The sequence below is a fragment of the Saccopteryx bilineata genome, chromosome 6, assembly GCF_036850765.1.
Source record: "Saccopteryx bilineata isolate mSacBil1 chromosome 6, mSacBil1_pri_phased_curated, whole genome shotgun sequence".
Classification (NCBI taxonomy): Eukaryota; Metazoa; Chordata; class Mammalia; order Chiroptera; family Emballonuridae; genus Saccopteryx; species Saccopteryx bilineata.
In genome coordinates this window covers 44,460,695-44,532,783 of record NC_089495.1, presented here as the reverse complement: position 1 = coordinate 44,532,783, position 72,089 = coordinate 44,460,695, and positions in this window count along the sequence as shown.

Genomic DNA, 72,089 nt, shown 5'->3' with positions numbered 1-72,089 from the left:
CTAATTAGTGTCTTGTGTGTATTATCATCAGAGTTCATATTGACAAACTCAGTGAATTAGCTATCTTTACTTCCTTTTCTTTTAAATGATGAAAAGTTTTAGGAAAATTAAAGTTCATACATTTGGTTAGTAAACATGTCAATACCTGTAAAAGGCAACTTCATTCACTCAGTTGTTTCAGCCAAAAACATAAAATCAACCTTGATTATTTTTAATAGTCAAAATTAAATACACATTTTTATCAGTTCTATCCTCAAAATGTATCCCAAATCAACTTCTTGCACATCATATCCACAGCTATCACTTACATCCCAACCATCATCTCTTGCCTGGACCAGAAGAGCATTCCAAGTCATCCTACTGCTTATTTACACTCTTGTTAATACATATCAGTCACGGGGATCTTTCTAAACAAAAAAAGCCATGTTATTACCCTACTGGAATCTTTCTATGATTTCATGTTACACTAAAATTAAATACCAATCTTTATTCTATCCTAGGAGGATTTAAATGGCCAGCTTCTCTCTAAGTCTCTTATACCTGTCTTCCACCTCTCCCCAAAACACCTGAGCTTACACTGGTTTCCCAAACTATGGATATAGTAAATTCACTTTGACCTCAGGACCTTGGCATGTGCATTTCTCTCTGCCTAGAACTCTGTTCATTCAGATGCAAACTTCATTTCATTCAAGACTTTTTTTTCATTCAAAGTCATTTAATAAGACCTGAGCATCCTACTAAAACAGAATATGCTATACCATTTCCTCTCTCTACTCTAATTTTTTTTTCTGAAGCTGGAAACGGGGAGGCAGTCAGAATCCCACATGCGCCCCACGGGAATCCACCTGGCACGCCCACCAGGGGGCGATGCTCTGCCCATCCGGGGCGTCGCTCTGTCGCGACCAGAGCCACTCTAGCGCCTGGGGCAGAGGCCAAGAAGCCATCCCCAGCGCCCGGGCCATCTTTTGCTCCAATGGAGCCTCAGCTGCAGGAGGGGAAGAGAGAGACAGAGAGGAAGGAGAGGGGGAGGGGTGGAGAAACAGATGGGTGCCTCTCCTGTGTGCCCTGGCCGGGAATCGAACCCAAGACTTCTGCACGCCAGGCCGAGGCTCTACCACTGGGCCAACCAGCCAGGGCCTCTCTACTCTAATTTTATACCTCTAATAATATTTTTACTATCTGAAATTACATTTAAAAGGGATATATTTTATTCTTTACTCTTTCTTTCCCTCATAAGAATGTAAATTTTATAAAAAACAAAAAATCAGTCTGTTTTCTTTATGGCTGCTTTTCTAGCACATTGAAGAACACCTAACTTAAAGTAGGCACTCAGTAAATATTTATTGAATAAAAATGTAAAACAAGCTGGGTATTCAAACTCTTGTTGGCCTTACTCTAGCGCTCTTGTTCATAACCATTTTTGCATTCTGTTTTTAATATATATATAAAACCAAATAAAATAAAAAAATGCAGATATTTTCAAAACTAAGGAAGTATATACCTTCTGCTACAATGTGAGTATTGCTGTGTTACAGTTTCCATTTATATTTTCATCTAATTAATAATATGACAACTTGGATAAATGAAGAGAGCAGCTCTCTCATAATTTTGCAGTGTTTCTTGGCATTGATATTGAAAACTAAGATATACCTATTCAACTTCTATCAATGTGCGGTTTCTACAAAGTAATTTGTTTTTTATTTTAAGTTATAGTTTTTATTTCTATAATTTAGTAGCCTAAAGGGCTACTAAAGGGAATTTTAATATTATTAAATATAAAATATCGGCCTGACCTGTGGTGGCGCAGTGGATAAAGCGTTGACCTGGAAATGCTGAGGTCGCCAGTTCAAAACCCTGGGCTTGCCTGGTCAAGGCACATATGGGAGTTGATTCTTCCAGCTCCTCCCCACCTTCTCTCTCTGTCTCTCTCTCCCTCTCTCTCTCTTTCTCTCTCCTCTCTAAAATGAATAAATAAAATTTAGAAAAGAAAAAAAAAAGTTTCACTTAAAAAAATATATATATATAAAAATCAATAAATAAATTTCAAATAAACTAGTTTTGTACTTCAAAAAGAGATACAAAATAGCCTTTTTATTTGAAATTATAAAAATATAATTACCTATATAAGTTTGTTGAAATACTAACATAGAAAATGAACAATTATGCATAATTTTGTTAAATATAACTAGGTTGTACTAGTGTACTCTTCCATAAAATGCCTTTTCAAATATTATTTTTCCAGACAGAACAACACTGCTTTTAGTTAACATATGCACAATCAGTTTAACTAAAAGGTCATTTGTAAGAAGATCAGGCAGAAAGAGATGATTGTGCATCAAAAAGAAATAAAACACATATATATGGAGATGTTTTTTAAATAACCATTACGGTTTGGTTGTACTTTCAAATCAATACAGACCATGAAATCTTACCATTAGTGATTGTGAGTTCTAATTTAAAACTACAGTTCCTTTGTCGTTACTGATCTTAGACTAATTATTTTGTTTTAGGATTGGCGGCTAGAAAAAGCAACTAGGGTATAATTCCTTCTTACTTTCATGACACAATTAATCCATAAGAAATGTGCTTATTACTTTCCAAAGATAATCACAATGAAATCTAGAATGTATATAGTGCACATATGGAAAGCTGTTCAATATACAGACACCACTTCCATTTAGAAACAGATTAAATTTCAAAAGTTTTACCTATGTCACAGCTTCCTAAACCATGTGTAACTAGAAGCAGTTTAGGCATGAGACCGCCTCATACTTTTGTCTTCAAAATAGGCATACCTTAAGTCCTTCAAAATATTAAAACCATTTTTTTATTTCTATAAGTCATTTTTTTTCAATATAGAATTTTTGTAAGTTTGGTCTACATTGAAAACCTTTCGATGGCACAAACTCTGTTCTTTTCTTCAACAATATTTGCAAAATGGCAGATAATTCCGCATCTAGATTGCCCTTTCAAAATCTGAATGACCTTTAAATGAAGTAAAACTACTGCTCTTGAGGGAAAGTAAAAAAAGAAAACAAACAAAAAAGCATAACATACCTAGCACTTTTTCTATAAATAGTTTGTTTTCAATAAACTCTAAACTTTTTCTTAAATTAATATGAAATGAACAAGCATCTCACATCAATGTTGTTTTTATAATACAGACTAGAAAAGTTCAACTTTAGCAATTGTACTTCCTTTACTTTTACTGATTATTAATAATTATAATATTGCTCACAATTTATATTATTTTACCTTTTGCTCTTTAGAATTTCTTACACTGTAGATTAATTTATAAGATATATCAGCATTTTATTATAATTTTTTTTGCTTAATTTTTTAATGTTCATTTTCAACATAACTAAATTTTTATGGAATGTCTACAAAGGTGGACTATTCTTTTAGGTATAAAACAGCTATAATATTATTTTAACCATACACAATAATTTGGAAAATTCATTACTCCTAGAGGCAATATTCAAGAAAATATAATTGAAGAAAAATCAAACTTGTATAGTATTTGATAATTTAATGTAGATTTTGATTATGTCTTTCTATCGCTACCATAATTAATTGCATATAAAACACATGAACCAAATAAGATTTAACTGTTATTTGGCTTCTTAAATAAACAGCTTAGCCAGCTCTCTTTGGTTTACCTGATAACAAAATTTTAACCATTATCAATTGTATCATATGATTTAAGTCCCTGGATATGCAAAAATTTGAAAAGTGCTCAATGTTATTTTTCTTTCTTTCTTTGTTTTTTTGCTTTAGTAACTAATCTTAGACAAAAATAAAAATATAAAAGGAAATCAGAAGTCCTAAAAATAAATAGAAAGGATATTTTATCCATAGAATTCTCTACATGTTGTTTTCATATTTCTAGATTTATTAAAAACAGCTTTTACTGATGTTGCTAAAATTATATGAAGGCTACTAATTGAATAATGTATTTTCCTATTTGGGCAATAATACTGTATAGAAATGTTGATGCATTTCTCACGAGTCCCATTTCTTCAGCGCTAGCTATTTAAGCTTATACCATTTAGTGCTATAAATCACCTTCTACTAGAATAAAATTATCCTGAATACATTTGCTGATACATCATTTAAAATGACATTTTAATGGGTAAAAATGGATTCATAATGAAATATGGGTTATATCTGATGTTGAGGAAACAGCCTCAAATAGGCCTCATCATATTATGAATATAGCACGTGTGACTTCATCACTAACAGACTATAAGAAATCATAAAGCAAATATACCATCTATTTCAGATAGAAAGGTCACAGCTGAGCGTTGATCAAATTACTCCCTAGAGAGTCACCAATGATAACTCTGTCTCTAATGCTTTAATATGGAAAATGAAGGAGGCTTGTCTGTCTCCTCTGTCTTAAATGTATGCTTTGCACTTTGCAACCTTATTCTTAACAGTATCTGTTTTCACTTCGAAAGCTGTCCATTACAGTCCTCTTAAAGATGCATAATGAAGCTCTCACTATCAAAACCTCCTGCTAAAGGGAATTTTTTTCCCTTTGCAATGTGTTCAGTCCTTTGTCTTTCACAATATGCTCCATTTTTCTCACAGAAGAGTTTTTAAAATTTTATTTTTTTGTTAAACTGAGCACAATTTATGTTTTAACATTTGTTATATCTAATAAAATACCACAAATAGCAACCTCTGAAAATAGAGACCCTCATCCAACGGAGTTATGCCTGGAAACCATCACTGTAGTAGATGTTATAACATTCTCAAGACATATTCAAGGCTTTATTCGGATGATGTGTTTACACACACATCTTAGTTTATAAACTTGGGACAGATTGCTGGTTGCCTCCTTTTCAGACCTCTCTTCCTGTATTATGATAGATCTACATAAGACCTAAGCATAGGGCAGCCTGAAATTGCATTTGTAATTCTTAGGTTCCCTATAACTAGATAGGCCTTCAGAATATTCTGGCCAATGACATGAAAATGGAAATCATGTGCACATCTTTCAGAATGTGTTTTAAAGGGGGAGGCCTCTGCAGGGGGGTGGGATATGGTGTCCAGATTTATTAGAAATATTTTGCTCTCTCCTTTCACTTTCTCTGAATTTCAGTTTTATATTACTAGCCTGAATTATTTTTGTGGACCATTTCTAATCAATTCTTAATGAGTATGAGATTTATATTATGCAGGTATATCTTTTCATATTGTAATAAAAATATTAATTTACACAAGATTTTATTTACTATTTATCTACCTTATTGGTGAAATGAGATGCCACCTGCCTGATTAGCAAATGAATCAAAGATGTTTATCACGAAGTGTTCCTTCTCCTTCATCTAACTATCTAAAAACCCTGGGTGCTACAGAATCGAAAAAGAGAAGTGGAGGAATAGGTACACCGACTTCCACTCCCAGGTGACTACACAGCAGGAGTAGGTTAGTCCGCCCAGCATTCTGATCCTCTAATCCCTGCCCTTTCAACTGTGATTTCTGTGCAAGATCAATCTTAATTCCTCAGGATATAGTCTCTCTTAAGACAATCTTTTCTGAGGATTTAAAAATTTAATCTCTTGGTCCATTGGTCAACTGGCCCAGTGATCATCTCCCATCTTCAAGGGCACTAAGCCAGTGAAGTTGGCTAGTCTCCACTAGTTCCAGGGATTTGTTTCTTAGAAATATAGAAGCACAAGCCCCTTTCCCTTCTTAGTGAGTAACACTAGATGTTTAAATTTTTTAGTTTTTGATTTCTCCAATCTCTAATTGCCTAGACCATGTTTCCCCTAAAAATCCTCTAGCTTCACCACCACCCCAGGGAAGGGGCTTTTATAAACTATATGGTGCCTACATATCTGAAGAAGTAATTCAACAGTGACTGACTCATTAAGGGAAACTTTTCAGGTCTTTCCAAGGTACACAAATAGATAGATGGTGGGCTGAGAGGTGGATGGTGTGGTGGGCAGAGCTATTAAGCTCTTCTCAATGTTTCCATGGTGATTTTCTGGCATGGTCACTTGAAGGAAAAAAAAAAATGATGAAGCTCATTAAATTTCTAGGAAGAACATCACTGTACAAGAACTATATTTTAAATTTAACATATCTAGGGAAATCATCTTGAAGTTAGCCTTTTAAAATAGGGTGGGAACTTGCACCTACCTGCCCTAAACTAGCTCCTCTACTTTAGGTCACTATTTAGTTCAAAGGCCACGACATCCTATAACTGTCTTAAGAAATCTTTAATCATTAAAATAGGACAGCACATCCTTTGCCCAACGGTATTCATTTGTTGCCAGGTTCTGTCTTGGGTTTCTTCAGTGAACATTTCTCAAGTATGTATCTTTGATGCATGGTGCCTTTTGAGTTGCTGCTGGAGGGACTTCAGTCTTCAGTAGGACAGGTACTGATTTAGTGAAGAACCAATATGCATTGTTATTATTTGGCGTGAGGTGAACAAGTTGGGGAGTTACATCTCCAATATCTCACAACTTTATCCAGAGTAAGTTTGCTTTTTCATTCTTTGTCCCAGGGTGAACCACTGATATTCCTGCATATCTTTCCTAATTGTTAAATATTTTCTTTGGAACAGACGTGTCTGCACACACACACACACACACACGCACACACAGGCCTCCGTATGAACAAAATTCAAGACTGCAATGTAGTACAATTTACCCACATTAAAAGAATGAACATTTTGTCAAAATTCATCCTTCACTCTATTGAAAAAACATCAGATTACCATGCAACCTACATTATACTTTTTTTTTCTTATTGTATTCCTCTTTTATGAATTGTGTTAATTGGGGGCTTTATTCCAGTCTAAGAAAGAAAACTTTTGCAAGACTCAGCCTTCTAAATATCTTCTCTCTAGGTTATATTAAAAGACAATTTTACATATCAACACTTTCAAGGATGCGGATTTTTAAGCCAGGGCCCTTATTCTGTACAAGAAATTAAGTGAATTAAGTAGAAGTTTATTTTTTATTTGCTTGCTTATTGTTTGGTTTTGGTTATCAGAAATGGAAATTTCCCAGGTTTCAGGCTACCACTGTTGTCTTCTATAGTATTCCATACTGTTCTTATGTTCTTTAGTATTTTAGGGGTCTTGGTGGAATGGCAGATAATAGTAATATTGCTTTGTCTTGAGTGACCTCCTCCACCTAATTATATTTCCTTGAGGGGATCTCTCAAAGAGCTGAGGTTGTTTGGGAAGAGCCTGCTGAGTTTTCCTGGTTCCGCTAGTGATCTGCAAATTCATTAGTCAACAGAGCCAAATATCAACAGTACAACGATTGAAATTTCTTTTGAGAGTCAAATGTTTTAAACTTAAACTATATAGGTAGGTACATTCCTTATAGAGGTAGAGCCCGCACGTGGTATTTTGTGGAAGAGCCACACTCAAGTGGCCAAAGAGCCGCATGTGGCTTGCAAGCCGCAGTTTGCCGACCAGAGTATATTTAATACCTCATTGCATCCTTAACAATGAAAAATATTTTATTTTTAGTTTTGATATTTTGTAATATATATATATATTCTAATCTAATTGTTAAATTATAATTTTATTGATTATGTTTTAAGGATAGATTATAAAAAAAACAAGTGTGCTAAACCTTAATTTAAAACAAAAAAAAATATCCTTTCAAAGAGTATGACCTTTTAGAGGTAAAATTAATTTACTCTAAAACCACATTATTATCCAAAGCATAATTATAGCTTGGTGTAAACATATATGCAGTTTCTAAAATAAGAACAATGTTAGATTTACTCAAATATATGGGGAATAGTTCCCAAAGAGAACAAAAAGCTTCTAATGAAGCCTTTGCCTTATATCACAGAAAGACTGTTTTTAAAGGTAGTTTGTTTTTATTTCTTTAGAATTTCTCTTTATATAATTATATGTAAAATTCAAGATATCAATAGTTGCAATAGGTTTAATTCTGCCCCTTTTCAAAAGATATTGAACTTCTAACCCCAGTACCTCAGAATATGACCTTATTTGGAAGTCTTTTCTGATGATCATTTAAGATGAAGTTATAGGATGGGCTCTCACCTCATATATGTAGTAGTAGTCTTATAAATAAGGAACACTGGATACAAAGACAGACAAGCACACAAGAGAAGGCCATGTGAAGATGAAGAGATTCAAAAAGCCAAGGAATGCCAAGGATCACCAGCAAACCATTAGAAGCTAAAAGTAGGAGCCTGGGACAGATTCTCTCTCATAGCCTCAGAAGGACTCAACCCTGTCAACACCTTGGTCTTGGACTTCTGGCGTCCAGAACTTCAAGACAATATATGTCTGTTGTTTAAGTCACTCGGTCTGTGACACTTTGATGTGGCAACCCCAGGAAACTAATACAACAGTTTTATATTTACTCTTTCAATTTGAATAATAAAATGACTTCATTCTGTGGCTGCCTATTCCATCCCAATCCTTGATCAAAAGTGGGCACTTCGCAATGCAGTTGTGTTCCATGTTCTTTACAAAATATCTAGCTGCATTTTTTTCTTTAATTAATAAATATTGCACACCAATTCCTCATATTTTTCAAAGATGCCACTGAACTTCAACTGAATATAAGCCCAAGATTAATTAATATAATGCAATAATAATAATAAGCAAGCTATTTAGCCATTTATACTCTTATAGTCTATTAGATGTTGAAATTTTAAAGTTTGTATTATTTCAGTATTCAAGGTGTTTAATTTTGGGAAAATAATAAAAAATTACTTTGATCCCATATTTGCTATTTTTAAAATAATATATTTCATATAATTGTTTTTATAAGTTTATTGTAGATACAATAATTTAAAGCAATTAAAACAAGATGCAAACATATTCTCTTGACAACAAATTGTGATTTCATTATGAACTGACATTATTGCATATTGTTATTAAATATTAAATGATCAATTAAATAAATATCCTAAATAAAAATCAAGGTACAATCCAGAAAAAATATACTAAAGAATTAATGTATCAATTAACAATGCACTTATGCATTTTAAAAGCATAGGAATTGGCTAATTAGCTTTTCCCTAAGTGCTCTCATGAACATGAATTAGATTTTTAACAAGCCACTTTGTTTCAGTGTTTTTGATCTGTACTGTTTTACTTTTCCAAATACATGTATTAAGTCTAAAACCAAACTAGGTTTCTAAAGTAACACCAGGGAAGAAAAGGGTTTAAATAGCCTACAGTAATATTTTTGAAATCTTTGATCAAGCTGGTTCAATATCTCTGTGTATTCTTATTTTATAACTGCATGTAACTGACAAGATGGAAAAGATTACATGTCAGACATTGTCATACCTCTGCCCTGTCTGCTGATGAGATCTTATCAAGGTGAAGCTTTTCAATTTATTTGTGTCTTTCTTTCTCTTTTATTGGCAAGGTCTTCAGGCCACGGCAATATATTATATTATTTTAAAAGATCAAAAGGAGAAAAGATAGTTTCTAACTATTTTGGGGGGATTCATCAAAATCCAAGTCTTTTTTCTAAAATTAAACCAAAACAAGCCAACCAATGCAGTCATAAAGACATTGAGAAAATAAGAATCATTTGGTTTTTCAAGCTTGCTGCTCTTTAGCTTAAGCACAATGTTTCACATATGGATACTACATCTGATCATGGACTGAGTGAAAACACAGTGCTATTTCACGCTTTCACAATATGAAAGTAAATCTGGTATTTTTTTTAGATGATTCATTAATTTGTGCTCATTTAGAAGGATCACAGGACTAGAGAAATCAAAGTAACATAGAAATTCTTGTGATAAGTCGCACAGCGATATAAATTTTTTTAGTTGACAGATAGCTTTTCATTTTATTAATCAATCCCAGCGTCACAGAAACACACACACACAAAATTTGGACATCAAGCCTATAAGTTTATGTATTTCTTTCATAACCCCTGCTATTTCTTTATACAAAAATCAACTTCTTGGTTTCATTGAAATCGATCCTATGCTTCTGAAAGAAAATTGAGAAGGAACATTTATATCGGGTTAAAGTTTGGTTTTAATAATCTGGGTCACGAAAAGAAAATTTAAAAATTTAAAGATAGAAATGGCTGGGCAGAGATGGGTATTAGATACCACTAGTGGCATTATGAAGTACTGCTTAAATTTGAGTGAAAGAATACAATACCAAATGGTTAAATAAAATATTTAAAAATTATACCTGTATGTTATAGTAATTGTATTATCATATTCACCTGGATCTGTTTTTTTTTTTTTAAGTCTACACACATTATTTTTTAAAACTTTCTTTACTATCCTTTACAAATGTGTTCCTCCTCTTCTATTTTGAATTATGTCATACATTTCATAGGATCTCACAACTAAAAATAGTATTTGTGTCTTGGGTTCTGTCTTCTCCTCAATTTTTTACTCCCACTAAAAATTTACAGATTATATTCATTTCATCTCTGTAGTACATACATGTACTTTTCCAATTCTTCTGCTCCAATTCTGCTCTTTCTTGGTCTATTATAATAAACTCTGAATGTGTAAATCTCTTCTAAGTGTTTCCAACTCCCATTCATTTCTAACATTGCTGCCAAGACTTGTCTTTTTTTCTCTAACTCACACTTTAGTATCCATTTCCCTATGTGAAAAATTTTATCATATCTAAGTGTCCATTCTCAATCTGCCAACAATATATTTTTCCATGTAACCAGGTATTATGCACTCTGATGTTTCATATTAAACTTCAACCACTCCCAGAGTGTATCATTGTACCCTTTATGTATCCATGCCCTCATGATACTGTTTCTTCAAATTGACCTGTCCTTTTTTTCTTCCTCTGAAAATGATGCTGTACAAGGAAATTCAAGGACATCTTTCACATGAAGGCTTCTGCTTTTTCCCAGTAAACATAAAGCATATATAGAGCCCCAAAATATATACAAGTGCTAATCACCAAACATTTTAATATGTCAGGTTACATGAGAAAAAAAATTTGGGGTTACAGATGGAATTATGTTTGTTAATCAGTTGACCTTGAGCTGGGGAAATTCTCCTGGATTTTCCAAGTGGGACCAATGTAATCACAAGGGTCTTTCTAAATACTAAAAAATGGAGGCAGAAAAAGTGTCGAAGAGATAGCAGTGTGAAAAGGTCTTGCCTCAATGACTCGGGCTTTTAAGATGGGAGAATGGGGCCATAAGGAAATATGAGAAGCCGTAAAAGCTAGAAAAGGTAAAGAAACAAATTTTCTTCCAGAGCCACTAGAAAGAATTCAATCTTGCTGAAACTTTTATTTTAATCCAGTAAGATTAATTTCAGAATTCTAATCTCCAAAAGCATGAGACAGTAAATTTATTTATTTAAGTCACTAAATTTGTGGCAATTTCTTATAGCAGCAATAGCAAATAATTACACAGAAAGATGAACATCTCTCCCATTAAGGTAAAAAAAAATGTATATAGAAACTATACTAGATGCCTGTCACATTACTAGGTGCTTTTTCGTGCCCCTGTTTTCATTTTTGCAATGTAAGGCAGTAGATATTATTCTCACTTTAAAGATGAAAACCAGATTGCTCAGAAGCTTTAGTACTTTATCAATCTCATATAATTAGGTGATGCAGTCCGTGCTGGAGATGGATGAGAGGTAGAGAAAGCACACCAATCTGAGTTTATCTGATTCTAAATCTAATACTATTTTCTTCATTCCATGTTGCCTTCCAATCATATTTTAGCTCTTCAATTTATATTCTCTTCGTCAGTGACCACAACTACTGACGCTGAGGTAAGTTTAGTGGCCTGCTCACACAGCTGATTTGTTCTGATTCCAAACATCATGGTCTTCCCATGTACTCCATTGCCAGCATGTCTACCAATATCTTTAGAAGAAAAAAACTGGCTTATAGTGCAGCTGCCTTGCTTTGGCAGAACTACATAAGGAAATATAAAGCACAGATCTGTTTCACATCATCTTTGATGGAAAATGGTTGAAAGAAACACCATTGGCATTAATTCCCTACTTCTCCATCATGAAGCAATAGCTAGACTTTGAAAAATTTTAAAAGCAGGCAAACTCATTTAATGGTTGCCCAAGTTTATTCTACTGACTGTGAAAGTTTTTAACACAGCTGCTAAGACATTCTGGCAACAAGCAACAGTGTGTCCTTCCTTTGGCTTTAATGCAGTACAGATGCATCGGAGGTTTTACCTGTTTTCTCCAGCAGTCATTTTCCATACTCAGCCCACCAACATTTTGAAAAGAGAAAGACACTCACAATAATTTGTTAATATTTATTTAAAAAAAAACATAAAAGTGGATAATATCTATCTTATGCCAAAGTTTTTATTCATAATTTTCTTCCACTCATCTTTCTCACATTCGTTCATTCTGTGGATTATTCATTAGAATTACATCTGTTGAAATAGTATATCTATTGAATTAAAATCATTATTCCATTAGCTGTTATTAGTAAAATAATAGATATTAAAATTAATCCAAAAAAAGTAAAGTTTGAAATCTTTATTGCTTTTGAAGAAATCTAGACTTAGAGATATCCTTACTTTTCAGAAATGAGGGAGAGTCATATGAAGAAATAGTTTTATAATTCTGAATAAACTGAAAGTATTGAAAATAACAGAGTTAAAAGAATGAACTTTTCAACTGTAAACTCCAACAGATATGCTCTCCCGAGCTTAATTGCAATATGCCCTTAAATTATCCAAGATCTTCAGCTTGCTTAGCTTTAGGAGTTTTATTGGAATGTTTCTGCAAATTATAAATAAATATCTGAATTAATGGGCAGTTGCTACATGAGGCAGCCATGTATATGAAGCATAAATAAGCATTACACATTTTCACTATTGACTGAAGAGAAGTTTTGTGATGAGTTCTCAAAATGAGAGAAAATGAAATTATGCAAAAATAGAGCTGACTGGCATATTATCTAAATCCAACTGAGGTTGATTTTGAACCCTAATAGAGAGATGATCAGACCCAATGTCTGAAAAAAAAACTGATTATTTCAGATTAGCTGTAGAACTCTGAGAGAAAACAGTGCTATTTTAGAAGATCAGATTTATGTGTGTATTAAAGTGCTGTAATCAGGTGACATTGAGATACAGAGATTTTAGCAGAAAACTGTTCTTCCTATTCCAAACAAAGCACAGCACCACAGGCCCCTTTTAGATGAAAACGCTTTGTGAGAAACAGGATCCTCAGTTTAGACACTGTCATGCTCATTGGAGCCATGTGACCGGTAGCCATGTGTCCTGTCAGGTTGCTCTCTGACCCAGAAACACTAACATGGAAGAACAGAAGGGTGGAGGAGGTGATGGCTCAGGCTGATGGATGCATTTAGGATGACGCATGAGAAAGCTCTTGTCTGTAGCTGTTGAGTAAAATCTGAAAGTGTAATATGGTAAAAGATCAAACTGAGTCAGAACAGCTCTTAGTAACTGCACTCATGGAATGCTACCAAAAGATTGTAAAATGTTACTCTATTCAATTATGAAGTAATTTATACAGTTTTACTTTTGCAGTAAATAAGGACTATTTTAAGTTACCTTATTCCTAAATAACAAAGAATAAACAGAAAAAAAAAAACACCTGGTAGTACATTAAAGTCTGTTGTAACATATTTGTATTTTTATTAATAAAATACAGGTAAAAGTTCACAACTGTTTCCTTTAGATAGAAGAGATCTATAAATTGCAAAACAATTCATCTTGGGGGAAGAAGTAGTGTTGACAAACCTTTGTTGAGAACCTGCAATGTGACAGGGTAAGTCTACTTTTGTAACAGAAATGAAGTTATCTAATCATTTTAAAAGTAGGTATTACTTACCCCAATTTCTTCATAGGAAGGAAATGAGATAATGAAAAATAAAATCACTTGTGTAAAACTCAAAACTGGATAAATCATAAAGCTGGGATTTTAAGTAAACCATCCTGATTTATAAAGTTAACTGATTTTACTGTTTTTAAAGACCTGTAGCTAATGGTAAAATAAACAAACAAATTAAAAAAATCTGAAATAGATAACAGTAATTATACTTTGATATTTTTATAAATGCTCACATGTATGCCATAACTAAAATTAATATCAAACCTGATGATATTTTCAACTATTAAATATATATATATATAGTCAAATGAAGAAAAAAAAATCCAGTATAACAGATCCTATTTAGCTTTCGACAAACTTCAATAATTATGAAATTATGTCAACTATTATTTATTTACCTACTTCCCACTCTCAGATTATTTCGAAGTAATTCCCAGATAGCTGATCATATTTGAAGATAAAGTTCATCGGAAGTTTATATAGAGAACTAGGTGTGAGATAGTTGGAAGTAAGTATAAAGGTTAGCAGACACTGTTGAACAAAAGGGCAAGGTTTGGGACTTCAGAGAGGATTCAGAAGCCTTGCAGATCAGAGGTAAGTGGCAAAACGCTTTAAAATGACTGTGGCCAGGAAGGTCTGCTAGAGAAGTGAAGAAGCAGCTGGAAGTGACTATGTCAAGTCAGGTTACTCAGTAATGACAAAAGAAGTGTTAATGTTTCCCCAACAACAAAAAAAAGTGACCACTCAGCAAATAATTTGAGCTAATAGGCCATTAAGCTTCAGTTCTCATAAATAAAATCTTACTCAAGGGTGTTGCTCCCAGTGTGGATTGTCAGACTAGCAGAGCACCAGAAGATGAATGCCCTGAACTGTCACTAAACTTTAGAAACTCCAACTGGCTAATGTTTAATAGCATAATGAGATATGTGCACACCTTGCAAGGCTTGTCATTTTTGTTTAATGCCACTTGCACTGGTAGAAATAAAGGTGGTAATCATTCTCTCTAAAATTCTTTCTGACACATAGAACAAAATGAACTTTAGTGCAAGGAAAGGTTTCACCTTTTACTGTTTCTGACACAAATTTGAGTGTTATACAGCAGGAAGTGTTTGACACTGTAATTTAAAATGACAAAGGGAAGTGAGCTGTGCAATCTGCCTAAATGTGATATTCCCCTTGGACATTCCCATCCCAACATCATCTTCTGAAACTGTCATATTGTGTGAGGCACTAAATGGAGATTAAGGTGGGGTAAACATATTTTCACAGCAGGTTAAGTACATAGAGTTCTGGGAATAGAGACCATGTTTAAACTAAACCTTGGGAGTCTAGCTATTGATCTATCTATCGAGGCATCCATTGTTCCCAGGTTAATGAGTGTACCCAGAATATGTGGTAGGGGAAACCAGTTTTAGATTTAGTTACTTTTGAGCAGAGATGATAAGTAATAATGATATGATTGAGAATTTTTGTTTGAATTCTGAATGTTATTGTTAAGGCTAGAACAAACTTTCAAATTAATGGGAGCACAGTCATTTTTTATGTGAAAAAATTAAACAATAAAATCAAGACTAAGGAAGACTAAATAAAAAATAAGCATGCCACTATGGATCATAAAGAAAGCTAAAATGAAATGTTAAGGATTTTAAAATATCCTAATATACTGTAGATATTTCTAATGGCAACATAATAAAGATTATTACTATAGACTTTTTATAGAAAACTAACATATTTTTTAATGTCAAACAAACTAAAAAATAAGATCACCATTTGAAGTTCAGTGTCCATTTTGATAAGGAAAAGGTAAAGAACCAATAAGAATGCAGTATTAATTAAGGAATATATTTGTGTGAAATGCTTTAGAGAAGTGATGCTTTTATTCAAATCCTAAATACAACGTGTTGTTTTTTTTTTGGGGGGGGAGCAAGCATGATAAAATAAAAACACTTAAATTTTAAAATTATTATCAGTTCAAGTGGAGCAGAATGCAGTTTGTGATTAACCACTGATGTTGATAGTGATGATCATCTTCACTATCACCATAATAATGATGTTAATGATGAGAATAGAGGGGACACTGGTGATGGAAGAAACGTGTATTGAGAAGAAATTGTGTACTAACACTTGTGAAAATAAATGTGTTTTCTTATAGCTTTCTGAAAATCCAGATGTTATGGTTAATTTTTTAAATTAATAATTTGAATTAAATTTTATAATTAATAAATATAATTAAACTAAATTTATTCTATAGTTTTAAATATTAAGGTATTACTCTGATTGCTTCAACCTATTACTATTAACCTTTTTGGGGGGAAATATTATATTGCTGAACTGAGCACTATAAAAACATAACACAGTGGGAACAGATCATCTCATATTTTTCACAGAAGACTAGGTTCATTATCCATGCTAAGAATACAAAGGAAATGTCTCTGAAATGTAAGCTACACAGTGGTTTGTTTTTAGTTGTGATCTCACATGGGTTACTATGTGATCTTTGGGAATGTCACTGATGCGAAATTTAGTGCTTTTATTTGAAAGGCACTGTTGGGGCCAAGATAAATGAATTTTCATATAAATACCTAGGGAGCTTTAAAACTTATGCTAACAAGAGGAAATGTATTATCAACAACTATAGAACTCTCCAAGCCTAGAGGAGTTGTTACTACTATAATTGGACAGTTGAATATGCATTAAGTTGAATAAACCTGGGAACAAAAAAAAAGTTCTAATTTAATAATATCATATTGTGGGAGAGAAAAGATGGCCACAGAGTAGGCAGATGATCCAACTCTCACTTCACAGAACCAAGGTGGATTACAACTTAATTCTGAGAACACTCATCTTGAAAGACCAATTTTGGACTAAACTAAGAGGTTTATACAGCCATGAAACACCAAAGAAGCCACACTGAGACTGGTAGGAAAGACAGAGATGCAGAAAAAGCTGCCCCGCTCCTGGGAGCCAGTGGCAACCAAGAGGGACTCTTCTGATAGAGAGGGTTGCCCAGTGAATTGTGGATCCTCAGCCCCAAAACCGGAATCCCAGCCAAGAGCCATGGAATCTGGAAGGCACTTACAGAGTATATTTGGCTGAGAAAAGAGCCTAGATACTGTTTGAGAGAAGGAGGCAGAACTCTGGGAACCAGGCACCATATTAGAGAGAATGCATAGAGAACCTCGTTCACAGCCACTTTCCCAGAGCTCCAGGAGTGGGGAGCACTAGGAGGACTGCAGTTGCCAGTGGAGAGAGTGGTCTCGGGAGTACACGGGAAGACACTTCAAGGGATTGACATGCTAACTCCTGGGCTGAATCGCTCCCCAAATTTAAAGTAAACATTTTTCCTGGGAAAGCATCACCAGCAAAGGGAAGAAATAAACCGATCTACTGGAGGCTCTCCTGACCCAGTTAGAACAAAGAGGTGCTTAAGGGCAGGCAGCATGTTAGGAACACAAATAGTGTTTGCAGAGAGTTAAGCTATACCACACCCCGCACTCCTGAGCGCACGCCAGGGCGTGAGAGTCAGAGGCGGCAAGGCATGGCTGTGGAGGCCAGGATAGTTCGAGGGAGCACATGCGGGATGGCCCGCAGAGGTGGAAACCACAGCAGCGGCCACCCTTGGCAGGAGCGGAGGCCCAAGCGACAGTGGAGGGGGGTCTGTGCAGGTATGAGTTAGCTCACCAGCAAGGGCAGAAGCTGCAGCAGCCGCTGTGGAGGTCCAGCCTGCGTGTAAACTCACGCAGCATGGGTGCGCCTTCAGCGGCAGCAGAAGCAAGGCAACCTCCAGGTGGTCTAAGCATGCATGTGCGGGTCTGGCCGCAGAGGTGGGAGCCACAGTGGCTGCTGAGGAAGTCTGAGCCAATGCGCAAACCCTATGGAGATGTAGAACTGCCCTCAGCAGCAGCGGAGGCCAAGACAGCCCCAGAAGCGGAAGCAGTCCAAGCAGACTTGCGCGAGCCCACCCGCAGAGATGGAAGCCATTGTTGACGCTGAGGGACCCAAACCCATGCACAAACTTGCCCACAGTGATGACCTGAAACAGCCTTGGAAGCAGTCCAAGAGGGCCTTGCAAGCCCCTACGGGAGCAGCGGAGGCCACAGCAACCTTGGAGGCAGGCTGGTGCAGGTAGCACCTGAGCCCAAAGCCCCAGGCAGCAACAGCAGTGGTGGGCCAGTGGACAGACCAAACAACAGGGGCACAGGGGCCACACCCATTGTACCACTGTGACTATACCATACTGAGTGCTGAGAAAGAAGAAAAAAAAACTAAATATATATAATACAATAAAATAAAATAAATAAAAAGTCTGGATAGAATGACATCTGAGGCTAAGGGGCAGGCCACATCCAATACCGTACCTAGTAACTGAATTATAGTACTGACTCCAACAAGTAGCTAGCAATAAGAGGCAACAGAGAGTGGATCTCAGGGGAACTTGAACTTTTAAAGGAACTTTCACCAGGGCAAGAATAGACAAAAGCAAGCCTAAGAGTGCAGCTGATATTTACAAAGGCACCTTGGCCCAGTAGAGGCAACCACAAGATCTGGATCACCTGTAGCTCCAAAAAGGTTGATAAGAATCGGTCACAGGCACTGACTGCCCACTGATCTGCACCAGGCCCCTGACAGGGAAGTCCAGAGCAGGCATATTCAGCAACCAGATATGGAAAGCACCAGTTCAGGACCTAACAACTCTTGTTAGAGTGGAAGCTTAAGGAAGAGCTCCTCACATCTGACCAAGCTAAGACATAGAAAACGATGACACAAACAGCAAAAAGAACAGTGATAATAGGTGATTAGCCCACAGCAGATTACAAACAACAGTTGATGCCAACCCAAGAAGACCTAGAAATAACACAACTGAAAATTGGAGGCAGACAATACCAACCCTAGACTTAGGTAGCTTCACAAACAACACACACAAATAAGTGTATACACAGACAAAATGGGGAGACAGAGAAATGCAATCCAAATGAATTAACAAGAGAAATCCCAGGAAAAATAACAGAGTGAGATGGAAATAACCAAACTACCAGAGTTTAAAATAATGATTATTAGAATGCTCAAAGATCTTAGAGCAACAATGGATGGACACAATGAGCACCTAAATAAAGAGATAACAAGCATCAGAAAAGACATTGAAATAATAAAGAAGAACCAGTCAGAAATACAATATCAAAAATCAAGAATACACTAGAAGGAATTAAGAGCAGGCTGGATGAGGCAGAGAATTGAATCAGCGATTTAGAAGACAAGATAACTAAAAGCACAGGAGTGCAGCAGCAAAAAGTAAAGAGGCTCAAAATATCTGAAAAAACTCTAAGAGAGCTCTGTGACAACGTAAAGAGAAACAACATTTGCATCATAGGGGTTCCTGAAGAAGAAGAAAAAGAACAAGGGATAGAGAGCCTGTTTGAAGAAATCATAGCTGAAAATGTCCCTCAATTGATACAGGAAAAAGTCACACAAGTTCAAGAAGCACAGAGAATTCCATTAAAGAAAATCCCAAAGAAACCTACACCAAGACAATCATAATTAAAACACCAAAGCAAGAGATAAAGAAAAAATTCTAAAAGGTGCAAGAAAAAAATAGTCAATCACCTTCAAAGGAGCCCCCGTAAGGATGACATCCAACTTCTCAACAGAAACACTTGAGACAAGAAGGGAATGTCAAGACATATTCAAAGTAATGCAGAACAAGAACCTATAACCAAGACTACTTTATCCAGCAAGACTATCGTTTAAAATTGAAGGAGAAATAAAAAGCTTCCCAGACAAAAACAAACAAACAAAACAACTCAAGGAATTCATTACAACCAAATCAATTCTGCAAGAAATGTTAAGGGGCCTGTTGTAAACAGAACAAAGGGGGGAAAATATAGTAAAAGAGGAATGTAGATTTAATGAATAAAATGGCAGTAAACAACTATATATCAATATAACCTTAAACGTAAATGGATTAAGTGATCCAATTAAAAGACATAGGGAAGCTTTGTGGATAAGAAAACAGGACCCAAACAAATGCTGTCTACAAGAGACACACTTCAAAACACAAGATACACATGGACTTAAAGTAAAAGGCTGTAAAAAAATATTTTATGCAAACGGAAATTTAAAAAAAGCTGAAGTGGCTGTACTTATATCTGACAAAATATACTTTAAAACAAAGGCTATAGTAAGGAATAAAGAAGGTTACTACGTATGATAAAGGGACCAATCCAACAGGAAGATATAACAATTATAAACATCTATGCATCTAATACAGCAGGACTTAAATATATAAAGCAGGCTTTGATGGACATAAAGGGCAAGATCAATAGCAATATTATAATAGTACGGTATTACAATACCCCACTAACACCACTAGATAGATCCTCAAGAAAGAAAATGAACAAGGAAACAGCAGACTTAAAGCACACACTAGATAAACTGGATTTAATAGATATATTCAGAACCTTTCACCCTAAAGCAGCAGAATATACATTCTTTTCAAGTGCTCATGGTACATTCACTGGAATAGACCACATGTTAAGGCACAAAAGAGGTCTCAACCAATTTAAGAAGATTGAAATCACATCAAGCATCTTTTATGAACACAATGGCATGAAACTAGAAATCAACTACAACAGAAAAACTGAAAAATACTAAAACACTTGGAAACTAAATAACATGTTATTAAATAATGAATGAGCTAACAATGTGATAAAAGAAGAAATAAAAAATTTCCCTGAAACAAATAAAAATGAACATATAACTACTCAAAATTTATGAGACACAGCAAAAGCAGTCCTGAGAGGGAAGTTCATAGCATTACCAACATACCTCAAGAAGCTAGAAAAAATTCGTATAAACAACTTAACCCTGCATCTAAAATAACTAGAAAAAGAACAGCAAGTAAAGCCCAGAGGTAGTAGAAGGAAGGAAATAATAAAGATTAGAGTGGAAATAAATGACATAGAGGCAAAAAAAAAAAAATTACAGAGGATCAACAAAACCAAGAGCTGGTTCTGAAAAGGCAAATAAGATCAATGAACCTTTAACCAGACTCATCAAGAAAAAAAGAGAGAGGACTCAAATAAATAAAATTAGAAATGAGAGTGGAGAAATAACAACTGACACAACAGAAATATTTATTCAAAGGATTGTAAGAAAATACTATGAAGAACTGTATGCCAAAAACTAGACAACCTAGGTGAAATGGACAAATTCCTTGAAACATATAATCTTTAAAAAATCAATCTGGAAGAATCAGAAAACCTAAACAGACCAATTACAACAAATGAGATCAAAACAGCTATCAAAAAATTTCCCAACAAACGAAAGTCCTGGGCCTGATGGCTTCACAGGGGAATTCTACCAAATATTCAAAGAAGAACCAACTGCTATCCTTCTCATGCTATTTCAAAATATTCAAGAGGAGGGAAGATTCCAAACTCCTTTTTTGAGGTGAGCATAATTCTGATTCCAAAACCAGGCAAAGACAACACAAAGAAAAAAAGTATACACCAATATTATAATAAATCCCCATGTTTATGGCAGCATTGTTTACAACAACCAAGATCTAGAAACAGCCCAAGTGTCCGTCAGTGGATAAGTGGATTAAAAAGCAATTGTACTTATATATACATACAATGAAATACTATGGGGTTATGAAAAAGAAGAAAATCTTACTTTTTGCAACAACATGGATGGACCTGAAAACTATTATGATAAGTGAAATAAGCCAGGAAGAAAAAGAAAAATATCATATGACCTCACTCATTTGAGGAATCCAACGAACAATGTGAACTGAGGAACAGAATTGAGACAGAGGAGGGATCAAAGAGACCAGAGGAAAAGAGGACAGAGGGAAAGGGGATGACTCGACGGGATAATCCTGAAGGAAAGGGATAGGGAAGGGGGCAATAGAGATGTTGAGGGGAATATGGGGGAGGTGGATGCATTTGAGGTGACACTAGAATCTATGTAAACACAATAAATTATAATCAATAAAAAGAATAAGTAGAAAAGATAAAAAATAATATTATATTGTGTAATAAAGCATATTAACATCATGATCTAAATTTATCTTAAATTTCTATAATCTGTTTAATGTTTAGATTACAAAAGAAAAACATAGAGAAAAGAAATATTTCATTGACTAGTAATTTTATTACAGTTTTTTGTTTATGGGCTTCACTAGTTTCCATGTGAAAATAGTCTAAGATTTGTATTCTGCCCATCTGGGGCATTGCTCTGGTACAACCGGAGCCATTCTAGCACCTGAGTCGAAGGCCATAGAGTTATCTTCAGCACCTGAGCCAACTTAGTGGAACCTTGGCTGTTGGAGAGGAAGAGATAAATAGAGAGAAAGGAAAGGGGGAAGGGTAGAGAAGCAGATGGGCGCTTCTCCTGTGTGTCCTGACCGGGAATCTAATCCTGGACATCCACATGCCAGGCCAAGGCTCTACCACTGAGCTAGCTGTCCAATGCCTAAGATTTGTGTTCTCTTAAAAACATTTTTGGGCCCTGGCCAGTTGGCTTAGTGGTAGAGTATCAGCCCAGCATGTGAATGTCCTGGGTTTGATTCCTGTTGAGGGCACACAGTAGAAGTGTCCATCTGCTTCTCTACCCTTTCCCCTTCATACTCTTTCTTTCTCTTCTCCTTTCACAGCCATGGCTAATTGGCTTGAGGGAGTTGGCCCAGAGCACTGAGGATGGCTCCATGGCCTCCACCTAAGGCACTAAAAAATTGCTCTGGTTGCAACAGAGCAATGCCCCAGATGGGCAGAGCATCGCCCCTTGGTGGACTTGCTGGGTGCATCTGATTGAGGGCACATGCAGGACTCTGTCTCTCTGCCTCCCCTCCTCTCACTAAAATAAAATAAAAAAAGAAAGAAAACATTTTTGGCAGCAGATCTTTTATGCTATAAAATATTTTCATCAGAACTTTCATGCCATAAAATATTTTCATCATAACTCTTTTTTGCTTCTTATCATATTACAGATCAATAACAAACAACCAAGACACCAGGTTTATTCATTCATGTGGGTGATGATTCTCAATGTAGTCATTTCTAAGTCTGCTCTTACATGTGCTTTTGAATTGTATGTTGTATAAAGTTATCAACAGTAAATAATAATGAAACAAGTTCAACTAACTTCAATGTCTCACCTTTTTTTTAATGATATTGAGCTTGTTAGTGTCTTGAACAGTAATGAAAACTGTCTTCTTCATATTTGGAAGTCTTTTGATTAGCCAGAAGAGTTGGTCTTCCTAAAGCTAATTATATCATTTTCTCCCTCAATTCCCTCATTTTTTTATTCATGTGCTTAAGAAGAAGAAGAAGAAAAGACTTTCAACGTGGATAAAATAAAAAATGTGTTCAAGTTTCATAGAATAAAGTTCTTCAGGAGCTGAATTTAGTAGAAGGAAAGAATCATCTCAAAGTCAACTCAAATAATCTCATAATTGAAATCATCAGAAAGACATAATTATAGCAATATACTGAGGTCTGAATCCTAGGGCTAGTTTCATAGATTCTCACTATGAAACTAGCCCTAGGGTTCAGGGATCTATTGAAATATAAAATCAGATGTAAAATGCACCTTTCAGACAGTGATTTTATTATTCTATTAGCACAAAAAAGTTTTTTAAGCTATTATAGTATTTACATCAATTAGCAAAAATGACCTTTTGATCATAATAAATATTTCTAATATGAATACCCTTTTAATTAGGGAATAAATGAAAAGATAAATGCAATATCATTTTTATATATATATCAAATTTAAAAGATAATACTACTGCAGTTCAATAAAATATGTCTAATGTTTAATTTTCTCTTTGCTTGCATCATTTCTGTGAGAACAATTAGTTTTATGAGAGACTGAAAGAGGATGGTATCATCACGTTACCTTTTTTTAATTTTAATTATTTATATATTGTGTTTACATAGATTCTAGTATCTCCCCAAAAGAATCACCCCTCCCCCATATTCCCCTCAACATCTCCCTTACCCCCTTCCCAACAGCTCCCTCCTCCCTTCCCTTCAGGTTTAATTCCATTCCACAGTTCACATATATAAGCCAGGAAGAAAAAGAAAAATATCATCATGTTATTTCTTTAATCACCATGAGACTGCTGCACCTTCTCAGTGGAGAATCTTTGTGTTAATGTGGGTTGGATCTTGGTATGTCCCAACTACCAGAAGAAGAGCCAGGGAATTCTATAGCTAACTCCAACCCAGAAAAAAAAAAAACACGACATTTTAAATATGTTGTCTTATCACACAATAATAAATATTATCCAGAAAATTTACATTTGCAAAACAACACTTTTGTATGATCTAATAACACTTGACCTAGCAGTTTGGCCTTTTTATGGCATTTTTTATCTTGTGTTAATTGTATTTGATTTGAAATATATTCTGTAGGTCAAGGAATAAGTAGGTGTGAGAAATAAGACACACTGAAGTGCTTGCAACATGAGAATCCTCTGTTTTAAGTTAGGAAAGACACCTTGTCATAATCATTGTGTCCAGATTACCACATCTTCTCTTGTGTCCACCCTTTCATATAAAGCTTACAATAGCCTGGCTTATGAGCAAGCCTGCTCAAACACTGCTCAAAGGAAAGAATTACTTTTCACATTGCCTATGGCTGTACCTGTTCTAGAAGCTGGGGAGGGCACTGTGGGGCCTCTAGAGACATTGCTTTCTCTCCCTCTGGCCATTCTCCTGACCTTACTGTCAGATGAGGCAAGAGGGATCAAGTCTGTTCTACTTTACATCTAAATAGTTTAATGTCATCTAAGACATCTTAGGATATTAAGAAATGAGAAGTGTTTCACCTTCTTATTTATTTTCACCAAGAACAGAATAAAATCACTCTCTATGTATTAGATATATATATTGATTGACAGAATTACATAAATGGTCTCACCAGCTATAAATTTGATTCACAGAGACACCAAAATATGGAAACAGTAAATATAAATCTCTTGAGGAGACAATGTCAATATCACTTTTTAGTTGTTTCTGCATGATTCAACAGGAGGTTCCTTTTCATCTGATAGACTGAAGTATTTTTCTTACAGTAGAGTTACATAAACATATATTATGTTTATGATTTATACAATGACCATATTTAGAATTAATATTAATAGTCCCTTGGGAAGGCACAACTTTGGAACTCTACAACCATCTCTCAAAACAATTTTGTCATAGTATTTTCCTCCCAGGGTGGGCAGATTCCTGCTCCTCTGGTTAAGCATCTGATTTAGCAATGGCTTGCATTTATGGCTCACATAGCTCCAAAAACCTATCTTAAAAAGTTGAATCCAATTTGGCCCTGCCAGCTGGTCACCTGTGAGGAGTAGGCAGTAATTGAGCATGACGAAGGACTCACAGAGTCATACCTCCCATCTCAGGCTAACCCTAGGGCATAGATGCATCAGGGAAATGTTTCACAGAATCAGCCAAACACTTTAAATTGTTATTTCTCTTTCTTTCTTTCTGTTCTTTTCCTTGCCTTTAATCTGACTCTCATTCTAACTTACTCTCCTCATTCTAAGAACATGGTATCAGTTAAAGTGTTTATGTAATACAATATCACCTTTCCCATATTTAAACATCAGTCATGATTCCTCCACACTGGACACCATTATACCTTAGATGATAAATTAGAAATAATTTCTAAATCACTAAATTTCGGTGTGTGCTTACGATAAAGTTTTCATACATTATCTAGTTTACTATAATAATCTCATAAATAAGGTGTAATGTGACTTGTTTCCCAGGTAGGGGTTCACCGATTGTAAGCAACTTTCCAAAATCATTAAGTGGTAGAGCTAATATTTCTATTTAGTTTGGCTTAAACATATATGTGTTTTTGTTTTGATTTGCTTTTTACAAATAATAGCAGATTTTTAAAAGTGCTAATTATGGATTATTGATAAATTAATTCAATAGAAAGAGTGATACACTTTTAAAAAACATCTAAGTTCTGTCTATATGTCATATCTGTCTATGTGTTTTAGGTATTATATGTGTGCCTATAAAATAAGCCCATCTCTACTTTTATAAAATTTAAAATCTCCCGGTGGGTGACAAATAATAAACACATGAGTAAAACTATGATAGATCAGAATGTATAAGTGTCATAAAAATAAAAGAGGGGGGAGTGACGTCACGGAAATGGCGCCGTGAGCAGCGCGTCCGACAGATCTCCCCTAAATCACAACAAATTTATCAACTAGAAACAGAAAAATTTATCCTCGGAGCATTCCGGAGTTCCACACAAACTGAAAGCGAAAGGACTGTTATCACTTGAATCTGAGAGATGAGGGTGTGGAGGAAGCTACCGCAGGGACGTTCATTCAAGCCGCGAGGGAGTGCGCCTGTGGTGAGTCAGCCCACACTCGGGAGCCGCGAGCAGCCGCGGGTGCGCGCCCAGTACAGTTGCAGAGCGAGCACCGCCCACACTCCGGAGAGGCGAGCAGCCACCGGCATGCCCGGTCCGGTTGCAGAGCGAGCACCGCCCACACTCGGGAGCCGTGAGCAGCCGCGGGCGTGCGCCCGGTCCGGTTGCAGAGTGAGCAACGCCCACACTCCGGAGCGGCGAGCAGCCGCTGGCGCGCACCCAGTAGGGTTGCAGAGCGAGCACCGCCCACACTCGGGAGCAGGGAGCAGCCGCCGGCGCGCACCCGGTCCGGTTGCAGAGCGAGCACCTCTAACGTTCCCAGCGGCCCGCGCACTGCGAGTGAGAGTCGCCAGCCACCGGTGCCCGGAGCACCCCACATGCCCAGAGCGCCCTACTGGCACGCACACCCAGGGTGCTCCATTATCCTGCGCCTGGTGTGATCCAGCCGCCAGCGGCAGGACGAGCGGGAGAGGCACCAGGGTGGTCTTCCCTACTTGGGAGATTCTCTCTGTGGTTGGGGCACCTCACCCAGCCATTCAAGCTAACAATCAAGTGTTGGGGGAGGGGCGCACGCAGGCAGCCTAAAATACCTTCGGGAGCACAGCTGCGACCCAATCACTGAAATTAGCTTAACCCATAAAATCTGCGCACCCTCAGTTCTAACTGATAAGATCTCTCTCAGTTCAGCGACCCAAGAGGCGTGATATTTTTTAGTGCCTCTCGCTAAAGGGGCGGGGGCAACTTCTGATTGATAGAGCCTCCATATTCAGGGATAAACACTAACAAGAAGGACTTGACAGATAATAAGATCTATACTACACTAGTCGCAAGCAGAGACTAGTGACTCTTCTTCCCAGCCAAAACAGGCTACAAAGTGCGGAAAGCCTGGGGTGAGAGGTCCAACTGAATGCTAGGCGCTGAACAATCACCTTGACAACAATTGACTCCCACCCCCGCCTGATTACACTGGAGGCCCTGACTGCCAGAGCCTTTCCCAAAGCCTTGCACTGAGTGGGGATAGAGCGGGGATTTCCCAGCTCTTTGAGCCTCTTACTCCCCAGGCAGAAGCAGTTGCAGCCTTATAGCTGGATCACCAGGCTGCTAATTCAGGAAGGGGGGACTAGGAGAGAGAATCCAGGAAAGCAAACTCTCTCATCATTGGACCCTGCAAACACCAACAAGCCTTGACTACCAGCAAGACTAAAGCCAATTATATGACATTGCCATAGAATCCCATCAACTGCAAATCCCTACCTAAGTGTGACACAGGGGCAGAGCCTGGGGTACAGAGTCACCGACCAGGAAGAGGAAGAGAAAAGAAAAAGGAAGAAGTTAACCTCTCAAAATCAAGAAAAATCCACAGACTTTACAACTTGTTCCACTAATTTTTTTGTTGTCGTTGTTTGTTTCTTCTATCTTATTGCCTTTATTTCCTCCACCTCAGTCCTTCTATTCTCTGCCCATCTTATGCTTCCCTTTTCTTGAACTACACTACCCATGAGTGTTACATTTTATTTCTCTTCTTCATCCTCACCCTCCTTTAAGGTTATACTCCAAAACACTTAACTCTCACTCTCTCTTCTTTTTTTTTTTTTTGTTTTGCTTTATTTTGTTTTTTTCTCTTCCTTTTTTTATTTCTTCCTTCATTTTTCTCTTTTTCTTATTTTTTCCTTTCTATTCATTTTTTCTTTTCTCGTTTTACTTTCCTCCCATTTAATCCTCAATCACGAACAAATTAGTTAATTTGGAACTCAAGGCTTTTTTTGGCTTTATTTTTCTTTTTTGCTTTTGTTTTTGTTTTTTTCTTGTTTGTTTATTTTTGTGGCATTTTGGGTCCTCCCAACCCAAGGTCTCCATTGTATTTAGTCTTCGCTCCACTTAATACAACAGATTTTTACTTATTATTTTTATTTTTTTCTTCTTTATTATTCTTTTTTTTGTCCTTTTTTCTGGTTCCCTCTTATCCCTCTCATTATATCTCTTAGTTGACCATCACTTACAAGCAAATCATCTTATGCTTGTCAAAAATTTTCTTCCTTTTATTTTATTTTATTTTATTTTATTTTATTTTTTGCATTTAGTAGGTCCCTACTCCCTTTTTTTACCCCTTGAACTCTTCACCCCAAATCAGGCCCTCCATTATAGGCACGACATTTCCCTGAGGAGGGGAGAGGAGGGAAAGAGAAGAAAGAAAAAAGGGGGAAATAATAAATTATTATTGTTTTTTTTTGTGGGGTGTTTTACTTTTTTTTTACTTTTTACTCTTTATTAATTCTAATTAGTGCTATCAACAAGACCACCCTCAGATGCCAATAAGAAAGAGGAAATCGAATATTATGGATACAAAAGAGAGAGGTAACACAAATAGATGTGGAAAAATCTATGGAGAAAAGACTTAACATATTGGAAGCCTTGGAGCTAAATGACAGAGAATTTAAAATAGAAATCTTAAAAATACTCAGAGATATACAAGAAAACACAGAAAGGCAATATAGGGAGATCAGAAAACAACTCAATGAACACAAAGAATATATTACCAAGGAAATTGAAACTATTAAAACAAATCAAACAGAAATGAAAAACTCAATTCACGAGCTGAAAAACGAGGTAATAAGCTTAGCTAACAGAACAGCCCAGATTGAGGATAGGATTAGTGAAATAGAAGACAAACAACTTGAGGCACAACAGAGAGAAGAAGAAAGAGACTCAAAAATAATAAAAAACGAGAAAGCCCTACAGGAATTGTCTGAATCCATCAGAAAGAATAACATAAGAATAATAGGTATATCAGAGGGAGAAGAGAAAGAAAATGGAATGGAGAATATACTCAAACAAATAATAGACGAGAACTTCCCAAGCCTGTGGAAGGAACTAAAGCCTCAAATTCAAGAAGCAAACAGAACACCAAGTTTTCTTAACCCCAACAAACCCACTCCAAGGCACATCATAATAAAGATGACACAAAACAATGACAAAGAAAAAATTCTCAAGGCAGCCAGGGAAAAGAAGAGTACAACATATAAAGGAAGGCCTATTAGATTATCATCAGATTTCTCAGCAGAAACTCTACAAGCTAGAAGAGAGCGGACCCCAATATTTAAAGCCCTGAAAGAGAGGAACTTTCAGCCAAGAATACTATACCCATCAAAGCTATCCTTCAAGTATGAAGGAGATATAAAAACATTCACAAATACAGAAAAGATGAGAGAATTTATCAACAGAAAGCCCCCACTCCAGGAAATACTAAGGGGGGTTTTCCAACCAGATTCAAAGAACAAAAGAAAACAACACCACAAGTAACAGCTCCACCAAGAACACAATAAAACCAAACTTAAACTGTGACAACAAAGGAAAAAAAAGGGGGAAGAGGATGGAGATTAACAGTAGCAAAGGACGATGAAGTGCAGAAATACTTATAAGATAAGGTACTACAATGAATATGGTAGGTACCCTTTTCATTACTTAATGGTAACCACCCTTGAAAAAACGACCACAAAAACACTTGACTTAAAAAAGGTAGCAACAAAGGAAAGAAGTATGGAACACAAACAAACAAAAACAAGTGATAGAAAAACAAAAGAGAAGAATCAAACTAGATACAAAACTAACAGAAAGCAGTTCATAAAATGGCAGTAGGGAACCCACAAGTGTCAATAATTACACTAAATGTAAATGGATTAAACTTACCAATAAAAAGACACAGAGTAGCAGAATGGATTAAAAAAGAAAATCCAACTATATGCTGCCTACAAGAAACACATCTAAGCAACAAGGATAAAAACAAATTCAAAGTGAAAGGCTGGAAAACAAAACAATACTCCAAGCAAACAACACCCAAAAAAAAGCAAGTGTAGCAATACTCATATCTAATAATGCTGACTACAAGACAGAAAAAGTACTCAGAGACAAAAATGGTCATTTCATAATGATTAAGGGGAAGTTGAATCAAGAAGACATAACAATCCTTAATATATATGCACCAAACCAAGGAGCACCAAAATATATAAGACAGCTACTTATTGACCTTAAAACGAAAACTGACAAAAATATAATCATACTTGGAGACCTCAATACACCGCTGACAGCTCTAGATCGGTCATCCAAACAGAGAATCAATAAAGATATAGTGGCCTTAAACAAAATACTAGAACACTTGGATATGATAGACATCTACAGGACACTTCATCCCAAAGCGACAGAGTATACATTTTTCTCTAGTGTACATGGAACATTCTCAAGAATTGACCATATGTTGGGCCACAAAGACAATATCAGCAAATTTAGAAAAATTGAAATTGTACCAAGCATATTTTCTGATCATAAAGCCTTGAAACTAGAATTCAACTGCAAAAAAGAGGGGGAAAAACCCACAAAAATGTGGAAACTAAACAACATACTTCTAAAAAATGAATGGGTCAAAGAAGAAATAAGCGCAGAGATCAAAAGATATATACAGACAAATAAAAATGAAAATACGACATATCAGACATATCAGAATCTCTGGGATGCAGCAAAAGAAGTAATAAGAGGAAAGTTCATATCACTTCAGGCCTATATGAACAAACAAGAGAGAGCCGAAGTAAACCACTTAACTTCACACCTTAAGGAACTAGAAAAAGAAGAACAAAGACAACCCAAAACCAGCCGAAGAAAGGAGATAATAAAAATCAGAGCAGAAATAAATGAAATAGAGAACAGAAAAACTATAGAAAAAATCAATAAAACAAGGAGCTGGTTCTTTGAAAAGATCACCAAAATTGACAAACCCTTGGCAAGACTCACCAAGGAAAAAAGGCACAGGACTCAAATAAATAAAATCCAAAATGAAAGAGGAGAGATCACCACAGACATCATAGATATACAAAGAATTATTGTAGAATACTATGAAAAATTATATGCCACCAAATACAACAATCTAGAAGAAATGGATAAATTCCTAGAACAATACAACCTTCCTAGACTGAGTCATGAAGAAGCAGAAAGCCTAAACAGACCAATCAGCAGGGAGGAAATAGAAAAAACTATTAAAAACCTCCCCAAAAATAAAAGTCCAGGCCCAGACGGTTATACTAGTGAATTCTATCAAACATTCAAAGAAGACTTGGTTCCTATTCTACTCAAAGTCTTCCAAAAAATTGAAGAAGAAGCAATACTTCCAAACACATTTTATGAGGCCAACATAACCCTCATACCAAAACCTGGCAAGGATGGCACAAAGAAAGAAAACTACAGACCAATATCTCTAATGAATACAGATGCTAAAATACTAAACAAAATACTGGCAAACCGAATACAACAACATATTAAAAAAATAATACATCATGATCAAGTGGGATTCATCCCAGAATCTCAAGGATGGTTCAACATACGCAAAACGGTTAACGTAATACACCATATCAACAAAACAAAGAACAAAAACCACATGATCTTATCAATAGATGCAGAAAAGGCTTTTGATAAAATACAACACAATTTTATGTTTAAGACTCTCAACAAAATGGGTATAGAAGGAAAATATCTCAACATGATAAAGGCCATATATGATAAACTATCAGCCAACATCATATTAAACGGCATAAAACTGAGAACTTTCTACCTTAAATCAGGAACAAGACAGGGTTGTCCACTCTCTCCACTCTTATTTAATGTGGTACTAGAAGTTCTGGCCAGAGCAATCAGACAAGACAAAGAAATAAAAGGCATCCATATCGGAAAAGAAGAAGTAAAGCTATCACTTTTTGCTGATGATATGATCCTATACATCGAAAACCCGAAGGACTCCACAAAAAGATTATTAGAAACAATAAACCAATACAGTAAGGTCGCAGGATACAAAATTAACATACAAAAGTCCATAGCCTTTCTATATGCCAACAATGAAATATTAGAAAACGAACTCAAAAAAATAATCCCCTTCACGATTGCAACAAAAAAAATAAAATACCTAGGAATAAACATAACAAAGAATGTAAAGGACCTATATAATGAAAATTACAAAGCATTGTTAAGGGAAATCGAAAAAGATACAATGAGATGGAAAAATATTCCTTGTTCTTGGATAGGAAGAATAAATATAATCAAAATGGCCATATTACCCAAAGCAATATACAAATTTAATGCAATTCCCATCAAAATCCCTATGACATTTTTTAAAGAAATGGAACAAAAAATCATCAGATTTATATGGAACTATAAAAAACCCCAAATAGCCAAAACAATCCTAAGGAAAAAGAATGAAGCTGGGGGCATTACAATACCTGACTTTAAACTATAGTATAGGGCCACGATAATCAAAACAGCATGGTATTGGCAGAAAAATAGACACTCAGACCAATGGAACAGAATAGAAAGCCCAGAAATAAAACCACATATATATGGTCAAATAATCTTTGATAAAGGGTCTAACAACACACAATGGAGAAAAGAAAGCCTCTTCAACAAATGGTGTTGGGAAAACTGGAAAGCCACATGGAAAAGAATGAAATTCGACTACAGCCTGTCCCCGTGTACTAAAATTTATTCAAAATGGATCAAAGACCTAAATATAAGACCTGAAACAATAAAGTACATAGAAGAAGACATAGGTACTAAAATCATGGACCTTGGTTTTAAAGAACATTTTATGAACTTGACTCCAATGGCAAGAGAAGTGAAGGCAAAGATAAATGAATGGGACTACATCAGAATAAAAAGTTTTTGCTCAGCAAGAGAAACTGATATAAAAATAAACAGACAGCCAACTAAATGGGAAATGATATTTTCAAACAACAGCTCAGATAAGGGCCTAATATCCAAAATTTACAAAGAACTCATAAAACTCAACAACAAACAAACAAACAATCCCATAAAAAAATGGGAAGAGGACATGAACAGACACTTCTCCCAGGAAGAGATACAAATGGCCAACAGATATATGAAAAGATGCTCAGCTTCATTAGTTATTAGAGAAATGCAAATCAAAACTACAATGAGATACCACCTCACCCCTGTTATCAACAAGACGGGTAATTTTCTGTGGAGAAAAAGGAACCCTCATACACTGTTGGTGGGACTGTAAAGTAGTACAACCATTATGGAGGAAAGTATGGTGTTTCCTCAAAAAACTGCAAATAGAACTACCTTATGACCCAGCAATCCCTCTACTGGGTATATACCCCAAAACCTCAGAAACATTGATACGTGAAGACACATGTAGCCCCATGTTCATTGCAGCACTGTTCACAGTGGCCAAGACATGGAAACAACCAAAAAGCCCTTCAATAGAAGACTGGATAAAGAAGATGTGGCACATATACACTATGGAATACTACTCAGCCATAAGAAATGATGACATCAGATCATTTACAGCAAAATGGTGTGATCTTGATAACATTATAAGGAGTGAAATAAGTAAATCAGAAAAAAACAAGAACTACATGATTCCATACATTGGTGGAACATAAAAATGAGACTAAGAGACATGGACAAGAGTGTGGTGGTTACCAGGGGTGGGGGAGGGAGAACATGGGAGGGAGGGAGGGAGAGAGTTAGGGGGAGGGGGAGGGGCACAGAGAACTAAATAGAGGGTGGCGGTGGACAATCTGACTTTGGGCGAGGGGTACGCAATATAATTTAATGACAAAATAGCCTAGACATGTTTTCTTTGAATGTATGTACCCTGATTTATTAATGTCATCCCATTACCATTAATAAAAATTTATTTAAAAAATAAAATAAAAAAAATAAAAGAGGGGGAATGAAGATTAAGTGCTGGCTTTTGTGATGTGCTATTGAGGTGATAAGGTGGAAAATGAGCAAAGAATACAAAGTGATGAGGGAAAATCCATCTTTAGAAAGTTTATTTCTGTAGAGCAATAAGCCAGTGCAAACATACCCTGAGTGGGAACAGACTTAGTGTGTTCGCTGAACATCATAAAAAGACAATGGATAGAAAACTACTCTGGGAGAGAATTCAAGGAGATGGGGTTAGAAGGCTATGGAAGGCCATTGGAACGACTTTTGCTTTTAAGCTAAACGAGCAGGGAGGCCACCAGGAGGCTATGAGCAGAAGCGTGGAAGCCTTTATATTTTGAAAGAATAACTCTGGTACATTGTTGAAAATTGACTATTGAGAACAAAAAGTGAAATCAGGGGAAGGTAAAAGGATGCTATTTCACTAACACAGGCAAGGAACGATGATGTTCTGGACTCAAGCAAGTCCAAAGACCAATGCAGTGGAGACAACAGTAACTTACTAAAAGGGCAGATATTGGAAGGATGGCTAGAGAATTTTAAAATTACCCAAAATTGTGGCAGAAATATTAATAAAAAAATTAGAAAGTATTCCAGGTAATAAATTGTGAAGGAAGAAGGGAAAGTAGACCAGATGAGCATAGATAATTATAACAGGATAACAAAGAGTAACTTCCTAATGGCACAAGCTCGTGTTGGGAGCTCCCAGAGAAGGTGGAGCTATTTGACCTCTTTCTTTCTTTCATATTCTCAGCTTTGTGACAATAAGATCTCAGGCTGCTGTAGTTCCTACATCTCTATTTTTATTTTACAAGTACTGTTCTGCGGACAGGACAAGTTCTTATAACGTGGCTCTCCTTTTGCCTTAACTTTATATTCTATTCATGGCAAAAATGCAACCCCATATTATTTCTATTTCCTGCAATTTCACTCTCTTATAGTCTTTACTTTCTTTTGAGCTTCTTTCTCCCTAATATATTGCCCTTATTTTCATTGTAGTCAACATGCCTTTTTCAGTTGTACAACTTCTGCTTCTTCTCAGTTATTTATTCAGGTTATAATAAATCAGAGAATGTCAATGAGGCTAAAATTGCTGCTGGGGGGGTAAAGAAGTAAATATATAATTTTGGGTTTTTTTATATGTTTTCCCCATAACCCTGTTCTTCAAATTCTATGAAAGCTCTACTTGTATTACAAATCCAGCCATTTAAAGTCTAATCCAGATGGCCTGAATCATCTTCTTCTTATATTTTCCTTTATCTTGCTTTGTTCTAATACTTTTCCAAGAGATATATTATAAACATTTACATTTCAGTTTAAAATAAAACTTAAGAATTGAAGTTAACTAGGGTCACTTATTTTACAGAAAAAATACCATAACTCATGTTTTTATTTGAATAGTATTAGTATGTTATAGAAAGTGAAAGATAACCAGGCAAGAATTATTTTCGAACTTGATTTGTGATTTGAGATGAGTTTACATCTCTAGGACTTGGCTGCTGTATGTATAAAAGGGGGTGATGTTGGCAAAATGTGTCCTTTGTTCCCCAGGTTACACTGAAGGTGGAGAGCTGCTTGTTGATCACCACTCGTAACAGCAAAAACTGGGAACTTGCTGAAACCCTCCCACCACCATCTCCCGCAAATTCTGTGGCCTCCAGCCACAGAAGACCACTTCCAGTGCCCTCACACTCTAATCTCCTTCTGACATTAGCCTTTGTTGAGCCACCATTACTTAGAGCTTGATAACCGGTTTTACCACCTCCACCTTTCATTACACAAGCTGCCAAGTTAACTAGAGTGGGCAGCCTGTTGTCCAGTGTATCTCCTTGGCCAGTGTGGTGATATCAACACCAATTTACCGCTCTCATTTCCTGTGTTTAGGTAAGGACAGTGCTCTCTATTTCTAACTTTCACTTGCTCCTTGTTCCAATCTACAGACATTATATTCCCTCCATGGCAGGATCTCCCCTGGGTAATGAGCTCTCTTAGTCTCCTGGCCACTGGGGATCTTGTCTCTTGAGCCTGCTCTCTTCAGAGATAGATTTTCTAACTGTAAATTTAGGGTGCAGTAGAAAGCACCTCTCCAGCCTCAGGTTCATGTCAAATTCATCAACCTTTTGACGCTAAAGAGGCATTAATCTGAAGCAGTTTTAGCTTCATATCTGGCCATAATAATATTATCTGTGATACTTTTATATACGATAGGAAGACAAAGGCCCACATGATACATCAGTTCAGAAGGTTCTGCATGATTCCCATCAGGAGACATCTTTGGCTTAGACCAAGGAGGTTTGGATGTTAGTGGTTTGGAATTTTGCATTATAGACTCAATCAAGGATAGTTAGCTATTCTGCTAAATTTTTGTTTTGTTTTTCAAGAAACTTTAAAAAAAATAGTAAAAGTTTTAAGTTTTTAGAAAACCTGTGAATATAAAACACAATTGAAAGGTAACCTTCATCCAGTTCCTCCTATTAACTACTTACATAATGTGATACATTTGTTGTAAATAATGAATCAATATTGCTACATTTTTATTGACTAACATCCATACCTTGTTACATATGTCCATTTTCTGTTCCAGGAAACCACATTATATTTGTTAGTCATGGGGATTTTTTTGGTGTGTTTTGGCTCTAAGAATTTTTCAGAATATCTTTGTTTTAGTGACCTTAATAGTTTTGAGGAATTTCGGTCAGGTAGTTTGTAGGATTTGTTCAATGTGTTCTTTATGAATAAAATGGGGCTATGTGTTTTAGAGATGAGGACAGTAGTGAGAAAGTGCCATTCTCATCATGTCATATCAAGGGTGTCTACTATCATCCTTACTTACCCCTAGAGGTGCTGATCTGATAACCTGGCTGGCCAGATTTCTCCATTATCAAGTTACTTTTTGTTCCTCTTTTCATACTGAAAGTGAACAGGGTTTATACCTCAAAATACCTTTTAGGTTTATGTTTATTTTTAAGAAACAAAAGACTCAGAAAGAAACTTTGACCCTCCCTCTTTACCTGCCAAAAGGTATTTAGATAGAAAACCCTACTTAAAGGAAGAGAGTTATTCACTTGAGCTAGCCACCTTAGCATATTCACCTTAGCATATATGAGCAGACAGGGAGAAATCTAGCCAGCCTGTCAGTTGAATCTCCTTCTGTGTTCCACTGTTTCTGGGTGGCCAGGCAAGAATTTTTTTACCACATGTTTGCTCTTACTCATCTACTAGTGAATTGCCTGCTTTCCCTTTGAAATCCTAGAACCTTGTCCCCTCTCTTTAGTTCATAATGCCATAGCAACTTCAACTATTAATGTGTCTTCAGGTCTCACAATCTTATGGATCTCCCATGTGTACAAATGTAATAAATTTGGTTATTTTCTCCTGTTAATCTGTCTCATGTTAATTTTTTTATTAGTTCAGCAAGAAGAACTTAGAAAAGAAGAAAAAAATATTGTTTTCTGCTCTCAAGATACTATATTCTCTGTAAGGAAGTCACTGTGTGCAGTCCACACTTCAGGAAGGAGGTGTTGTGCTTCATGGACTTGAAGGTGAAGTAATCAGACATTACTTAGAATCTTCTGCATAGGTGATGTGTCTTTTCCCCCCCATTTATTTGGACCTCCAATTATTTATTTATATCAGTGTGTACTTTTGAATATGTATTGCATACTTTGGGTTATAATTAAATATTACTTTATATGTTGTTACTCAAAATGTTCTACCATTTTTTCTTTTTTTTCTTTTTTTTTTTTGTTGCGACACCTTAGTTGTTCATTGATTGCTTTCTCATATGTGCCTTGGCCGCGGGCCTTCAGCAGACTGAGTGACCCCTTGCTCGAACCAGAGACCTTGGGTCCAAGCTGGTGAGCATTTTGGTCAAACCAGATGAGCCCTCGCTAAAGCTGGCGACCTCAGGGTCTCGAACCTGGGTCCTTCCGCATCCCAGTCCATTGCTCTATCCACTGCGCCACCGCCTGGTCAGGCTGTTCTACCATTTTTTTCACTAGAGTTTTTTTCTTCTGTGTTAGTTTCTGTGTTGCTTTGACATACCTCACACTTGCAAGATTTATTTTAATTTTCTTTTTTACTTTTTGAAACTGTAAGATCCTTTAGGTTCATCTTGTATATTTCCTGCTCAGTTCTAGAATTTGCCATTTTACCAAGGAGTTCAGGCATCTTTTATTGGAGAATGACATTAGAAAGCATGACCTGAACACTAAAGATACTTGTTTCTAATTGGTTGCTATTACTTTGAGAGGCTAAATGTAGGCAAAACAAAATCTTTTGTTTTTCTTGTTCCTAATTGATCTTATAAACAACATATTGGTAAAAGTGATTGTAAAGCCAGTAGCCACGGCCACCATCACAGCTGCCTGGCCTGTGTAGGTTTACATTTAATTCAGATCAATCGTAAAGAAACTGCAGAGCCAAAAACTGGTAAGCCATTTTCCTTTATTCTAGACTCATACCAGCCAACAAGTAAAAAACAAACATACTAGCATCAAAACCCATTCTTTCCAGTTTTTATTTCTAGAATCAAAGGCTCCCCCCTCTATGTGCCTCCATTTTGTCTGCCTCCTCTCCTCCACATGGCCCCTCTCTCCCCTGGAACAATGTGGTTCCCCAAAGTGGCCTTCTAGCTCCTCCTTTTAAAACTTTTCAGCAGGAAAGCCCTCCTCCAACACACATTAGCATAACCAAGCCTCTTCCCAAGCATGAAAGAAAATTAGCTGTATCACGTGAGAGCATCACCATGTGAAAGCAGTGGCCATCTTTAATAATAAGAGTGAGCATACAAGAACTTATCTGTCCAACAGTGATAAAAACGAGGTATCAGAAGTTTATAGCACATGGATAAATGTAATGAATATCAGAAATGCTATAAGGGATGGAACTATGTTATATCTGCATTACCCATAAAGTAGCATAATGCTATTTGAAAGTAGACCTTAATTACTTATAAATATGTATAAATCTCAGGGATGAACACAAAATATTTTTAAAGACATAAATTATATGTTCAAAAAAGAAAAAAAAAACCACCATAATATATTATTAAAATCTGAGGAAGACATAGGAAGAAAGGAAAAAAAAATAAAGCAAATAAGTGAACATATAGAAAAACAGTGCAAACATGGTAGATATTAATATAAACTTATGCTTAAACAAATACAGAAAAAAACAACAGAAAATCAACAGCAGCTGTCTGTTGTCTACAAGAAATCCATAGCAAACTATTTTATATATAAAGACACAGATAGATTAGGAATGAGTAAGTGAATAATGCAAATACTAAATATAATGGGATATTCTGCTGGAAGTCCTGGGACAGAAAAATTGCATTAGGTAAAAACTAAGGCAATCTGAACAAAGGATAAATGTTGGTTAAACATAACAGAGAATGTTGGGTAATTAATTTCAACAAATGTACCATACTAAGGAAAGATGTTAATAATAACAGAGACTGCTTATAGTATACATGGGAAATCTGTCTACACCCTTGGCATCTTTTCTGTAATCCAAACCTATTCTAACATAAAATGTTTATTAAAAATTACTGCTAAAAAGTCAGCTTATGAATGATTGCTAGTAACAAGTACCATATAAGGTAAGGTAAAACTGTATATCTGATAATCAGACTTTTACTATAAATGTATCATGTTGTATTTTACATAGACATTTATTTCTTTTATATCCTGGTGCCATGATTAGCACAAAGCCTTAAGTTTACATCTGAGAATGACTAGAAACTGGCCAACTAATTTTATATTTTAGTGATGCTAATCTTTTTTTTTCTTTTTCCAAATGAGAGGAGGGGAGATAGAGAGACAGATTCCCACATATGCCCTGACAGGGATCCACCCAGCAACCCCTGTCTAGGGTTGATGTTCTGCTGACCTTGGGCCATGCTTGCAACGAAGCTATTTTTAATGCCTGAGGCAAAGGCTCCATGGAGCCATCCTCAGTGTCCAAGGCTAATGCACTTGAATCAACTGAGCCATGGCTTCAGGAAGGGAAGAGAGAGAGAAGAGAGAGAGAAAGAGAGAGAGAGAGAGAGAGAGAGAGAGAGAAAAGAGTGGGGGGTGGAGAGGCATATGGTCACTTCTCCTGTATGTCCTGACCGGGAATCGAACCTGGGACATCCACATGCCAGGTTGATAATCTATTTCTAAACCAACCAGCCAGAGTGTAATGCTAATTTTTAATAAGTGAGAAACTAAATACCAAAAATATAATAGAAAATGGGGAAAAACATGAAAACACAATTTACTAAGACTAGTAAAAAATAACCCTCATATCTGTGGGAAAAATGTTAAAACTCATAACTAAAGAAATGCAAATTAATACAACATTGAGGTGCTTTTTCTCACATAATAGAGTAGCAGAAATAGGGAAACATGACAATACACTTCTTTGCAGATACTGTAGGGAAGAAGCAGGTTCAATAATTGCTATGGGCATGAGCACTGAATAACATTTTTGGAAGAAAATTTGATAATACTTAACTACAAATGCACTTGTGTTTTAACTCATGAATCTCAATTCTAAGACTCTAACTTGAAAATATACATCCAAAAACATACATGCACAGTTCAACTCATTATAATATTGTTTGTATTTTCAATATATTGGAAGCAACCTTACTAGAAATACAGAGAGTATTTGAGTAAATATTTGTACAGCTACACAATAAAATACTATGCATCTGTAAAAGAGAATGAGGCAGATATTAACACAATGCTGCTGTGAGTTTCAAAATACACTTTTAGGTTAAGTAAAGCAAAATGTCAAAAATATCTGTAATATGTAACCTTTCATTAAAAAATGATAAGTGTTTGGCCCTGGCCGGTTGGCTCAGCGGTAGAGCGTGGGCCTGGCGTGCGGGGGACCCGGGTTCAATTCCCGGCCAGGGCACATAGGAGAAGCGCCCATTTGCTTCTCCACCCCCGCCCCTCCTCCTTCCTCTCTGTTTCTCTCTTCCCCTCCTGCAGCCAAGGCTCCATTGGAGCAAAAGATGGCCCGGGCGCTGGGGATGGCTCCTTGGCCTCTGCCCCAGGCACTAGAGTGGCTCTGGTCGCCGCAGAGCGACGCCCCGGAGGGTCAGAGCATCACCCCCTGGTGGGCAGAGCTTCGCCCCTGGTGGGCGTGCCGGGTGGATCCCGGTCCGGCACATGCGGGAGTCTGTCTGACTGTTCTCCCCGTTTCCAGCTTCAGAAAAATACAAAAAAAAAAAAGAGAAGTGTTTAAGAAAATACACATATATCTAAAAAATAAATACAGGAAGGATAGATACTAAAAGGGTTACATATAGGGGAAGAAAAGGTAGAAAAGTATGAACAATGGAAAGAATAGATGCTAAAATAAAAAAATCTGATTTGAAAACTTTGTTTCTCAATTTCTTATTGAGAGCCATGATATTTGCATACTGTCCAAAATATCTTTCCCAAAATATGTACTAACTAAAAAAGAGAGAGAGAGAGAGAACAGAGAATAGTAGATTTAAAGTAGAGAAACCCAGCAAATATGACTTTGTTAAGTGATCAAGTTGGAAAGTTAAAATGCTCTAAAATTTTTAGTTCTTTAAGGCATTCCTCAGTGTATGGTAGCTGATAGTTTTCTGGGATACTAAAGAGAGTAAAGAGGATGCATTTAGCTGTATTTAGCCACCAAAGGGGTCTGGATTAGAATTTTAACATGACACTCAACAGCTCTGAGATACCAGCCAAATTGCTTAACGTCAAAGAGCCTAAGTTTATCTTTCTTAAGCCTGAAGTAGTAAGACAAATTTCAACAAGTTTTTGCCAACATTAGTAAAAGTTTCTGTTTTCCGGTGTAATCATGACAGTATTACCAAGCAAGCACTTACTATGTGCCAGCAAAGTCAGTATTTTACATATACAAATATTGATCGACTTACGACATACGCGACTTACGACCATTCAACTTTACGACCACAATCACTAGCCACAACCTCTCCCCCCCCCCCCCCCGGCAGCGCAAGTGTTGCCCTGCTGGGGGTACAACAGTGCGGACCAGCTCCCTGCAGCATTACCATCTCTGCATGCACTATTTCAACTGTTATCCCAGACTTGGTACAGCAATTTGTGTTTTGTGTCTTGGATATTTTTCATCAAACCCCTCCCAAGATGTCTACCAAGAGGAAATTGTCTTCGCAAATATTAAACCAGTTGTACTGGTAATGCAGTGTTTTACTTAAACCTGACGAATGTAAAAATAAGAAACAAAATGGTGGAGAGATGATACAAATGGCATTAAATGAACAAAGAAAATTATAATGTATAACAATAATGAAAAAAATTATGATAAAATATAACTTAAAGATTTTTATAACATCATTTCACAGTATTGTACATATAGCCTACTCAACTTACGACCAAATCGTGTTACGACTGGTCTGTTGGAACCAATCGTGGTCCTTAAGTCGAGCACTAGCTGTAGTCATTACATATTTGTAGGGAAAACAGCTGTGTTAGGCTGGCTCACTGGTTTACTGGCTGCAAGCACTTTGTACAATTAGTGCTTGAGCATGCTATAGCACTATTGTGAGGTTATAAGTGCTTCCCCTCAGAGGGGATGAGAGGAAATAGGGCTCCTCCTGCCCCCGCTTTCACCACTGAGAGGCATGGTTTGTTTCCTGGTCTCTTGCCCTTAACTGCAAAACACAGGTTTTCCTTTGTTTTGTTTTTTTCCTTCCTTCTTTTGGCTTGCCTGCCTTTGCGAGCCTCCAACAAATTGGTATGGCTCACTCTTTACCGGCTTGACAGTTCCTTTACCGTCTGCCCAAATTCAATGCGAATCTGCATAACCACAACCACCAGCCTTACAATTCTCCTAACAAACCTCTGAGATAGGTGCTGTCATTGACACCTACATTCAACAGATGAAGATAGTGTGGGTGACATAATATAACTTGCACAAGGTTAGAGAACAAGGAGGGTTAGGGGAGATGGAAGCAAAGATTACAACCAACGAATTGTGATTCTTAAGGGTGTGCTCTTAATTAACAACAAAACCAAACCATAAAAGACACTTGATCAATGCTTACAGTTTGAAGCAATAAAGATTAACGTTTAAGAACATGAGGCCCTGGAGACAAAATGGTTGGGTTTGCATTTCAGCTCTGCTGCTTATTCACTTTATGACTTTGGTTAAGTCTCTTAACCTTTCTGGGCTTAGTTTCTTCTTCTGAAAGAGCAGTATGAGAAAGAACACAAAACTAATAGGGCTGCTGCAGAATTAAATCAATTAATAGATCAAGAACCACTTAGCACTTGCCTTTGTGATTCTTTGATACCTATCTGTGCATCTGATACTAAAATAGGTATTGCTACCTTTTTTTTTTTTGTATTTTTCTGAAGCTGGAAACGGGGAGAGACAGTCAGACTCCCGCATGCGCCTGACTGGGATCCACCCGGCACGCCCACCAGGGGCGATACTCTGCCCACCAGGGGGCGATGCTCTGCTCCTCCGGGGCGTCGCTCTGCCGCGACCAGAGCCACTCTAGCGCCTGGGGCAGAGGCCAAGGAGCCATCCCCAGCGCCCGGGCCATCCCTGCTCCAATGGAGCCTTGACTGTGGGAGGAGAAGAGAGAGACAGAGAGGAAGGGGGGGGTGGAGAAGCAAATGGGCGCTTCTCCTATGTGCCCTGGCCGGGAATCAAACCCGGGTCCCCCGCACGCCAGGCCGATGCTCTACTGCTGAGCCAACTGGCCAGGGCCGGTATTGCTACTTTTAATGTTTCCACTTTTACGTTGATTTTCATATTTATTATTTTATACTTCTCATGAGTGATGACTAGCTAAAATGAATCTGATAGCACAGTGTACATTAAAGACTGAGATTATATGAGTGTCATTGGCTAAATATTTGTGAGTCAGCTTGCTGGGCACATATTGGGACTCTGCTTTCTGGTCCCATCGGGGAAGCTTGTGATTAATTCTGGCCAATGAGTTGCGGTTAAAGCATAGGTCTGTAGTGTTTAATAGACAATAAAATACTTCTTTTCTGTGACCTGCTGACCATCTGCTTAATTTGCTTCAGATTCTGAGTGACTACAATACATAGAGCCTCTGGCTGACTCATAAAACAATAGGGTGTTAGTGATAACTGAGCCTTTTTAAAAACCAAACCAAAGAAACAAACAAAAACCTTCAGAGTTGTTTCAGCACTCTAACCAACCTCTCTTGTGACTGAATCATTGCCTGACTGAATAGCTAAACTTGACAGATAGAATCTAACCTAACCTGAAGGATATATTTCACAAAACAAGGGAAAAAATTATCCACATCATAAGAAGCTGCATTGCTAAACATTTTTTTTTTTCAGATAGATAACAGTAGCTACAATCTGCACAATTATGCTTACAAGACCACATTCATTTACATTGCAATTGCCCATTTGAAAAGCAGAAATGTGTAGCTGGAAGGGTTTGGAGACAAATATGTAAACTAAACTTTCACACAGTTTTTATTGAATTTCAAGGATTATAAACAGCTCAGAGTAATGCAAGAATTTAGAAAATGAGGAAGCCAAGGTGTATAAACATAACTTTGAAACCATACCTGAACTTTAAAAACCAGCTCAATTCCTCTCAGAGCCAGTTGAAATCTTGTGTTTTGGTTGATTTTTCTCTCCTCTCTACTTTCTATCTGCATGAAATCACCAACACCAGGAAATCAAGATGCAAGTTGCAAACCAGTATTACTGTTTTGAAATTCACAAATGCAACACTGTCTAAATATTAAAGTATGATTGTATTTTCAACCATAGTGTTACATTTAGAATACTATTACAAATCTAGAAGCTTAACATATATAACTTCCTTTTTGCAACATGCACACACACACGTGTGAATCTTTGGTTCATATGCCTGAACCAAATTAATATGAAAATTTTTATATTTCATTAATCACATCTTATATGTAATATATTTATTGATACCTAGCTTTAGAAGGTATTACATATTTATTTTTATAAATAATTGTGTTACTCTTTATTCATTTTAAAAATGTGTTCTGTGAGAGGGCTCTGCATGCCATAATGGGTTTGCCCAATAATATTTTTAATGAGTATGGTGAAATACTAACCTCTGTTAACAGGGGCTTTGCCACAGCTGTAAGAAATTATATACTAACACCTATGTGTGTCCTATCAGGTCAGTTACATGAAACAGAATATAAGCTACTCTAGCACAGGCATATAAAAGCCATATTAAAATCATATACAAGAGGGAGCTTAGAGACCTCTAAATGAGCAATTCAAATTTATAATATAGAACATAAATCTTATTTATTTTTTAGTACATCACATAAGCCTTAGGAGTTGTGGTTTTTGTTTTTTTTTCTGATTCCAACTTCAAATTTTCTTTGTGTGATTTTCCTAAAACCCTGCTTGAGTGCTTCTTGAATTCCCTTAGTCAATAAAGGGGAATAGCATAATACTTTAGGTAATAACAAAACAACAACAAAAAGAAACAAAAATAAAACTTCCATCTTATTTTTTGGTAAATTAATTGAATCACCACACATTTATTAAAATCTCTTGGGACTTCAATTTCTTTCTCTACTAAATGAGGGTTTGGAGAAGGAAATTGCTAATGACACATCAAGGTCTGATGCAATAAAGTTTTATTCCAAAACTAATTCACTATATAAATGTCACTACTCTGAAAAATGGTGGTTATTTGTCATGATCAGTCTTTTCTTTCCATCAAGATGTACATTCAATTCAATACCCTCTTAAAAAGTGATTTGCTGGTCATTTGAATATCTTCTCTTTTTTTTAAGATTTTTTTTTAAATTTTTATTTATTTATTCATTTTAGAGAGGAAAGAGAAAGGGAGAGAGAGAGACAGAGAGGGAGAGAGGGAGAGAGGAGAGAGAGATAGAGAGAAGGTGGGGAGGAGCTGGAAGCATCAACTCCCATATGTGCCTTGACCAGGCAAGCCCAGGGTTTCGAACCGGCAACCTCAGCATTTCCAGGTTGACGCTTTATCCACTGCACCACCACAGGTCAGGCCTATATCTTCTTGGCATAAGTGTCCATTCAGGTCTTCTACCCATATCTGAATTTTTTGTTTGTTTGGAGTTGAATTGTATGTGTTCTTTATGTACTTTGGATATTAACCTTTTGTCAGAACTGAAGTAGTACATATATACAGTGGAATATTACTTAGCTGTAAGATGAAATACAATCATTTACAATAACCGGGATGTATTTTGAGAATATCATGATAAGCAAAATAAGACAGAAAAAAAGTAAAAAACAAATGTGCTTTTACTCATATGTGGGATATAAAACTGAAAGCAACAAATAAAATAAAAAGGAAAACGATTCCCGGCCAGGCACACGGGAGAAGAGCCCATCTGCTTCTCCACCTCTCCCCCTGTCCTTCCTCTCTGTCTCTCTCTTCCCCTCCCGCAGCCCAGGCTCCATTGGAGCAAAGTTGGCCCGGATGCTGAGGTCTCTGCCTCAGGTGCTAGAATGGCTCTGGTTGCAGCAGAGCAACACCCCAGATGGGCAGAGCATCGCCCCCTGGTGGGCATGCTGGGTGGATCCTGGTTGGGCGCATGCGGGAGTCTGTCTGACTGCCTCCCTGTTTCCAACTTCAGAAAAATACAAAAAAAAAAAAAAAAAAAAAAAAAAAAAGAGTATGATGCTTGCCAGAGGGAAAGGGATTAGGGAGATAATGATGAGTAAAGGGGGTCAAATATATCGTGATGAAAGAAGATTTGACTTTGGGTAGTGGGCACACAATATGATATACAGATGTTTCAAAAAATTGTACACTTTTAACCTACATAATCTTATTTACTGATGTCATTCCAGTAAATTTAATAATAATACTTTGTAAAATGCAGTTTGCTAAAGGTATTTGTTAAGCTTAAATGAGGAAGATGATTTTCTTAGGAACAAACTTAGAGGGATCTGAGCAGTCAAGACTGAGATCCTGTGGCTCACACCAAAGCACCTCATCCCATCACCCATGTGAGCCAGCAACGGGATGAGCAGGACCTGAATGATGCCAAAAAAGATTGTGAGGTGTGACTACAGCAATTGTTCACTTAGTCATATGCTCCCTAAGGAAAAGGAATCAGCAGTTGATACAGTTGATATAAGAAACAGGCAGTAAATCCTTTATTATTTGTTTTACATATTTTCAGTTAATTTTACTTATGTCAGAGGATATATATCATTCTCAATTTACATTTGGTTTTAGTTATCTTCAATTAATCGTCGTATTGTTCTTTCCAGTTGTACATTTATTATGTTCTCTGGTTCTTGCCCTCTCCAGAATTTAGTCTTTCATTAACTCTTGTTTAAACTGCAAAAGATTGTTTCAAATGTTCTTCTTCCTTTCTAGCTACCTTCATGTTGTTGAAATTCACCATGTTGGAAAGCAATACACATGTGATTTTCATCTTAGAAGACTACGTTTCTTTCTTTTAGTTGAGATCTATATAACCTACCTGTGGATTAGCTTCAGTATGTCCTTCCCTCTCCATTTTTACTATTCTCACTCCACAGCTCTGGCCCTGTTATCCTGCATCATGTGAATAACCTTTTTCTCCCACTGATGTACTTGGCTGATACCTTGTCTGGGTTCTTGGTCAAGCTGTTTCCTCTGGAATACCCTTCCTTCCATGTGCACAGCTATCATCTAAGACAGGGGTAGTCAACCTTTTTATACGTACCGCCCACTTTTGTATCTCTGTTAGTGGTAAAATTTTCTAACCGCCCACCGGTTCCACAGTAATGGTAATTTATAAAGTAGGGAAGTAACTTTACTTTATAAAATTTATAAAGCAGAGTTACAGCAAGTTAAAGCATATAATAATAACTACTTACCAAGTACTTTGTGTCGAATTTTTGCTAAGTTTGGCAGAATAAATCTTTATAAAGCAAGTTACTATAGTTAAACCTATCTTTTTATTTATACTTTGGTTGCTCTGCTACTGCCCACCATGAAAGCTGGAACGCCCACTAGTGGGCGGGAGGGACCAGGTTGACTATCACTGATCTAAGACTATGTTGTGAATGTTGTCCTCTTTGCTAATTTTTTTTGTTTCTATTTATCTGATTTTTTAAAAAATGTTCTTTTTATAGTCAATTTTATACCAACATGTCTATCATAGCAGTTTTATTTTTTAGAACACATGTATGTTTATCATGCTTAATCTATAAGACCCTATAATAAGAAACTATTCTTTAAAAAATATTTTTGCCCAGCAGTACACCTGTCACATATCAGGGTCTCAAAATTATTAAATAAATTTAACAAATATATTACTTTCAGGGAACTATAGTTAAATAGTTCAGGCGGAAACATATGAGGACAAAAACTAAATTCTTTGTTGAAAGTAAATACATTAGAAAAATGTCATTGCATTATTTTCTGATCATGCTGTTTGTTTGTTTGTTTTTTCTGAAGCTGCTTCCTGTTACATTTACTACATACAATTAGATACACTGACCTACTTTTAATCAAGATACACATTGCAGAAAAGATATGTGTAGTCTGCAATGAAAAGAGTCTGAGACTTGCAATGAGAAATTATGTTAAAATCTTAGCTTGATATATACTATTTTTATGTCCCAGAGCAAATCAAAACTTCCCTAAGGTTTAGCCTCTTTATACAAGTTCTAATAATACCCAAATGGTAATAATGTTGCAAAAAGCTAAAAATATAACATTAAAAGGAAGTTTACCAATTCTTAAGTACTAAAAATAGTAAATACAAATTTATAAATAATTTTAAGAAGCAAGAAAATAGTGTGTGCACTAAATAAGACACTGAATTCAAAGGAAAGGAGTAGAGATGACAATACACAATCATTTTTACTTATCATTTATTCTTTATTATTTCTATTTTTTTATTCTCATTAAATTTTTTCTATTCATTCCATGTTAACATTTCTTGGGATCGTACTTATACTTATCTTTACAATAATGTATCAATATAAGAAATTGTCTAAGTAAATAGGTGAAGAGATCAATAAGATAAATTATTTTCTTTAAAAAGTCACAGATTTATTTTATATATGATGTATAGTGTTCACAACCTTTGACATTTAATAGGTAGTCAATAATTATTTGTTGAGGTAAATTGTCTCAAATCTCTCTAAAGATTAAAAAAGTCTAGAAATATATTCCTATATACTAGTTAATTTACAGTGCCTAACTACATTTATGATATATTATATCTTCTCAGAATCTATAATTAATAAGAATTTCATACATTATGTGAAGAGATTCGTTATACTTTTGCACATCCAAATAAAATAGCAGGTATTCTTTTTTATACAATTATACATGCAGAAGGATATTCAGTATTTTGAGCAAATTAGGAATTAATTAAACTTACATTTCCTAAAAACCACTTACTTGAAAATTCTTTTTAATTTGAATCTGAGGATTTAAATAAGCTCAGTTTCCTTACACAAAAAATCAAATTCATAGATGTAACATAAATGAATGTAACATAACCTAGAAACCTACTGCCTTGTTGAATATTTATATTCATAAAAGAGATAGTTTTTATGTGCAGATAAATTTAATCATGACCAATTGCATTTAAAGTTTCTGAGAGGTAATAATACTTGATCACAATAGGAAATTAGATCCTTAAAGTCTGGTTTGGGCTGTTATAAATTCACTCTGTTACTGCACCTTAGTCACCTCTGACCTTGCTATGTGTGTCCTTTCATTAGTGAAATGGTACACAGAGACACGCTACTTACCAGGTCACTCATAGAATACATTAACATTTGGAAAGTGTTTTTAGATTTTTGTTTCAAAATGTTTTAAGTGCACAAAAATATCATTATTATTGTAAAATACCTTATTCAGCCCTACAAACACTGTACTTTAACTTGGTATTATACCTTTTTGTCATGAAGGTATGATTTACAACACTTTAATAATATCTTAGTAAAAAGTTTCATCTGTCTATTCTTTAGTTCATTAGAAGTGTAAACTTATCTTTAGTTTAAGATGAAAGGGTTTTAACCCCAGCATTATTCACATTTGGGGCTGGATAATTCTTATTGGGGAAGTCTTATGCATTGCATGATGTGTACTAGCATCCTTGACCTCTATTCACCAGAAACCAGCAATGCACAGAACAAACTGATAGTTGCCGAAAAGAAGGTGGGGACAGAGGGAAGATGGCAAAACAAATTCTCAGTTATGAAATCATCAAGTCATGGGATATAATGTATAGCCTTGTGAATATAGCCATAATTTTGTAATAACTTTGTAAGCTGACACATTGTTACTTGACTTATTGTGGTGGTCACTTTGTAAGGTACATAAATGGGAAATCACTATGTCATGTACCTGAAAATAATATAGTATATTTTAACTATACTTAAATTAAAAAAAATAAAAAAGCCTATAGACTTCTAGTTAATTCCTGGGGCCTTTGTGAGCAACTACTTCAATGTTATTTATATACATTTTTAGTGTTCACAGGAAGATTTCTAGTGCAAATCTCAAATTTATAAACACAATATTAAAACAATGTCTTGTTTTAAAATAAAAATCAGAAACAAAATATTTTATAAAGAAACATGTTTCTATTTACAAACTTAAATAATTTTCTTCGTTGTTCTGCTTATTTAAAATGGAATTGGAACAAAAATTGCATTCGGCATGACTTTCAAGTACCTTTTTTAAAGGAGCAAGCTCCTCGTTCATGGTAAAGAAATAAGCATGTCACTCTGGCTGGGTAGCTCTGTTGGTTAGAGCAGTGGTCCCCAACACCTGAGCCACAAACTGGTACCGGTCCATGGGCCATTGGGTACTGGTCCACAGAGAAAAAATAAATAACTTACATTATTTTCATTTTATTTATATTTAAGTCTGAATGGTGTTTTATTTTTTAAAAATGACCAGATTTCCTGTTACATTCATCTAAGGCTCACTCTTGATGCTTGACTCAGTCACGTGATACATTTATCCGACCCACCCTAAAGGCCTGTCCATGAAAATATTTTCTGACATTAAACCGGTCCGTGGCCCAAAAAAGGTTAGGGACCACTGGGTTAGAGCAGTGGTAGTCAACCTGTTCCCTACCATCCACTAGTAGGTGTTCCAGCTTTCATGGTAGGTGGTAGTGGAGCAACCAAATTATAAATAAAAAGATAGATTTAACTATAGTAAGTTGTTTAATAAAGATTTATTCTGCCGAACTTATTGAAAATCCGACATAAAGTACTTGGTAAGTAATTATTATTATATGCTTTAACTTGCTGTAACTCTGCTTTATAAATTTTATAAAATAAAGTTACTTCCCTATTTTATAAATCACCATTACTGTGGAACCAGTGGGCGGTTAGAAAATTTTACTACTAACAGAGATACAAAAGTGGGCGGTAGGTATAAAAACATTGACTACCCCTGGGTTAGAGCATCAGCCTGAAGCACAGAGGTTGCCAGTTGGATCCCCGGCCAGGGCTCATGCAGGTAGATATAGTATTCCTGTCTCATTTTCCTTTCTAAAATCAATACAATAAACATTAAAAAATAAAAGAAGAAGAAGAAGAAAAAGAAATAAGTGTTACATCCCAGGAAACAGACCACAGCAAACCCAAAGTGAATTTTATAAGTTTTATTGCAAACCTGTGCAGGGACTGCAGGCTACCCACGCAAGGGAGCACTGCAGCCCCGAGCTTCTAAAATGGCTCCTTTTTATAGGGTGGCTATCTAGGTTGAGCAAGCAAGCAACGTTTACAAGGGCAGGAGAGGTGCGATTAGCTGACCTTGTTCTTAGCTAAGTCTCTAGGGAAGGGCTTCTTGACGTTGGGTACATAGAGTTCTGTGGAAAATATTGCTACATTTCTAACTGTTGTTTATCTTTTTTTTTTTCTCCAGCCATGTACTGGATGTACTCAGTTTTCATGGCTGGTGGCCTGCATCGCTTGTCCTAAGATGTCACATAAGCAGTGTTTCCAAGGACATGAGTGTATATCTAACAATCATGACATCGATTTTGAAAGCCATGTCTTCTTTAAAAATTATCAGAGCCATAGAATCTTCACCGTTTTATTTGTATTAAATAGTTTATGATTTTATAATAAAGATGAGTCAGAAGAACCATTACACTAAAAGTCAAAATATAGAGTCCAATCACGAACACACCCATACATATCAGCACGTTCATTACATTATTCACCAGCAATTCAAAGTTTATGTAGCAAAAGCTATAATTGTTCCTGGAAACTACTGCCATAATACCACTTTACCATTTCCCTTAGCCAAATATTTTCTCATTAAGGAGGCTCACTCAATGCTAATTATCATATCTTTATATATTCTGACCATTCACTTATTGTTTGAGAATGATTCCATTACATGAAGTATCTGTAACGGTAAACTGAGAATTTTATGACTAAATTCTCTAAACTCTTTGTTTCAAAACTTTCCAAGCTTATTCTTGTCACTGCATTCTTATTCCAGGTGATCTCCTCCCCTGAGGCAATCACCTCGTCCTTCTACTGATACAAATCCCACAAATCCTTAAAACTGGGTAAAGTCTGATGTTAACCTTGAGGAATGTTCCACTGTCTGTTTCAGTCTCCATTTACCTTCTCTGCAAACTCAAAACTCTATAGTTAGTCCCACCTAATTTGGACTCAATTATATTTTATTGTTTTGCTCCTATTGTAACTTTTTAACTAGATTTTAAATACCTTAATAGCAGACATCTCAGAATATTATAACCCAGCAGTGCTTAACAGAGTGTGAGACTCATAATAATTCTTTCTCAGTATGTTCATTCTAATTGGGGAGGAAACTGAAACTATTTAGAAGGAATATTATATATAGATGTATATATATATATGTAATAAATTCTTATATTGTGTGGTTCTACTTAATTATACATTAGAAGTTAGAGAAGTGAGAAGTAATAAAAAAAAGCTGCAAGAGAAAAACATTGAGTTGTATCATGAAAGAATATCATCCATTCAGCTAATTGGAGGAAAGAAAATGTTCTGTATTGACACGGAGAAGCAAAAGGAAGAGTGTTTAGGAATACAGAGTGGAAATTTCAGAAGAAAAACACTATTAGAAGGTCTGAAGACCAGATGGAAGTGTGCAGCTATAGGCAGAATTGCTGTGATCATTTTGAGAAAAGCAGATTTATTTTCATTTCTTTTTTTCTTTTCTTTTTTCTTTTTTTTAGGTGAGAGGAGTGGAGAGAGTAAGGCCGACTCCCGCATGCTCCCCTGACTGGGATCCTGGCAATCCCTGTCCGGGTCTGATGATCAAATCAATGGAGTTATTTTTAGCACCTGCACCTGTTACACTCCAACAAAGCTATCTTCAGCGCCTGTGGCCGACTCTGGAACCTATCCAGCCATGGCTGTGGGAGGATAAGGGGGGGGGGAGAAGCAGATGATCACTTCTCCTGTGTGTCCTGACTGGAAAGAGAACTCTGGATGTCCATATGCTGGGTAAAGCTCTATCTACTGTACCACTGGTCAGGGCCTAGCAGAATTGATTTCAAGACCAGCAGGTGAGAAATATAGGAAAAGAAGGCAAAAGATTGCCCGTGAATAGTTCTACCAGCTGAAGATTTCAGAAACACAAGATAAAGTTCGTATTCTGAAAGTTAAAAAATCATTCGTCAGCCCACAGATTACATGCTTTAGTTATATTGGAGGTGGTGTAAACACAAGATTAAAAGAAAGAGTGTTGAAATATTTCCTGAGTTAAGTTTAGATTGAGTACCTGGATACAAGTGCTGCCCCACTCCCACAAAGTCACTTTATTTCGTAGTAGCTCTCTTCCTTATTGTATGTGTTTCTGTGGCTGAAATTTAGCTAGCATGCTCTGGTACCTCCTTGTAGACATTATAATCTTCTTTAATTCTGCTAGGGCATTGCACATATTATACTAGTTATTGAATATTTTATTAAATATTTCAAATATTGCATATAGCTGACACCCCATCAGTATATAATTCAGCCTCTTTCTAATGTATATCACTACTCATAAATAAGCAACAAAATAAAATGGATACATAGAACACAATTGTCAAAATATTCTCCTTCAGATGTTATTCAGTTAAACTAAATGCTGATTCATGATCTACAGAATGTGCAAATTGATTTTGTTCACCTTTAAAATAAAATACCTCTTACCACACATCTGGAGAGTGCTCTTTGTTGTAAGGATTTGATAGTTTGCCATTTCCAACAGTGTCATTTAATAGAGGAATTTTTGTCAATAGCTCCTTCTGATTTCACCCTGAGCATAATATTTGTTAATATTTGTGTTAACTTAGTGGCTGGATTTACAAGTTCCTAAGGAACAGTGCCTTGTACTTGTGCTTGATAAGAAAAGTGTTAATTTGAATGATGCTTGGCTGATTCTGTTCTCTCTCTTTTACACTTAATGAAAAACAACCAGCTTGTTTTTGTAAATATTGTGTTGAACTTGTGCTAAAAAATACACAAATAATTGGTTTACTACAAAAGGCAGTGCAATTTAATAATCAGGTTACTGCATCAATGATATCAGTATGCAATTTAATGAAGTTTAATAACAGACTACATATTGGAGATTAGGTGCAAATGAATCAAGAATTCAATAAAACTTGTTTTCTCATGTCTAATGGTGCTTTTGTGCACAATCTTTTTCGTTCCCGTGTTTATGAGGAACCATTATATTTATGTATCACTTGTCAGTGAACATATAGATCCACATTTCCTTTTTGCCCTGAAAGGAATTTATTATTTTTATCTTTATAATGTTTTACAAAGTTTTGGTACTTCTGACATAGTTTGGTCATTAATGTTTCTGCCTCATGGATCCATTTTGAGCCCTCCTCTAATTCTTATGAATAAAATATGTAGTACAACATAATAGTAATATTGATATCAAATTTAACAAACAATAGCACACAATAACGTGTCTTAAAAAAATGATGTATGATATAAAACAAATCAAAATATGGCAGTACTGCCTGACCAGGCAGGGGCACAGTGGATAGAGCATTGGACTGGAATGCAGAGGACCCAGGTTTAAAACCTTGAGGTCACTGGCTTGAGCACTGGCTCATCCGGCTTGAGCGAAATCTCACCAGCTTGAGTGAGGGGTCGCTGGCTTGAGTGTGGGGTCATAGACATGACCCCATGGTCACTGGCTTGAGCCCATAGGTCTCTGGCTTGAAGCCCAAGGTCGCTGGCTTGAGCAAGGGGTCTCTCGCTGTGCTGTAACCACTCTGGTCAAGGCACATATGAGAAAGTAATCACTGAACAACTGAGGATCTGCAATGAAGAATTGATGCTTCTCATCTCTCTCCCTTCCTGACTTCTGTCACTACTTGTCCCTCTCTCTGACTCTCTCTCTGTCTCTGTCCAAAAAAATACTGCAGTACTTGTAGTATACATTCTACCTTAAGGTGATGATTGTTAAGAATATAAGCAAGACAGTGAGCACACAACTTTGTTTTGCCATTTTTTCCTGTTAAATAACAGAAGTACCATCATAAGTTACATACATATCTTAAGATTTGAGCCCTCAAATCTTCTTCCATTGTTATGGAAGAAGGGATGAGAGAGAAATGAAAATTGGTCAGTGCTTTATCCATTACAGAGAAAGTAATTGAGGAAGAAGAGAAATAAGTGTTTTTGTTTGTTTGGTCTGTGCTTGCTTGCTTTTCAAAAAAGAGTTAAAATAATGAGTTGAGAAAAAGTGCCAGTTTATTTTAAAGATGGCAACAAAAAAATGCTCTCATTGCTGTAGTCTTTCCCATTTGCTATGTGACTTTGTTGTTCCTCTTCATTAAGAAATAGAGTCCAATATTTTCATATTTTGGGGTAGATATCCAGTAGGGGGATTACTGGGTCATATGGTAATTTTATACTTATTTTTTGAGGAACCATCATACTCTTTTACATAATGGTTGTACTAATTTACATTCCCACCAGCTGTGACTGAGAATTCCCTTTTTCCACAGCCTCTCCAAATGTTATTACCTGTTCTTTTTGATAACAGCCCAATCTAACTTGTGTGAGATGGTATCTCATTGTAGTTTTGATTTGCATTTCTCTAATAGCTAATGAAGATGAGCATCTTTTCATTTAATTATTGGCCATTTGTATGTCCTCTTAGAAGAAGTGTCTGTTTAGGTCCTCTCCCCATCTTTTAATTGGATGGTTTGCTTGTTTTTTACTGAGCTTTGTGAGTTCTTTTTATATTTTGGATATTAACCCTTAATCAGAAGTGTTGTTTGCAAATATCATCTCCAATTTTGTTGGCTTTTTGTTTTGTTGCCAGTTTCTTTTGCTGTGGTACATAAAGACACATGAATCCCTATGTTCATTGCAGCATTATTCACAGTAGCCAAGACATAAAAACAACCAAAGTGTTCCTTGATAAAGGATTGGATAAAGAAGATGTGGTACATCTACACAATGGAATACTACTCAGCCATAAGAAAAGTTGACATAGTGCCATTTATGACAACATGGATAGACCTTGAGAACATTATACTGAGTGAAACAAATAAATAAATAACATTAAGAACTGTATGATTTCACAAATAAGTAGAATATAAAACAGAGACCCGTGGACATATATAAAAGTAAAGTGGTTACTAGGGGGTAGGGTAGATGAGGAAGGAGGATATGGGAGAGGGGTTGGGGGAAGGGTGTAAAAAGGCACAAATATAAGGTGACAGAAAATGATTTGACTTTGGGTGATGGGTATACACCTAATCAACACTTCAAATGCTATAGAAATGTTTACCTGAAACTTATGTCCTCTTATTGATCAATGTCACTCTGTTAAATTTAATTTTCTAAATAAAAAAAAATAGTATAGTCCATTTTCCCAACCCTTTATCAGGGCTGCTTTATGATTACTTTGACCAATACAGTGCAATGGATGAGGTGCTCTGTCAATTCAGAGGCTAGGCTTCAAAATTCTCTCTAGCTTACTTGAGCTTTTGTGCTCTTGGAGCACAGTACTGCTAAAGGAAGAAAAGCAACCTTGCTTGTGGAATAATTAACCACGTGAATCAGAGACAAGTCATCCTAGCCAAGGTCTCCCGTGACAGCCAGCCCCCAGGTGAGCCAAAGACAACTGCAGCCATGTGAGTGAACAGGAACTGCCCATTCAGGTTCAACCCAAACTATCGAGTCTTGTGATAGCATGTACAATAAAACATTTAGATAGTTTTTTAAAGAAATAAACTGCTTTGTCTCTAAATTTCCCCATACAGAAAGCAGGATGCGGAAGAAACTAAGGTGCAAAACCTTTATTATTATTACTAAAGAGGAAAAACAATTCTTAAAGTAAAACAAGGACCCAGAAGCCAGAACTGAGAATGAGAGGAAACTAGGAAATTGATTCTACTCACCTGACCTGTGGTGGTGCACTGGATAAAGCATTGATCTGGAGCACTAAGGTCGCCAGTTTGAAACCCTGGGCTTGCCTGGTCAGGCAGTTGATGCTTCCTGCTCTTCCCCCCTTCTCTCTCTCTCTTCTTTCTAAAATAAATAAATAAAGTCTTAAAAAATAAAATAAAATAAAATAAATTGATTCTACTCATAGTGCCCCGAACTAGGATGAATCGATACATATCCTTGGCTCTAGATTAAAGAAGACCCAGCATCATGTGCCTGATTGGATTTCAGAACTGCTGTGGATCACCTGATGGCTATGTGCCTCCTATTTACTTTTTTTCTTCCTTTTTTGAGCAAGAGAGCCTATTGTGATTATTCTTCTCTTGTGTCAACATTTTCTATTGGAGATACAGTCTTTAGCTTATGCGTCCTGGATAAAGAGGAAGTACATTCAAGAAAGTATGCTTGAAAAAAGGCACATGAGGCACATCCACATCTAGATGTGATTTAGATAATAGGATGATATTTAAAGATAATTTTGGAATATATTTTCCATCTAAGAAAAATATGAATAATTGTAAAAAAAAACAAAACAGTGAACTTTGGTAGATGTACAAATAAACTAAAGTAATTTCTCTCAATAGTGCTGGCATGCTGATTTTGCCAGGTGATCTTGTTTCTGCTCCTTATCAAGGCATGCAGGCTGGTTCTGAATCAGCTACATGACTTAGGATGTCCCATATGAAAAAGTGACATCTGAACCTAAACCTCAAAAGGACTTTCAGCTTCCGTTTGGTATTCCTGGAATGCACCGCTGTCATGGCAAGAATAAGAGGTTGAGACCCATGGAGCTATCCCACCTGCAGCCCTAAAAATAGTCTCCAGTCACATCAGATGGTTGCCGTCATGTGAGTGCCATCAGGCAAGACTGGCAGAATCTCCCATGTGAGCCCAGCTCAAACTGCCTATTCCTCAAAATTATGAGCAACTATAATCCTTGTGCTTTTAAACCATACATGCTATAAGTAAATACAATGGTTGTGATTTTAGGAGACTGTGAAACAGTGATAACAAATGTTCCAGAGGAGTTGAATTCCTGCTGTTGCCCTGAAGATGCTCATGAATTCAGTTGTGATTAGGAAACTGTACCTTACCATTATCACCTGCCTAAGACTGCTCTCGCAAGTCATGTGTCAAGACCTTCATTGTTAATTCTAAAGAAGTTCATTGTTAATTCTAGAGGAGTTCATGGTTAATTCTAGAGGATACAGAGGCTACCTGCACTACCCACACTATGAGCATGTCAAAATGGGTGATTCTCTGGGGAGAAGAGGTTTTGTCCTCATCTAACAAGAGACTTAGATTAAAATAACAAAATTAAGAAGGTCTCAGGATATATCAAATCATATTCTGATGAATCTAAAAAGAGAAGACCTTGATAAGCTAAATGGGAGGTGATGGGTAGTTGGATGGTTTTATCACAGAGTGCAAAAAAAACCAGAGAGAAGTTGTTAAGTTGTGTCTTTCAAAAATACACTAGGAGTTTTCCTGCATTCTATGTAATTTTATCAGATGCCTTTCCTTCTGTGATTTTAGACAATTAAATTCTATTTTTATTCAATAAATTTCTCAATATTAGTACTGGTGTTAAGTATAATCTCCTGTAGAAAGTAGACATAACATTTTTAAATGCCTTACTCTTCTTCTGTGAGAGTGCACAGACAATATTTCACTGGCACCATGGAACTAGATTCTGTATGAAATGGACAATACTAGACACCAGAAAACTGATGTTCCCCAATCTTTGAGCTGCATGACTCTTCTCTACCATATTTTTTCCTCAATAGGATAAGGAGGCATTTAAATTCCCTTTCTTCTATTAAAGGATTGAGAGTAAACTAAGATGTCCTTCAGCAACCTCTAGAGTTGCTTTTATTTAGAGCAGGCAAAGAAATAGTTAGAAACACTATTCGTGAAAAATAATAACCATTACGTTCACTTTTCTCCATTAAGATTGACTATATGTATTTAGTTCTGACTGCCTGAATTTTTTGAATATATGGGAAATTACATCTATATTTGTTCCAAAATTGTGAACCATATTCTCTCAGTTACTTTACAGTTGCTTTAGGAGTTTCAAGGCTTCTTTCTCCTTGGAGGAACATTATTTCCTGAACAACACCCTGAACATCAAGGTCGTCTGAAACAATTTCAGATCAAAGAGAAAGATTTTATTCAGGGGAACTTGGCAACATGTATTTCTAATGATTTGACTCTGTCTTGACCTCCAGAAACAAACAAACAACAAAAACTCCACCTGATCATAATTAAATAAGCAGAAGAAAAATGAAAATTATAATGATGGGCAGGTATAAATATTCAGCATATATGCATGTACTCTATTTTCTCCAGATTAATTTTAGTCTTATGATGACAAAGCTATCATACATAAGACAATTTGACTAATAATAGACATTACACACTAAAAGCTTCTCTGCCAGGAACATAGCATACATTATTCATTTAATTCCCTACATAAATCTGTAAGGTAAATACTGCAGTTTATCACTAAGAATGCCAAATTTAAAAACTTTGAAAATTAGTTGCCCAATTTTACCAAGTTGAGCTTCAACTAGTTTCTTTGTTAACTCCCCCAGTTACTCTCTAGTCTTTATTTACCAGGCTTGGTTGCTGATCACTCTGCTTGGTTATTTAGATATGTACTGCTCGTGGTTATAGGTCTACAGGATGTGTTCATAAAAAACTGAAAGTAGCCCTGGCCGGTTGGCTCAGTATCAGAGCGTCGACCTGGCGTGCAGGAGTCCCGGGTTCGATTCCCGGCCAGGGCACACAGGAGAAGCGCGCATCTGCCTCTCCACCCCTCCCCCTCTCCTTCCTCTCTGTCTCTCTCTTCCCCTCCCGCAGGCCCGTTTCCAACCTCAATACAATAAATAAATAAATAAATAAAAAAAAAAAACAAAAAAAAAAAACTGAAAGTACTCAGAATAAGGGCAAGTGTGATAGGCAGAATTCCGTGCTGGCCAACCAAATTCCAGCCTTTTCTGTGTTTATCCAGTTTAATAATCTCTCCTTGAGTGTGGTTAGAACTTGTACACTAGGGAACAAAACTTTTGTTGCATCCACAAAAACACTTGTTCTTACCTAATTCGAGTGTGCTGATCTCAAATCTGACATTAGTTTTTCTCTGTAAGCTACAGTATTTTTGAAATTTAAGATTTTAGATTTTCATCTTATTGTGAAATTTTCAACATTTAGTTTAACATAATAAAGTAGAGTGTCTTCTTGGGCATCATCTTTGTGAAAATATAATAATTTATATAATGCAGTAAAAACACTAATACACTAAAAGATATGACTGCATCAGATAGCAGAAAAAAGAAGCCTTGAAATTCCTAAAGCAAATGTAAAGTAACTGAGAGAATATGGTTCACAATTTTGGAACAAATATAGATGTAATTTCCCATATATTCAAAAAATTCAGGCAGTCAGAACTAAATACATATAGTCAATCTTAATGGAGAAAAGTGAACGTAATGGTTATTATTTTTCACAAATAGTGTTTCTAACTATTTCTTTGCCTACTATAAATAAAAGCAACTCCAGAGGTTGCTGAAGGACATCTTAGTTTACTCTCAATCTTTTAATAGAAGAAAAGGAATTTAAATGCCTCCATATCCTATTGAGGAAAAAATATGGTAGAGAAGAGTCATGCAGCTCAAAGATTGGGGAACATCAGTTTTCTGGTGTCTAGTATTGTCCATTTCATACAGAATCTAGTTCCATGTTGTCTACAATTTCAAAATAGAACCTATTAAAACACTTATTTTAATCATAAAATTTGCGCAAAACTTATTTAAATTCTATTCAGGCAAAAATATAAATTTGTAGTTCTTGCGTTTGTTTACTTGTTGAGGATAATCTCGTTTGATGCTCCAGCAGTAGTCTGCTCATCTCTAACAGCTCCAAGATTTTCAGGAAACTTTTCAAGGTGACCAGGAAGTAAATCTTAATGCTCATGTTACATCCAATGTCATGGAAAGCCAACAGCATCCTTTGAACCAGAAGTTCATAGTTTTCTGCTTTTTTTTGCCAAGGAAGTTTTTTATAACAGCCACAAAAGACTGCCATGCTGCTTTCTCCTCCTTATTCATCTTCCTGGAAAATTCTTTGTCACATATGAGGGTTTGAATTTGAGGTCCATTGAATACACCTACTTTTATCTTCATGAAAGACAAGGCAGTAAAAACAGAAATAATATGTTGAAAGCATTCACTTTCTGTATTCAAAGCCTGAACAAACTGCTTCATTAAGCCAAGTTTGATGTGAAGTGGGAAAAAAATGAGCCTGTCTTGATTAACTACAGGTTCATTCACAATATTTTGCATCCCTACTTCCAGAGCTTCACATTTAGGCCTCTCCTTCTGTGTCCAGTGTTTCAACTGAGCTCAGCTGTCCCACAAACATAGAAAGCAAGGATACTTCATGAAACATCTCTGTTGTCCTAGCAGGAAATTTACCATTTTAAGATCCACACAAATGATCCAGTTATTCTCCTCATACTTCAGAAAGTCGAGGACAATTTTTATGTCATTCTTACTAAGTCATTCAATTCGGGTTGGCTAAACTGCTGAGGGGTTAATGACTGCTTGGCATTAGAAGCAGACCCTTCAGATTCTACTACCATTTCCTCATGCATCTTACCAAAATACATGTTCACTTTCTTCATGCTTAGAAGAAATAAAGCATTGAAAACTAGAACCGGGAGTTTCTCAGAGTGTGGGATAAGTTGTATTGCTGAAGGAATATTAGGATATGCAATCATATGCCATTTTTTCTTGCCAATGCCCTTTGTATGGATCAGACAGAAATAGCAATCACTGCTGTGGTCCTTAGGTTCACGCCAAATCATGGGAATACCAAAAGGTATTTTCCTTTTGTCTAGTCAAGAAACATTTCCTCACAATTATGACACACAGTAATACAGGCCCAATTTCTATTTTGATTTCCAAGGAGAACATGAAAATGGGCAATATATGCACATGTCACAAATGATGAAATATTGCACCTTTGACATTGAAGTGTGTAACAGCCACATATATAACAGAAGGTGTCAGGACTATTCTTACATTTACTCCTACTTGAAGAAGCCACGATTCAATCTTAAAACAAAATAAGAGGGTGTTTTTATCAGATAATAATTTTTTACATTTAAAAATAACTACAATTATGTAAAAGTTATGTTCAATCCAAGACTAGTTGCCCTTTAACTCCAATTTAAAAACCAATGTAGGCCATTAACTATAACAAAAAAAATTAAAATTGCATAAAAACTAGAGCATGCACCAAAAAATGGATTTCAGATTTGGAATCAGTGATGCAGAAATATATAAAAACAGTTATAAAACCTCATGCAACAGAAAAATGAAAAAAAAATTGTTCCCCAGTGTAATGGGATAAACGTCATATTGACTAAATTATTTTTGGAAAAAAAGGCCCTGGCCAGTTGGCTCAGTGGTAGAGCGATGGCCTGGCGTGCAGAAGTCCCGGGTTCGATTCCCGGCCAGGGCACACAGGAGAGGCGCCCATCTGCTTCTCCACCCCTCCCCCTCTCCTTCCTCTCTGTCTCTCTCTTCCCCTCCCGCAGCGAGGCTCCATTGGAGCAAAGATGGCCCGGGCGCTGGGGATGGCTCCTTGGACTCTGCCCCAGGCACTAGAGTGGCTCTGGTCGTGACAGAGCGACGCCCCTGAGGGGCAGAGCATTGCCCCCTGGTGGGCAGAGCGTCGCCTCCTGGTGGGCGTGCTGGATGGATCCTGGTTGGGCGCATGCGGGAGTCTGTCTGACTGTCTATCCCCGTTTCCAGCTTCAGAAAAATACAAAAAAAAAAAAAAAGGGTAGTCACTTCTATGATGATACTGCATTGTGTAAGTCCTTTCTGTAGCTTACTTACTACAATAAAACTGTTCTGCTGGCTTGAGGAAGTATGCCCTTCTGTGAGAGGGTCACATGGCAAGGACCTGAGAGTGAAATTTAGTAGCTGAGAATAAAGTCCTACTGAGAGTTCACTAGCCAAATGGGACCTCCGTTCTCCAATCACCAGGAGCTGTGTCCTGCCAGCAGAGTTTGGGATAGGACCATGAGCAAAAGATGAAATCTCAGTTCAGCTGAAGTCTTGGTTTCAGATTTTCAGTTTCATGAAATACAGAACAGAGGCCCTAGCTAAACCACTGCCCATAACCTTAATTCATAGAAAGAAAAATAATAACAATTTTTTTGAGTTGCTAAATTCATGGTAATTTGTCACTAGCAATAGAAATACATCACAACAACTTTCCTTTGCTACCTCTCTTTCTCTCTCCCGCTTTCTTTTCTTCCTTCCTCTTAAAAACGCACATAGTGTTTTGAAAAATGACATGAATACTATATAGAACACTTTAGATGCTCAAACATTCATGGAGGATGGAAATCTTTGTAACTGAACACAAAGGGATTTTTTGGTTTTCATATATTGATATTAATTTTTGGACTAGAACATATATTAAAACCCTACTTAAAATTTTAATTTTTTCATGCCTTTGTGTTCATATTTCTAAACTGAAGGGACAACAGCTATAAGAGTGGGGACTAGATGATAAATTGGATGCATGAGCATCATGAGGCTATCAAGTCTCCAGGAGAAGGAATTGCCATTGGTAATTTGTGGCAGTAGGAGATAAAAAAGACCATAGAGTAAATGAGGACAAAACACAGAACTAACCAAACAAGTGGAAAATATTAAACATGGATTTGAACGTTTCAGATTCTAGGATTAAATTATTTTTATTTACATTACCTTGAGGAGGGAATGATTTCTAAGGATATTATTCTTATATCAGAAACCTCAAAGCAACATCTGCATCACACAGATAAAATTATACAGAAGAAATCTGTGTCGAGGGAGCACTGAGCTATTTTGTTTGGAGCTAGTTGAGCTTGAAATAGATTTCAGAAAATGTAGTCCTATTTTTTACTTCGTAATTAGATAATATTTATAGAGAGCTATTAAAAATACACAAAACCACATCTTTTAATTGCTTTCTACTTTATCTAATATCCATAAAATATTACAACTGAATTCTATTCAATACATTCCTGACTTACCTTTCACTATCCTTCCAATGTATATCACGAGCAAAATGAAATAATTACCAAAATACACCCTGGAGAATGTTTTCTGCAACCATTTTATGTTTTGATTGTCTGTGTTTTGCTATTGAGGCTCTAACCTGCAGATGATAACACAAGGAAATTACTGTCTTGATATTACTTCTGAATGTTGTGAGCTGTTTAAATCAAAGTTTGACATTCTAAGCTACTTAATTCTCTCAAGGGAAAAAGTTTTCCCAGTTGAGAAGCTTCAAAAGTAAACCTCCACATCCCTAGATTTTTGAAACAAATCTAGAGCTTTTATAAGATTATTTTCAGATAACTTAGCACTTGTATGAAGATAATAAATACACTGTCTAAATAAGGGCCTCAGGCAAGGATTAGAGCCCAATGCTTGCATGTGTTCTGTGTTTAGAAAACATCAGAAAAGCAGGTATATTGCCGGAATGCCTTTTTCAACCAACAGATATATATTCTAAGAAGGGTGTATTTTTATGTATACATTAACACCTTTTTCCCATTAACACATGATTATTATACAAATTTTTCTTTTTATTGCTTATCGATCTTTAATTTCCAGAGTTCATTCATAATTCTATTCTCATATTTGCATATTGTTTTTTATATTGCTATAGCTATTTTTCAAATTGGGAAACTAAAACTCAGCATAATGAAATGATTGATTTATTATATAAAAATATAAATAGTAAATATAAAATTAAATTATTAATCTAATCTCAGTTACAGATACTACTGCTCAAGATTATATATATATATATATTTTAAATTTTTTAATCACCAGACTACTTCTTGGAGATTTTCTTTTTTTTTTTTTTTTTTTGTATTTTTGTATTTTTGTATTTTTCTGAAGCTGGAAACGGGGAGAGACAGTCAGACAGACTCCCACATGCGCCCGACCGGGATCCACCCGGCACGCCCACCAGGGGTGACGCTCTGCCCACCAGGGGGCGATGCTCTGCCCCTCCGGGGCGTCGCTCTGCCGCGACCAGAGCCACTCTAGCGCCTGGGGCAGAGGCCAAGGAGCCATCCCCAGCGCCCGGGCCATCTTTGCTCCAATGGAGCCTTGGCTGTGGGAGGGGAAGAGAGAGACAGAGAGGAAGGAGTGGGGGGTGGAGAAGCAAATGGGCACTTCTCCTATGTGCCCTGGCCGGGAATCGAACCCGGGTCCCCCGCACGCCAGGCCGACGCTCTACCGCTGAGCCAACCGGCCAGGGCCAAGATTATATTTTTTAAGTAAGGACTAAGGGATGTATTTACACCAAGAACTTTATCTTTTTCCAAATATTGGGTTAGAAATTAATAGAGAAAGGACTGTAAGAACATTTATATTCTAAGGATCTAAGAAACATAAGCAGTAAAGAGAGTAGATAGATGTGGAATATGTCCTATTGGAAATTAATAAAGGTATTTTTGGAATGTTTTTATTTTATTGAAAGTCTTTCTGACATTTTTTACAGTTCAAAATTTAGTTGAAGATATTCTTGCGATATTGTTTTATTTAGTGTAAAAATAATAACAGGCTCATCTAATTTTTTATATATTTAAATCTTTTTGTCTTCACAATGATCATATAAAGTAGGTAATATTATTATCAATATTTTAGAGTCAAGGAAATTGAGAAACAGAGAGCTTTGAATATTTGCCCGAGATCTCACAGCCAGAGGCCAAGATATAAATTTAGGCAACTTTACTTCTGAGCTTATTGAATTAACTATCTTTCTTTTCTAGATTAAGCCACAGAAAATTGCCAATATGCAATGATGTTCACATCTAAAAACAGCAATTTCCTTTGGTTGAAATGATTATTTTATTATAATTCAATTTATTGGGGTGACAGTGGTTCACAAAACCGTACAAGTTTCAACTGTACAATTAGAAACATCATGTGTACCTTGCATCCTGTATTCATCACCCCAAGCGAAGTCTCTTTTTATTCTCATTTTCTCCCAATTTGCCCACCTCCACCTAGCCCCCATCCACTTTCCCTCTGGTTATATAACCACACTGTTGTCTAAATCTATGTGTTATGTATTAAGGTTTTATAGCTAATCCCTTTATCCTCTTTTAGACAGTCCCCCAACCCCTATCCTCTCTGACAGCTGTCAGTCTGTGCCATGCATATTACGCCAAGTGAAATAAATCGGTAAGAGAAAGACAAACACCATATGATCTCACTTATATGTGGAATCTAATGAACAAAATAAACTGATGAACAAAATGGAAACAAAGGCATGAATACATGGAATAATAATAATAATTATAATTAGTATTGTCATCATTTTCCAGTGTTTAGTGCATAGTTGCTGCTTAATCTCTCTCTGTATTATAACATTTAAACTTGAAGTATAAAATGTAATACATTTTTATGAAATTTATCATTAGTTTAATTATAGTAGTTATAGGTCATAAGATTAGTCAATTCAAGCTATAAATCAGTTTTGCCACTTTCATATACTGTAGCATTTTCTGTTAGTAATATAGATCCAGGTTCCTGTGTATCTTTTTAGTATATGCAACTAAAATTAACCAAAGTTTTTGCAAATATAAATATGAACATAATAAATATCCTTAGATGTTTAGATTTAGAACTTAAAACTAAAGAGTCTCTGATTCTAATTCTACAGTCTTTTTAACTTTTATTCATGATATCATCGTAACTACTTTGCCAATATTTTTCAAATAAAATAAAATTTTTAGAAGAATTGGCATAAAAAAACCTTCTTTTATTAAAACAAAAGTATTAGTCATTTGTCATTAATATACGTTTATTCTGGATTCAGATTTCGTATTTTATTTTTAAAGTAACCTAAGATGAAACAGTTTTCAAATTCTTAAAACAAAATTTGTCTTCAAAATCTTTAATAATAAAATAAAAATTAATATAATTTAAATAATATATTGCAATGTATCAACTCTTAAAATAATTCAATACAAAAAGTTCCACATTTACTTATTTTCTTTAAATTTTTTTAATTTTAATTTATTGTGCATTCCACCGGCAGTGTAGGAGGATTCCCTTTTCTTCACATCCTCAACAGCACTTATTATGTGTTGTTTTGTTAATAAGCCCCATTCTGACAGGTGTAAGGTTACCACCTTACACCTCTCATTGTGGTTTTAATTTGCATTTCTCTAATGATTAGTGAATTTGAACATATTTTCATCTGCCTTTTGGCCATCTGTTCATCCTTTTTGGAGAAGTGTCTATTCGGCTCTTTTGCCCATTTTTTTTTTCTGTATTTTTCTGAAGCCGGAAACAGGGAGAAACAGTCAGACAGACTCCCACATGCGCCCAACCAGAATCCACCCAGCATGCTCACCAGGGGACGAAGCTCTGCCCACCAGGGAGCGATGCTCTGCCCCTCTGGGGCGTCGCTCTGTTGCGACCAGAGCCACTCTAGCGCCTGGGGCAGAGGCCAAGGAGCCATCCTCAGTGCCTGGGCCATCTTTGCTCCATTGGAGCCTCGGCTGCGGGAGGGGAAGAGAGAGACAGAGAGGAAGGAGAAGGGGAGGGGTGGAGAAGCAGATGGGCGCTTCTCCTGTGTGCCCTGGCTGGGAATTGAACCCGGGGCTTCTGCACGCCAGGCTGATGCTCTACCACTGAGCAAACCGGCCAGGGACTCTTTTGCCCATTTTTTGATTGGATTGTTTATCATCCTGGTGTTGAGTTTTACAAGTTCTGTATAAATTTTGGTTATTAACCCCTTATCAGACTTATTGTTGAATATGTTTTCCCATTGTTTAGTTTGTCTTTTTATTTTGTTCATATTGTCTTTAGCTGTGCAATAGCTTTTCAGTTTGATATAGTCCCATTTGTTTATCCTGTCCTTTATTTCACTTGCCTATGGAGATAAATCAGCAAATATATTGTTGCAAGTGATGTTGGAAAGCTTATTGCCTAGGTTTTCCTCTAGGACGACTATGGTTTTATGACTTACATTTAAGTCTTTTATTAATTTTGAGTTTATTTTTTCTGAATGGTGTAAGTTGGTAGTCTAGTTTCATATTTTTGCAGGTAGCTGTTAAATTTTCTCAACACCATTTGTTAAAGAAACATACCTTTACTCCATTGTATGCTCTTACCTCCTTTGTCAAATATCAATTGTCCATAAAGGTGTTGGTTTATTTCTGGGTTCTCTGTTCTGTTCCATTGTCTATATACCTGTTCTTATGCCAGTACCAGGCTGTTTTGAGTACAATGACCTTGTAGTATAACTTGAAATCAGGAAGTGTGATATTACCCACTTTATTCTTCTTTTACAAGATTGCTGAAGCTATTTGTGTTCTTTTTTGGTTCCGTGTAAAATTTTGGAATATGTGTTCTATATCTTTATAGTATGTCATTGGTATTTTAATAGAAATTGCATTGAATTTATAGATTGCTATGGGAAATATAGACATTTTAATAATGTTTATTCTTCCTATCCATGAACACGGTATATGTTTCCACTTCCTTGTATCTTCCTTGATTTCTTTTATCAGTGTTTTATAATTTTCTGAGTACTATATTTAACCTCCTTGGTAAAATTTACTCATAGATACTTTATTTTTTTTGTTGCAATAGTGAAGGGAATTGTTTTCTTAATTTCTCTTTCAGACAGTTCATCATTGCTGTATAAAAATGCCTCTGATTTCTGAATATTAATTTTATATTCTGTCACTTTGCTGAATTAACTTATAAAATCCAGTAATTTTTTGACTGAGACTTAGGATTTTCTATCATGTACAGCAGTAGTAGTCAACCTGATCCCTACTGCCCACTAGTGGGTGTTCCAGTTTTCATGGTGGGCCATAGCAGAGCAACCAAAGTATAAATAAAAAGATAGATTTAACTATAGTAAGTTGTTTTATAAAATTTATTCTGCCAAACAGCGAAAATCCAACATAAAGTACTTGGTAAGTAATTATTATTATATGCTTTAACGTGCTGTAACTCTGCTTTATAAATTTTATAAAGTAAAGTTACTTCCCTACTTTATAAATTACCATTACTGTGGTATCAGTGGGCGGTTAGAAAATCTTACTATTAACAGAGATACAAAAGTGGGCAGTAGGTATAAAAAGGTTGACTATCCCTGATGTTTAGTATCATGTCATCAGCAAATAATAATAGTTTTACTTCTACTTTTCCAATTTGGATGCTTTATTTCTTCTTCTTGTCTGATTGTTCTGGCTAGGACTTCCAGAACTACATTGAATAAGAGTGGTGAAAGACAGCACCCCTGCCTTGTTCCTGATCTTAAGGGAATTGTTTTTAATTTTTGCCCATTGAGTATGATGTTGGCTGTGGCTTTGGCATAGATGGCCTTTATCATGTTGAGGTATGTTCCCTGTATTCTCACTTTGCTGAGAGTTTTGATAATAAATAGGTGCTGGATTTTATCAAATGCTTTCTCTGCATCTATTGATATTATCCTGTAATTTTCTCCTTCCTTTTGTTTATGTGATGAATCACATTGATTGATTTACAAATATTGTACCAGCCTTGCCTTCCCAGAACAAATCCTACTTGATCATGATATGTGACTTTTTTCATGTATTGCTGGATCCGGTTTACTAATATTTTGTTGAGAATTTTAGCATCTAAGTTAATCAGGGAAAGTGGCCTATAGTTTTCTTTCTTTTTTTTATAATTATATTTTTTAATGGGGTGATATCAATAAATCAGGGTACATATATTCAAAGAAAACATGTCCAGGTTATCTTGTCATTCAATTATGTTGCATACCCATCACCCAAAGTCAGATTGTCCTCTGTCACCTTCTATCTACTTTTCTTTGTGCCCCTCCCCCTCCCCCTTTCCCTCTCCTTTGTGTTGTCTTTGCCTGGTTTTGGAATGAGGATTATGCTTGACTCATAAAAGGAGTTTGAATATTTTCCCTCTTCTTGAATTTTTTGAAATAGCTTAAGAAGAAGACAAGTTAGTTCTTCTTTGAATATTTGGTAGAATTCGCCATCTGCCTCAGGCTTTTTGTTTTTTGGGACTATTTTGATAACTGTTTCAATCTCATTTGTTGTAATCATTCTGTTTAGGTTTTCTGATTCTTCTCAGATTGACTTTTGAAAAATTATCTTTCAAGAAATTTGTCCATTTCACCTAGGTTGTCTAATTTTGGAGCATACGATTCTTCATAGTTTTTTACTAAAATTCTTTGTATTTCTGCTATGTCAGTTGAATCTTCTCCACTCTCATTTCTAATTTTATTTATTTGAGTCCTGTCCTTTTTTTTCTTGGTGAGTCATTGATCTTGTTTACCTTTTCAAAGAACCAGCTCTTGGTCTCATTGATCGTCTGTATTTTTTTTTTTTTTGCCTTTATGTTATTTATTATTTCCTTTCTTCTATTTCCTCTGGTTTTACTTGCTGTTCTTTTTCTAGTTAATTTAGATGAAGGGTTAAGTTGTTTTTTTGAGCTTTTTTTTTTTTTTTTATTCTTAAGGTGTGCCTGTAATGCTATGAACTTTCCTCTCTGGACTGCTTTTGCTGTGTCCCATAAATTTTGAGTAGTTATATGTTTATTTTCATTTGTTTCAAGAAAATTTTTTTATTTCTTCCTTGATCTCATTGTTAACCCATTCATTATTTAATAACATGCTATTTAGTCTTCAAGTGTTTGAATGTTTTTCAGTTTTTTTATTGTAGTTGATTTCTAGTATCATGCATTGTTATCAGAGAAGATGCTTGATATGATTTCAATCTTCTTTTATTTATTGAGACTCTTTTTGTGTCCTAACATGTGGTCTATTTTAGAGAAGGTACCATGAGCACTTGAAAAGAATGTGCATTCTGCTGCTTTATGGTGAAAAGTTCTGAAGATATCTATTAAATCCAGTTGATCTAGTGTGTCCTTAAAGGCTACTGTTTGTTAATTTTTTTTCTTCAGGATCTATGCATTGATGTTGGTAGGGTATTAAAATCCCCTACTATTATAGTATTGCTGTTGATCTTGCCCTTTATGTTCATCAAAATTTGCTCTATATATTTAGGTGCTCTTTTATTAGACACATAGATATTTATAATGGTTATATCTTCCTGTCAGTTTGCTCCCTTTATCATTATGTAATGACTTTCTTTGTCCCTTACTCTAGGCTTTGTTTTAAAGTCTATTTTTTCAGATATAAGTATTGCTACCCCAGCTTTTTTTAATTTCCATTTGCATGAAGTATTTTTTTCCATCCCTTCACTTCTAGTCCATGTGTATCTTTTGTTTTGAACTGGGACTCCGGTAGACAGCATATGTACAGGTCCTGTGTTCTTATCCACACAGCTACTCTATGTCTTTTGGTTGGAGAATTTAATCCATTTACATTTAAGGTTATTATTGATATGTAGTTGTTTATTGCCATTTTATTCATTAAATCTGCATTTCATTTTTTCTGTATTTTTCCCGTTTGTTCTGTTTACAACAGGCCCCTGAATATTTTTTGCAGCATTAGTTTGGTTGTAATAAATTCCTTGAGATTTTTAAGGCTGGGAAGCTTTTTATTTCTCCTTCAATTTTAAACAATAGCCTTGCTGGAAAAAATGGTCTTGATTATAAGTTCCTGTTTTGCATTACTTTTAATATTTTTTGCCATTCCCTCTGGTCTCAA